Source organism: Hypanus sabinus, chromosome 7, assembly GCF_030144855.1.
Source record: "Hypanus sabinus isolate sHypSab1 chromosome 7, sHypSab1.hap1, whole genome shotgun sequence".
Lineage (NCBI taxonomy): Eukaryota > Metazoa > Chordata > Chondrichthyes > Myliobatiformes > Dasyatidae > Hypanus > Hypanus sabinus.
In genome coordinates, this window is record NC_082712.1 from 88,978,194 (window position 1) to 89,039,769 (window position 61,576).

General features: G+C 43.0%; 1 protein-coding gene and 1 long non-coding RNA gene across 2 annotated transcripts; one reads left to right on the forward strand and one right to left on the reverse strand.

The window, feature by feature from the left end:
• Window positions 1-15,238: 15,238 nt before the first annotated feature.
• Window positions 15,239-16,148, forward strand: LOC132396962 (uncharacterized). The gene is made up of 2 exons (XR_009513199.1): window positions 15,239-15,382; window positions 15,475-16,148. It is a non-coding gene; the product is annotated as an uncharacterized LOC132396962 (long non-coding RNA).
• A 6,047-nt stretch (window positions 16,149-22,195) lies between these two features.
• LOC132396965 (leucine-rich repeat-containing protein 55-like) lies at window positions 22,196-40,512 on the reverse strand. Its single transcript, XM_059975129.1, has 3 exons — window positions 40,405-40,512; window positions 39,461-40,247; window positions 22,196-29,841 (listed from the first exon to the last, which is right to left on the reverse strand). The coding sequence occupies exons 2-3, from the start codon at window positions 40,053-40,055 to the stop codon at window positions 29,606-29,608; spliced, it is 831 nt and encodes a 276-aa protein (XP_059831112.1). The 5' UTR covers window positions 40,056-40,247; window positions 40,405-40,512; the 3' UTR covers window positions 22,196-29,605.
• Between the last annotated feature and the right edge of the window lie 21,064 nt (window positions 40,513-61,576).

A 61,576-nucleotide genomic window follows, 5' to 3' on the forward strand; every position in this document is an offset into this window, starting at 1 on the left:
TGTAAACTACAAACATCAAATTGTTTACACTGGATTGAATGCTATTGTACCCTCATACCAATACTTAGTCAGACCATCATTCTAACTTATAATATTGAAATAAAGAAATTCCTATTGGTCAAACAATTGATCCTTCTTCTCCCTGCCCCTGCTATGGGGGTTTTCATTTGCAACAGTTTTTCTCCCTATAATTTTCACTGCTCATTCCCTTTAGTCCTTAATCCTATTCTCTTATCAGTTCAAACTGTTATGTTTTGATTTTGTTGGCTCTGGCCTATCTGGCAAATAAGCTTTTCATTGTCTCTGGTCCAAGGCAGTATCTCTTTATTGACCTTCTCCCAAGTAACAACTTGGACCTCATTGACACACACAAAAAGCTAAAGGAACTCAGCAGGTCAGACAACATCTATGGAGACAAATAAACAATTGAAGTTTCAGGCCAAGACCCTTCATTAGGACTGTTGAAACACTGATTGTTTATTTGGCTGTTAATGATGTCTAATTCAGTGGGGGCCTCTGTTAATTCAGCTATCTGTGAGTAAAACCAGTTCACAAAATGAAGGCTGCAGAACAGCCTCACAAAATGGCAGCTTCCATTCCTTTCATCACATAGCAAGAACAACAACATTTGGTTTATTTACTTCACTATCCTTAACTCATTCAAGTTAGAAGTTTCTTCCATATTTTATTTCCTTCATGGCCAACAGACCCAATTGCAGAGGATTAAGAAATCACGAAGCAATGTTCCCAAGGAAAATCAGTTCACAAAAAATGGTGGCTTCCATTCCTTCTATCATATAGCTAGAGCAACAACATTTGGTTTGTTCACTTCCATGGTCTTTGACTCATTCCAGTCAGATGTTTTCTTCCATATTGTATGTTCTTCATAGCCAACAGATCTAATTGTAGAGGATTAAGAAGGCATAACACCAAACTTCTACCATAGCTGTGTTGGAGCCCTCAAGAGTGAACTGCAGTTCTAGTCAGGTCGAAGGTGAAGTGGTGGTATCTGGTGCATAGAATAAGGCCACAAGCTCAAATCCTCCCCTCACTGGGGATGGCTAAAACTTTTTGACTGAAACTTAATTCTATTACCTTATGTTGTCATTGCCTATTACCCAATGTTAACAACTGGTTAGAACCTTATGCCTAATGAAATTTTCGCTGAACTTAACTCTTCAGTTTCTTAGTTCCGACACCACACAAAACTGATTCACTGATGTTGGAGGGGTTAATAACTTGAAACATCAGACATAGTTTGTGCTGAAGTGGTATCGGGGGAACCATTGATAAAACAAAAGAGAGATATAGTTGTAACTGTACCAACTGTGCTCAATGATCATGTTATGGCCTATATTTATTGCTGTGGCTAAAACTTAGATTTGCTATTAATTAAGTTAGATTTACAGATATTTAGATTGGCAGATGGAATTTAAAGCAGACAAGTGTGAGGTGTGGCACCTTGTGAGGACAAACAGTCAGTGGTAAGACAAAGAGATCTGGGAATGCAGATACATAATTCAATGAAAGTGGCATCTGTGGAAACGTATCTACAACCCTGAAGTCCTGATGAATTTGTAACTTTTTGTAAAATGTAATTCAACAAAATGGAACGTATAAAATCCTAATTTGCATTTCTGGTTTTGATGAGAGGTGTGTGTGTGTTTGTTTTATGATAGCAAGCTGAGTATTTTTTTATGACAGGAGATGTGTTTCATGGCTGGGCAGGGGACTGTTTCGATAACAGAGGTAAACAGGACTGAACTTCTAAAGAATAAATGTCAGGACCACATAAGGATGCAGATAATGGAGGAATGTTATGGAATGGAGCAACTTAATTACTGTTCTCTGTAAAAAGTATAGAAGGCTTTGTTTGAGAGTAAGATCAAAGCTTATTTCCAGGCGATACTCATGTGGTAACAGAACCTGCATTGCAAATTAAATAATACATGCACTATAACATGATCCACACTGAATTTGTTGTAATTTGTTTCTATATAATAGAAGGCCGAGCTGAACAGTACACAACACATCACAGGTAGATAGAGTTGTAAAGAAACATTTTATTAATTGGTCTTCAGTAATTATTGACTACAGGAATTGGGATGTTATGTTGAAGTTGTATAAGAAGTTGGTGAAACCATATTTAGAGTTTGGAACAAAGTTAGACCATTGCATTTCTGGTCACCTAACTACAGGGACATATCATTAAGATTAAAAGAGTACAGAGAAGTTTACAATTTGCTGGTACTTGACGACCAGTTATTGGGAAAGGTCAAATAGTTGAAGACTTTTGTTTCCTGGAGCACAGGAGAATAAAGGAAGATTTGATGGAGGTATACAAGATTATGAGGGACAAAGATTAGGATAAATACAAGCTGGCTTTTTCCAATGACGTTGAATGGGACTAAAACTAGATGTCATAGGCTAAGGATGAAAGGTGAAATACTTAAGGGGAACCCAAGAGGGAATTTATTCACTCAGACAGTGGTGTGAGAGTGGAATGAACAGCCAGTGGATATGATGACATTGGCAAACCACTTCTGTAGAAAAATATGCCAAGAACAATCATGGTCATCACAAGACCATGATTGCCCACATCATATGAGACAGGACATAACAAATGAAAAAAAGTGCTCAATAACTGTATGTAGGGTTCTCAGTAATATTGACTGTGATGTTAACTGTTAAGGCTAACAAAATGGCTTCTCTGTAATGTTACTTAATGCTGTAATGGGTTTCGGTAGCTGGAATGTTTGGGTTATAACTGCAGATAAGGGGGAACTAACCAATGGAGAGTTGTTGTGCCATTTTGTATGTGTGAGCTGAGCTGGAGTTTGTGATCTTTCTCGGGAGGTGAGCAAAGAGGACAGACGTGTGGGGAGCGGACAGTGGTTCCAGGGCTGCGGATACTGGACGTCGGCGGTTCGGACGGTGGACGAAGGCCTGGAAGGTCATTGTGGATGGAACCGGAGGTGTGAGCTCCAATGTATTAGAATATTATGTGCACAAAGCTGATAAAGTTACTAATTTGGCACCTTTATTTTATCCGTTTCTGCTAACCCATCACTAAGAAATCATTATAAAGTTGTAATTATTTACTTGCCTTTGGTGTATTGTTTGATATTTTGTGTTGCGAGCTTGTACTGGGGTAGGGGGGCATCACATCGTATCTACACCGAAGCAATTGCACTGTTGGCGGGGTCAACAGTTCACCCTAGGTAAATTGGGGGCACAGATGCTACATTGTGGGGGCTCACCTGGGATCAATGTAACCCTAACCCTAATTTTACAACATTGAATCACAGTGGATTTAATTTGGCTTTTTTAAAAAATATATATCATTACCCTCAGAATTACATGCCTCTCATTATCCTGGTCCATGGGAAAAACACAAGCCAAGTCTGATCAACTTTGGCTGGGCCACCTCGCTGTCTAATTGGCTGTCTAATGATGAAAGGCCCAAAATACCTGACGATCCAAGGATGCATTACTGACGATGTGCCCCAGTGCACACCCAAGTTGAACCAAGTGGTGTCGGACCACGATAATGAAAGGCATGGGCCAGATTAACCTGGCTTCACCCTATAAGCCTATCTGGCATAGCAGTTCATACATCACCACTCAAACTCTGAAACCTAACCTCTCCCAGCCAAACATATAAATCCACCAGCCCAACACTCAAACCTAATCTTAAAGTCCAAAAGGGGCACGCACCCCCATAAACCCTAGGCATTTCCCGATTAATCCTGGCTTCAGCCCCACAAACCCGATGTCCTATGTCAGGAGGGGCAAGATTCAACAAAGGCAAGTGTTGGACCTGGTCAATGAAGGCATGGGCCAGATCAAAGTGGTAGGGTTGCGTGAAACTGAATCTCAAGTGACGAGATCAAAAAGCACAAGAGGGCTGATTCGCCCACTGCCCGCATAATCTCAACCTAACCCTAATTTTACAACATTGAATCACAGTGGATTTAATTTGGCTTTTTTTGACAATGATGAACAGAATAAGACTTTCTTGTCAAAGTGAAAACAGATCTCTACCAAGTGATCTAAATTAATTACAAATATAAAACACAAAATAATTGATTGCACAAGTATATGACACACCAAAATCATCACTGGTGCACTCAATTGGTTTTAGAAGTCACGCAATTAATTAAATGGAGATCTGTTTTTGGAGACCTACGTACATGCAGCCAAGGTGTTTCAATTAAAAATACACCAGCATCTGAAAGGTCCAACTGCTGGTGAGTCAAGTGTCCTGGCAAAATCTACATGAAGACAAAAGAGCAGTCCAAGCAACTCTGCAAAAAGATTATTGAAAATCACGAGTAGGGAGATCGATTCAAGAAAATGTCCTTGTCACTAAATATCCCTGGGAGTACAGTTAAGTCAATCATCAAGAAATGGAAGAATATGGTATGGCTGTAAATCTGCCTAGAGCAGGCTGTCCTCAAAAACTGGGTGACAGTGCAAGAAGGGACAAGTGAGGGAGACCACCAAGAGACCTATGACAACTCTGGAGGAGTTACAAGCTTCAGTGGCTGAGATGGGAGAGACTGCACACACAACAACTGTTGCCCGGGTGCTTCACCAGTCACAGCTTTATGGGAGAGTGGCAAAGAGAAAGCCACTGTTGAGAAAAGCTCACATGTAATCTTGGCTAGAGTTTGCCAGAAGGCATGTGGGAGACACTGAAGTGAGCTGGAAGAAGATTCAATAGTCTGATGAAACTAAAATTGAGCTTTTTGGCCATCAGACTAAATGCCCTATGTAGCATAAGCCAAACTCCGCACATGAACAAAAACACACCATCCCAACCGTGAAGCACAGTGGTGGCTGCATCATGCTGTGGGGATGATTTTCTCCAGCAGGCTCTGGAAGGCTTGTGAAGGTAGAGGGTAAAATGAATGCAGCAAAATACAGGAAAATCCTGGAGGAGAGCCTGATTGTCTGCAAGAGAATTGCAACTTGGGAGAAGATTTGTCTTCCATTTTTTTAAAAATCTTTTTATTGATATATAATCTTCTACAGCTATAAAATGATACAAGACTTCAACAAGCTGATATATATACAATTAATAAAGCTGAAAAAACTTATCAAAAAAGAATAATATATAATGAAAAAAATTATTTTTATTAAGAAAAGGAAAAAAGAGAACCCCAACTAACTAAAAAAAGAAACCTCACTAACTACTAGAGAAGGAAAAAGATAAAAGAAAAAAAAGAACAAAAATCCATTAGGAATCAACTCCTGAATACGTCTTAGCATCATCTAAATGTATATAAAGAAGAAAAATCATCAACTGCCAATTCACCTTTATATAAAATAAAGTTGGAAGGAAATCATATAAATTAATTCAAATTAAATGATAACATTTGGCAAACGAGTCCCATCTTCTCTCAAAATCGAATCAAGGATCAAAAGTTCTACTTCTAATTTTTTCCAAACTAAGACATAACATTACTTGAGAAAACTATTGTATTAATGTAGGGACAGAGGTATCTTTCCATTTCAATAAGATAGCCCTTCTTGCCAACAATGTAACAAATGCAATTACATGTTGGTCTGAAGATGAAATACCCTAAATATGATGCAGAACTATTCCAAATAGAACAGTCAATCTATTAGGTTGTAAATTAATTTTCAGAGCTTTAGAAATTGTAGAAAATAAAGATTTCCAAAAAGATTTTAATGAAGAACATGACCAGAACATATGTGACAAAGTGGCTACTTCAGTTTTACACCTATCACAATAATTGTCTATGTTAGGAAATATTTTGGATAGTCTCTCCTTTGTTAAATAATAATGGTGAACAATTTTAAATTGAATTGAACTGTGATTGGCACATATCGAGGAAGAATTGACTATTTTCAGAACTCACAACCAATCTTCATTAACAAAGGTCATATTAAGCTCTCTCTCCCAATCTTGTTTAATTTTTGGTGAGAGGTTATCTTTTTGTTGTAAAAGTAAATTATAAATTCTACCAATGGAACCTCTTACTAAAGGATTCATATTCAAAATAGTATCAAACAAATCAGATTCTTGCATATATGGAAACTTAGATAAGTATTTTTGTAAAAAATGTCTAATCTGAAGATATTGCAGAAAGTGTGTATGAGAGAGAGAATATTTGCTAATTAACTCTTCAAAAGTCATCAATCAACCATCACAAAATAAATCTGCAAAAAACAGATCCCCTTATTTCTCCATAAGAGGAAAATGGGATCGGTTATTGAAGGTTTAAATAAAAAATTTTGATATAAAGAGTTGGAAAATTTAAATTGCTTAAGATTTTAAAAATTATGGAACTAAAACCAAATCCGTAAGGACTGTTTAATAACAGGGTAGAGATTTAAATTTGGAATGTTAGAGAGTTGTAAAGGTAATGGAGCTCCTAATAATGAGGTTAGATGAAATTGTTTGATAGCTTTTAATTCCAAAACAATCCAAGCTGGTTTTTAGCCAATATAGCCAAAAACATAATTGTCAAATATTAACAACTCAAAAATACAATCTTAAATTAGGAAGTGTAAGTCCACCAGCTTTTTTAGATTTTTGTAAATGATACTTGTTAATTATTGGTCTTTTATTGTTCCAAATAAAGGACAAAATATAGAGTCAATTTGATCAAAATTTTTTTTTAGTTAAAGAGATAGGTATATTTTCAAAAATATATAAAAATCTAGGTAAAAATCATCATTTTCATGGCATGACCTATTAAAGAAAGTGTAAGTGGGTTCCATCTAGAAAGTAATTGTTTATAGAGTCCATTAAAGGAACTACATTAGCTTTATAAAGACTTTTTTTTAGTAATTATAATAGCTAAATATTTAAAAGAATTAACAATTCTAAATGGAATATCGTATATAAAAACAGGAGCATTTAATGGAAACAATTCACTTTTATTTAAGTTTATATCCTGAAAATTTTTCAAATTCATTTAGTATTTCCAAAAGATTAGGAATAGATTCTTCAGGGTTCAAAATATAAACCAAAAGAGCATCTGTGTAAAGAGAAATCTTATGTATGGTCCCATTTATAGAGATACCATGAATATTTTTAGCTTCACGGAGTATTATAGCCAAAGGATCCAGTACAAAATTAAATAATAAAGGGCTTAATAGACATCCCTGTCCAATACCTCATGAAAGTGAAAAACGGGACCCAAGATTATTAGTAATAACAGTAGCAGTAGGATTCTTATAGATCATTTGAATCTACCTATTGAAATTATTACCAAAGCCAAATTTTTCTAATACCTTAAACAAATATGTCCATTCAACTCTATCATATGCCTTTTCTGCATCATGAAAAATAACACATTGGGGTATTTTAGATAGTGATGAATATATAATGTTCATCAGTTTCTGAACATTGGAGAAAGATTAATGACCTTTAATAAAGCCTGTTTGACCCATAGAGATGATTTTAGTTAAAATATTTTCCAAACAGTGAGCTATTATCTTAGAAAGATTCTTTCTGTCCACATTTAATAAAATAGGTCTGTATGATGAACATTCAGTAGGATCTTTATCTTTCTTAAGGATTAAGGAAACAGAAGCTTCATGAAAAGGAGGTAAATTACCCTTCTCAAAAGATACATAAAATATTTCCAAAAGATAGAGAAAGTAATTTTTCAAATTTTTTGTAAAATCCTACCAAATAACCATCAAGTCCAGGAGCTTTACCTGATTGCATTGACAACAAAGCTTCCTGAATTTCATGCTCGGTAATTGGAGCATCAAGCATCTGTTGATCTTCAACAGTAATTTGAGGAAATTTAATCTTATGTAAAAAAAAGCCTTCATTTTGGAGGAATCTGCAGGAAATTGAGATTTATAAAGGTCAGAATAAAAATACTGAAAAATATTATTAACGTCTTCATGATTACTTACTATATCTCCATTATCTTTATGAATCTTTAAAATTTGTCTTTTAGCTCTAGCTACCCTTAATTGGGAAGCTAAGAGCCTATTATTTTTATCCCCAAAAATATAAAATTGACTTTTCAATTTAAGCAACTATCCTTCAATAGGATAAGTTAATAATAAATTATATTGTGATTATAGTTCCACTCTTCTTTTAAACAAATCAACATTTGGAGAGGTTGCATTGATGTTACCTAAATCTTTGTTTAGAAATTTTATCTAATTTCATTCTTATCTGTTTCTTCAGCTTAGCTATATACGAAATAATTTGTTTTCCAACAGGACAATAACCCCAAGCATAAAGCCAAAGCTACACAATAAATGCTTAAAAACAAAGTTCATGTCCTGGACTGGCCAAGTCGGAGATTAGACATAAATCCAAGTGGGAGTTTGCGTCTGGACTTGAAGAGGGCTGTTCACTCACAATCCCCATGTAATCTGACAGAGCTTGAGAGTTTTGTAAAGAAGAATGGGGAAAAATTGCAGTGTCCAGATGTGCAAAGATGATAGAGACCTATCCACACAGACTTAAGGCTGCAAATGTGCATCTACTAAAAACTGACATGAAAGGGGTGAATACTTATATAATCAATTATTTTGTGTTTTATATTTGTAATTAATTTAGATCCCTTTGTTTTCACTTTGACAGGAGAGTCTTTTTCTGTTGATCAGTGTCAAAAAAGCCAAATTAAATACACAGTGATTCAATATTGTAAAACAATAAAACATGAAAACTTCAAGGGGATGAATACTTTTTATTGGCACTGTATAATCACGTCAGCTTTGGCTGGTGCCCGATGATCATCGGTCTCAATAAGTCATCTGTTGTTCGTATATTGATTCCTTGCTGCCTCTCTTCTTTGCTTCTAAAGGTAGACATTTATTAGTGCTTTTGGAAGCTTCCTGTGCATACGTGGGTACTGACAGCTATGCTGCATTGGCTGGGGAGTGTGCTTTGAGCTTCTGAACATTGGGAAAACCGTCACGTGAATGAAGTTCCAGTACACCATTGAGAGAGTCCTGACAAGTTTCATCTCCATCTGAGCATCAGACCAGAAGTCCCTTCAAAGGACTGTGAGAATAGGTGATAGGATCATAGAGGTCATATATCATAGAGATCCTGATATATGTATCAGGAGCGCTGTGTATGCAGGGCTCTTAGTATCAATATAGATCTCATCCAACATCCTCTTTGACTTCCTACCATCAGGCAGGAGACTCCTATGCATAAAAACAAGAACGGTGAGGATGAAAACAGTTTCTTCCCTCAGGCCATTAGGCTTCTGAACTCCCCGCTGCATCATATTCAAAGTGTCACTGGTTAATCTGTTCTGTACCTTAAAATATTTAATTTATGCACTTTAGTTTGTTTATTTATATGTAATCCATCTGTAGATTTTATCCTTACTTTTTTAAGTTACTGTGTGTTATGTGTACTACTGTGCTTTACACTCTGATTTGGAAAGACATTGCCTCAATTGATGGCATACATGTATATAGTAAAATGACAATAAACTTGAGTTGTTAAGTGCCGTCACCATCTGGGACATACCCTGTTCTTGTTCCTACCATGAGTGAATTTGGGTGAATCAAGGACAGTGGAAGTAGACATATTAATTTTCTTTGTTCTTGCCATGTGCTTGAAGGTGATGGAGGCAGACATTTTGTGAGACTGCCCTTGTGTTCCCCCCACCCATTTTCTGAACTCTGAACCAATTTTTTCTGTGGGTTAATCTAATCAGAGGAATTGAATGTGGACACAGGAAGGTTCAGCTAATGACCTGCAAAACCTGAGACCATTCTCAGATGAGTAACTATTTATTATGTACAGCAGCAGACTTGTAATCTGTAATCTCGTTAGACTCAATGACTGGGTCACCTAGTTCAATTGGTTTGAACCAGTTAGAGTTGAAAGGAACAAAGGCACAAGGCTGGGGTGATGGTGGGCAGAAACTATAGAACAATGCTGGTTGTAGTTGAGGACCAGAGCCAGTAAGAAGGTGACCCAGATTGGTCAGGTGACCTTGAGCAAATGGGATGGAGAACCATCTTTCTTCTTTTTAAATCTTTTTATTAATTTTTAAACAAACATAAATGAAACATGAATACAGAGTTTAAGAGTACATAGTTAATAGTTTAAATAAACATTCAAATAGATGATTATCAATATATAACTTCCCAAACTCATAGTAATTACGAACAAAAGTAAAAAAAAACCCAAAAAAAAGAGAGAAAAAAACTAACCAACATGGGCCATTGCATTATATCAAATATATACAGTAGTGCCAATAACTCCGTACCTCCATCCAAATAATTAAGGATAATAAAAGTGAGGTTTAGGAAAATACAGTTTAACTCATATGAAAATGTTGAATAAATGGTCTCCAAGTTTATTCAAATTTAACTGAAGGATCAAAGACAACACTTCTAATTTTTTCTAAGCTCAAACATAGTTTGAGAAAATCACTGAAATATAGTTGGAGGATTAATTTCTTTCCAATTCAACAGAATAGTTCTTCTAGTCATTAATGTAACAAATGCAATCATCCGTCCAGCTGAGGGGGATAAACGACTATTATCTGCCATTGGCAAACCGCAAATTGCAGTAATAGGATGTGGTTGGAAATTGATATTCAGAACTGTTGAAATAATACCGAAAATATCTTTCCAGTAATTTTGCAAACAAGGGCAAGACCAAAACATGTGGGTCAATGAAGCAACTTCAGAATGATATCTGTCATAGGTTGGAGTAACATAAGAATAATATCGAGCAAGTTTGTCCTTAGACATATGAGCTCTATGTACAACCTTAAATTGTATTGGGGCATGTTTAGCACAAATAGAAGAAGAATTGACTAATTGTAAAATTTTCTCCCACTGCTCAGTGGGTATAAGACAATGAAGTTCTTTCTCCCATTCCTTCTTAATTTTTTTCTGATACTTCTGGCTGTATTTTCATGATCATATTATAAATGGTGGGTACTAAACCCTTCTGACAAGGATTCAGAGCTAAAACTTTTTCCGTAACGTCCGATGGACATAACTTCAGAAAAGACTAACTTATTACTCAAGAAATTTCTAACTTGCAAATATCTAAAAAAATTAGTTTTAGGTAAATTATATTTATTAGATAGCTGTTCAAAGGACATAAAACTATTATCTAAAAATAGATCACGAAAACATGTTATACCTTTTGTTTTCCATAAAACAAAGGCCTGATCCATAAAAGAGGGCTGAAAAAGAAAGTTAGATATTATAGGGCTTGATAAGATAAACTTATTCAAGTCAAAAAATTTACAAAATTGAAACCATATTCAAAATGTACGTTTAACTATAGGATTAGTTATTTGTTTATTCAATTTAGATAAAGAAAAAGGAAGTGAAAATCCTAAAATTGAAAACAATGAAAAGTCTTGTACAGATTTACATTCCAAATTTACCCATTGTGTGCAAGATGCTATAGTCGATTCTTGTGTCCAAAATATTAAATATCATATATTAACTGCCCAATAGTAAAATCTCAGGTCTGGCAAAGACAAACCACCCTCCTTCTTAGGCTTCTGTAAATATTTTTTGCTTAGTCTAGGATTTCTATTCTGCCACACATAGGAAGATATTTTGGAGTCAATAATATCAAAAAAAATTTAGGAATAAAAATTGGTAATGCTTGAAATAAATATAAGAATTTGGGTAATACCATCATCTTAATAGCATTAATTTGACCAACCAAAGATAATGGAGACCACCTGGTAACAAGTTGCTTCATTTGGTCAATTAAAGGTAAAAAATTAACTTTAAATAAATCTTTATGTTTTTTGGTAATTTTAATACCCAAATAAGTAAAATAATCTGTGACAACTTTAAATGGTAAATGCTTATAAATTGGAACTTGCATATTTAATAGAAATAATTTGCTCTTATGAGATCAGTTCAACTGAAAAGGAACACTACAAGAGTCAAGAGCTCCAAATATGTAACAACACTAACTCTCCAGCAACCAACCATCTTTGATGAGGAGGACCCCACGGATACATGGAGACCGAGAATATGAGGAACACCTGGCCAGAGTAGACTCCATTCCCAGGCAATAACTTTTCTCTTCGTTAACTGTTCACTAGGAATGTTAGTTTGTGAACCCATGTGCTTTTTAGTTGAGACAACAAAGATTATTTCTTGATACAGATTCTCTCTGATCACTGTTACTAAGAGGCAGATCCTTATAGAAACATCCTCCGCTGCTCCAAGGAGAAAGGGCCGAGTTCGCACAACCTATTCTCATAAGGCATGCTCCCCCATCCAGGCAACATCCTTGTAAATCTCCTCACCCTTTCAATAGTTTCCACATTCTTCCTGTAGTGAGGTGACCAGAACTGAACAGAGTACTCCAGGTGGGACCTGACCAGGGCTGCAACATTACCTCTCGGTTCTTAAACTCAATCCCATGGTTGATGAATGCCTTCTTAACCACACAGTCAACCTGCACAGCAGCTTTGAGTGCCCTATGGACTTGGACCCCAAGATCCCTCTGATTTTCCACACTGCCAAGAGTCTTACCATTAATACTATATTCTGTCATCATATTTGACCTACCAAAATGAACCACCTCATACTTATCTGGGTTGAACTCCATCTGCCATTTCTCGGCCCAGTTTTGCATCCTACCAATGTCCCGTTGTAACCTCTGACAGCCCTCCACACTACCCACAACACCCCCAACCTTTGTGTCATCAGCAAATTTTTGAGGGCACTCACAGTAGATACAAAGAAACAAAATAGAATAAATGAAAAACTGCACAACCAAAGTGCAAAGACAAGAAAAACAACAAAAATAAATATAATATATTGAGAACATGATCTGCTTAGACCTTGAAAGTGAGTCCAAAGGTTGTGGAATTAGTTCTGTGTTGAGGTGAGTGAAATTATTCACACTGGTTCAGGAGTTTGATGGTTGTAGAGTAGTAACTGTTCCTGAACCTAGTGGTGTAGGATCTAAGGCACCTGTACACCCTTCTCAATGGCAGCAGCAAGAAGAGAGCATGGCCTGGATGGTGGGGGTCCTTGATGATGGATACTGCTTTCTTATGGCAGAATTCCTTATAGATGTGCTCAATGGTGGGCAGGGATATCCCTGTGATGGATTGGGCTATATCTACCATTCTCTGTAGACCTTTCCCTACCTGAGCATTGGTGTTTCTATACCAGGCAGCAATGGTCATGATACTCTCCAACGTACTTCTAAAGTTTGTCAAAGTTTTAGATGACATGCCAAATCTATACAAACTTCTCAGAAAGTAAAGGTGCTGCCACACCTTCTTTGTGACCAGTCAGAATGTTCTCCACTGTACATCTGTAGAAATATGCTTGGTGTGAAGGGGCCACAAGGGATAAAAATGGGCAGGGGAGGGGGTAACAGATGGATCATTACCAGAAGATGAAAAAACTAAGGTTGATGCCATGAGATTTGGAGATTACCAAGATGGAACTGGAGTTGTTATTGCTTCTCCAAGTGCGTCCAACCTCGACTGACAGCAGAGGAGGCTGCAGACAGACATGTCGTTTTGAGTCTGGGAAATAGATTTAAAACAGCTAGCCACTGGGAGACCTGGTTCTTGTTCGAGATTTCCAGCATCTACATCCTGTCTTGTCCAGTCATAGGGAGAACATGCAAATTGAGGAGAGACTACCATGAACACTACCATAATATATCCTTTACACTATATGTTTTTATAATTTATAGTAATATTATCTTTGCACTGTGGAGATTAGTCTGACTGGTTGCATCACCGCTGAGGGGTGGGTGTCTATGGCAGAGATTCAAAATAAGCTGTAGAGAGTTGTAAACTTAGTCAGCTCCATCACAGGTGCTAGCCTCCGTAGTATCCAAGATGCCTCAAAAAGGCAGCATCCATCATTAAGGACCCCATTCACCCAGGCCATGCCCTGTTCTCATTGCTACCATCAGAATGGAAGTGCAGGAACCTGAAGGCATGCACTCAACGATTCAAAACAGCTTCTTACCCTCTGCCATCTGATTTCTGGATGGAGATTGAACCCGTGAACACGACCTTTATGTTTGTGCTACCTATTTAATTATTATAAATGGCGACTCCTTTGCTTGCATCTTCAGAAACAGCTCTATTTCCATCTTTGATATATATTTTTTCCCTTTCAATGTTCTTTTGAAGACCCTGACCTGCAGTTACACTCTGACTTCAGTTCTTTGCGGGAATGGGACACACTCTCAGGGCTTTTAGATATCCTAAGGACGAGGCCTAGAAGACTAATGTGCCTTCAGGGTACCAGATTTCCATGGCTCTGTAGATGGGCTCATTCAAGGCCAGTACCCCTGACTGAGGCATCATGGGAGAACACGGAATATCGGAAGCAGCGGGCTAGCTGCAGGCTGTGTGTCCAGACACCGGAGGCTTTCTGGGGCCAATTTTCTGGGCACAGAGCTCAGAAAAAGTGACGCAATAGACTTTGAACATCATAAATCAGCGAGTTGTTCGTAATGTCTCCCCTCTCCCTGTGAAAGGGAGACACCTCTTTTTCCCTTATTAGAGACAGACAGAGGTATGTCTGCAAGGGGTACTGCAAGTCTGTGTCTTTATTGATGCTTTGCTGCATGTTTGAGTACTCGGTGGAGGGTGCAGATGTTTTTGTGCTGTAGAGGAAGGGGAGTCTTTGCTTTGCTGCTGCTTATGTCTGGTGGGGGAACTGGGAGGCTTTGGGGTTCTAACATGTAACTGTTATTCATTCTTTGGAGCACTCCTCTGTTTTTGTGGATGGTTACGAAGATGTATATTGTATACATTTCTCTGACATTAAATGTACCTATTACACCTGGCGATATAGTTAGAGAGAGTCGTTGAAAAGTACATCACATAAACAGGCCCTTCGGTCCATCTAGTTCATGCCAAAACCATTTAAATTTACCGTAATTCACGTATTTTTTCTACTATTATGTACTACAGTGTGCTGTCGCAAAGACAACACATTTCACGGCATATGCCGGTGTTATTAAAAACCCCAAAAGTATTTCTAGGCCATACAAGTGAGCGATAATAAATCTGGTTTTGAGAATTGCTATAAGTTGATAAAATTATAAGCATAGATAGTGTTCTGTATCGGTGGGACATGAACAACAAGGTAGTAATGTGAAAAATTAAACGTTTTTAACTGAGTCGTCTTCGTAACGGCATTCGCTGGGCAACTTACGGTGAGGGAGCAACGAACCGGGTCCGCAGAGACGGAAAGCGCATGCGTACTCTGCGCCCCACAATACTGGTAACGCCCCACCCACTTCTCCGCACGTAGGAAGCCCAATCGATTGACTGAGCGATCGATCGGCACATGCGCACTCGCCACCATCTGGCGATCGATGGGATAGGGTGGAAGTTCCAAGTCCTTTCTCACAGGTTAGAAATGGACGGTCACGTTTAAGGTAAGAGGGAGCAAGGTTGTAGGCGATGTACAGATCCTTTAAAAAAAAACACTGATATTAAAATTTATGTTTCTGTTGTGTTATTATTTCAGAGGATCTGTCTTGGACCCAGCATGTAAGTGCAATTGCGAAGAAAGTACCTCAACTTCCTTAGGAGTCTGCGGAGGTCCGGCATGGCATCTGATACTTTAACAAACTTGTATAGATGTGTAGTGGAGAGTATATTGACAGGCTGCATTGCAGCTTGGTACGGAAACGCCAATGCCTTTGAACGGAAAATCCCTCAAAAACTAGTGCGTATGGCCCAGTACATCCCGAGTAAAGCCCTCCCAACCATTGAGCACATATAAACGAAACGTTGCTGTAGAAAAGCAGCCTCCATCATCAGAGATCCCCACCACCCTGGCCATTGGGTAGAAGGTGCAAGAGCCTCACGACTGGCAGCACCAGGTTCAAGATCAGTTACTACCCTTCAACCATCAAACTCTTAAACAGAAGAGGATAACTACACTCACTTGCTCATCCATTGAAATGTTCCTGACCAATAATCTAACTTTAACTCGTTATCTCATGTTCTCAGTATTTATTTATATTTGATTTGCACAGTATGTTGTCTTCTGCACTCTGGCTGATCTTCCATTGATCCTGTTATAGTTACTATTCTATAGATTTGCTGAGTATGCCTGCAGGAAAATTAATCTCAGTGTTCTATATGGTAACATGTAGGTACTTTGACAATAAATGTACTTTGAGTTTTTGAATTTTCCTCTATGGAGTCTACCTATGCTTCTTCCCATATCAGTAAAGCAGCCAACATAATCAAAGACCCCCACCTACCCCAGACATTCTGTACTCTCGCTTCAGGCAGAAGATACAAAAGTCTGAAAGCACGTATCCTACTGACTCATAAGCAGACCTTGTGTATGATAAGATGGACTTGGCCTCAAAATCTACCTCGTTATGATCTCGCACTTATCATTTTCCTGCACTACACATTTTCTTTAGCTTTGACACTTTATTCTTCATTCTGATATTGTTTTACCACGCTCTGCCTCAATGCACTGTGTAATGGTTTGATCTGTATGAACTGTATACAAGACAGGATTTTCACTGTACCTTGGTACATGTGACAATAAACCAATTCTAATTCCATTGAGTCCTTAACCTAGGTTTGTTTCTAGCATTTGTTAAGTAAGTTAAACTGTCAATATCTTTAATAAATTAATGAATATAATTCCAAATTTATTGTTCCCTGAAAGTTGATAGGGTGATAGAGAAGGCATGTTATATGCTCACCTTTATTAGTCCAAGCATTGAGTTCAAGAGTTGGGAAGTTAATGATGCAGCTTTCTAAAAATTTAGTTAAGCCTCATCTGGATTTATCATCATGTGCCATGCCATATGAGATGGGCAATCACAGTCTTCCATGGCCGTGATTAATCGTGGCAAATTTTTCTATGGAAGTGCTTTGCCATTGTCTTCTTCTGGGCAGTGTCTACAAGACAAGAGCCATTATCAATACTCTTCAGCGATCAGTGATTGCATAACCAGGACGTGTGATATGCACCTGCTACTCATACAACCATCTGTCCCCATGGCTTCATGTAACCCTGATTGGAGCAGGGGCTACACCTTGCCCAAGGGTGATCTGCAGGTTAGTAGAGGGAAGGAGTGCCTTACACCTCCTTTGGTAGAGATGTATTTCCACCCTGTCGCCCCCTCTTCTGGATTATAGGAAGGATGTGAAGACTTTGATGAGGGTGTAAAAGAGGTTCACCAGGATGCTGCCTGGATTAATATGTGTGTGCGCTATTAAGAGAGGTTGGACAAACTTGGGTTATTTTCTCTGGAGCAGTGGAGGCTGAGGGGAGACCTGATAGAAGCTTATAAAATTATGCAATGTGTAGATATACATTTTTCTTTACCAAGGTAGAAATGCCTAATATTTGAGGGCATACATTTAGGTTGGGGTGGGGGGGTAGTTTCAAAGGAGATATGTGGGGCCTGTTTTTGCAGAGAGAGTGTTAGATGCCTGGAATGCACTACCCTGGGTGGTGGTGGAGGCAGATACAATACAGGCATCCAAGATGCTCCTAGATTTGCACATGAATGTGCAGAGAATGGTGGGATATGGACATTGTGCAGGCAGAAGGGATTAGCTTAACTCAGCATTTAATGCCTAGTTTATTTTGAAATATGGTGCCGGTGAACCAATGCGATGTTCTGTGGGCTGCAGACAATACTTTGAACTTTGAGCTTTAATCCATTCAGCACAATGTTGTGTGACCAGTGTTCTAACTCATAGACTCACCCTACAATGAAACGGGCTCTTTACCCATATTGGCCATCAATCACCCACTTACTCTGTAGGTTTTCACAAATAAAATGGTGGAGGTGTTTTATGATCAAGAAAAACCATAGCAACACATTTATTGAATACCAAAATCTGAACACAAGGCGCGGTAAAAGCCCTTTATGTAGTTACTCATCATGTCAGACCAGATTCTTAGAGCGAACCCCAACCCAATGTCAGTGGTTGTGAATACTGTACGTCTCCACCAATGATAGTACCTTACATCAATCCCACTTTGTTCTCTCCATGATCCCATCAATTCAATCCTAGATTCTACCAGGGGAATTTATAGTGGCAAAGCCGCCTTCCAACCTGCTCGTCTTTAGAATGAGGTGGAGGGTGGGGGAGGCTAACCAGAACACATGCAAAACTTGCACAGATAGCGCTAGAGGGTGGGATCGAATCTGGATCTCTGGAATACTGAAGCAACAGCTCTAGAGGCTGCACTCCAGTTCCGTCCTGACCAGGATGATGAAGAATGATCCATTTTCAGAGCAGATGGAGTATCAAGGTGTCAACAAAAAGGAAACGTCCATTATATAGAGAGAATTTACAAGCAGGGTGCTGGAACTCAAGGACCTGATTACTGTATAGGGGAAGGTTGAACAGGGTTAGGACTTTATTCCCTGGAGAGTAGGAGAATGAGGGGAGATTTGATAGAGATATACAAAATTATGAGGGGTATAGATTGGAAAAACCTCTAAGAGGACCTTGTCATTGGATTTGGAGGCTTGCATGCTTCAATGACCCAGAGAGCGATGTTGGCTGGTGTTAGGGCTTTAGTAGGCTTAGTAGGGTCACCCTTGCCAAACAGGTCAAAGGTAGTGGAGAGACTAAGAGTGGCCCTCCAATCCTTCAGGTTCAGGGGTTCAGCTTGGGGCTAACAACCCTAACTGGTCAAACAAAATTACTGCTTAGAATCCTTCTACATCTGAGGGCATCTGTATTCCTGAGTCTCCACCCGGGACTTGCGTGACTGACAGTAGTGAAAACCAAGAGGAGGCTACTGACACAATGAAGGAAGACCTGACCACCACCAGAGATGGAGGACTTTTATTGCTGTCCTAAATTCCAGCTCGTATTTCCCCTCTGAGTTTGGGTGAGACTAGAACTAGAGGTCACAGGCCAAGGGTGAAAGGTGAAATAATTAAGGGGACCATGAAGGGAAACTTATTCACTCAGAGGGCAGTGAGAGTGTGGAATGAGCTGCCAGTGGTAGATGTGGGCTCAATTACACCATTTAAGAGAAATTTGGATAAATATGTCGACGGGAGAAGTATGGAGGGCTATGGTCCAGGTGCAGGTCAACGAGACTAGGCAGAGTAATAGTTCAGCACGGACCAGAAGGGCCTGGTTCTGTGCTGTAGTGCTTTATCATTCTAGTTTGAGCCGGTGTGAGCTGTCCATTTTAACGAAGTTGCTGTTTGAGTGGCAGGGAGCGTGGCTGGAAGCTGCTACTGAGAACATTAGCAGGCATCGACTTCAGCATACACATCTGCTTCAGTGAAAGGTCAGACAACTGGAATACTGTGACTAATGGCATCAACATTAAAAGGTATCCGAGGTATCACACTGTGCTCCCTCCCGCGGTTTTGTTGACCTTTAAGTTGTTTTCCGTGTGCTGGGCCTCATTAAAGTGATGGATGTTTGTCCCCAGAGGTGGGATGCTTTTCACTCCGAACGGCAGGGGTTGGGGACAGATGGAGGGGTGAGGGGCTGGGATGGGGAGTGCGACTTGCATTTCACGCGGTGAAGCTGGATTTGCAAAGTCTTGCTGTTGCTGTACAGAGCATTCTGACTGGTTGCATCGCCAGCTTCTGTGGATGTTCCAATGCGCAGTGTTGGGGTATATTCTGGAGTTAGGATAGAGCGCAAATATTAATCTCGTCAGCAACCAAATGTCAGAACTGAATGTAGGTTGTAGACTGAGTTTAAAATGCAGCTCTGAACAGGAAATATCCAATTGGCTTGAGATGTCTGCATATGCATGAATGCAATCAACATCCCATTGCATGAATACAACAGTAATTAACAGTCATTTGGGGTGCATTAGTAGGAAGATCAAGGCATTTGAAAAACTACATGTAGCTCAAAAGAAGCATTATGCAGGCATTGAAACTACAGAAATTATCCTGTTACCTTTGTTTTTAACTTAAAAATGTTCTGTAATGTGGGATGGGGGAGCTTCTCTCTGAGTTGACTCCAATGGCTCGTGTGTCCCAACTAAATACTTTTACATGTACCAGCTGCATCTCTCTGGTGACTTTGTTCACAGTGAAAGCATGCAGGAGGGTGCAGACGGTTGTAGACTCAGCCAGCTCCGTCACAAGCACAACAGTCTCCACCGTCAAGGACATCTTTAGGAGATGGTGCCTCGAAAAGGTGACATTATTCATTCAACACCCTCGCCCTCCAGGACATGTCCTCTTCTCCTTGCTACCATCAGGGATGAGGTTCAGAAGCCTGAAGACCCACACTCTCAACGTTTTTAGGAATAACTTCTTCCCCTTCACTATCAGACTGGGCGACGAACATATGAACACTGCCTCACTATTCCTCTTTATACTATTTATTTATTCTTTACAACTTATAGTGAATTTTAAGTCTTGCATTTCACTGCTGCTACAAAACAACATATTTTGTAACATATGACAATGATAGTAAACCCGATTCTTATTCTGTGCACTCCAAGAGGACCACAACCTTGTTACAGGGTTTGGAGGCTTGCGTGCCTCAATGACCCAGAGAGGTATGCTTGCTGGAGTTGGCCTCTTGTGCTTTGGATCTTGGTAGGGTCACCCATACCAAACAGACCAAAGGGTAGAGGACAGACTAAATGTGGTCCACCTGCCCTCCAGCTTCAGCGGTTTGGTTCAGGGCTAACAACTCTTTGACTGGTCAAAAAACAATTGTTATGGAAACAGCAATGAAGAATCCTTCTATACAGACAGAGATGGAGGACCTTCATTGCTGCCCTACATGTGAGCGGGGTAATGGGCAGGAGTAAGCAAGTTTTCTAAGTGCTGGACAACTGTGCTCTGTTTTGGTTTCCTTATTGAAAATGAGATAGAAGGAAAAGTAGAGGTTATTTCTGTGATAATCTCCACATTGCTGTAGGAGCATCACCTCATCTTGTATTTTTAGTTTTATTTAGGTACAGCATAAAAAATATTAGCATTGAATGCTTGGAGTGAGTTGTATCTTATTTCTGACTCTCTCTTTTTATCTTTCTCTCTCTCTCTCTCTCCATCAACTCTTTCTCTTTCTCCCTCTCCCATCCCATGCCTCTCATCCTCTCTTCCCCCTCCCTCTGCCAGCCTCTACCCTTACTACCACTCCCTCTCCCTCTGCCTATCCCTCTCTTTCTGTTGCTCCCACTCCCTTACCCTCTGCCTCTCTTTCTCTCTCTCTCCCCCATCCCTCTCCCTCTCCCTTTGCCTCTCTCTCTCTCTGCCTCTCCCTCTGCCTCTCTCCCTCTCTCACTGCCTCTCCCTCTCTCTCTCTCCTTCTCCCTCTCTGCCGCTCCTTTTCCCTCTCCTGTGGAACTGCTTTAGAAAAGGGAATGGTATTTCTCCCTCATGACCAGTCTTTATCACTCCATTAATATAATAAAAATGTTATTCATAGCCTGTGGGCTCTTTGTCTGTGCAAACTGACTGCTGGGTTGCTGAAATTATGACAACAGAGTGGCTGCAAGATGCATCCAGATTCTGAACATGCCGGAGAAATGCAAGTCATTATTTCACTGTGAGGTATCAGTTGGGAAGGGAGAGGATATCCCAGGACTTCAACCCTAATGTAGGGGAGAACACCTGGCTGATAAAGTGGGTGTGAAGTGAATGGTTGAGTGAGCTAGAAGGGATGAATGGTCTTCATCTTATTTCTTATAAGACTATCAAATACAGGAACAGAATTAGACTATTTAGCCCATCGAGTCTCTGCCATTTCAGTCTGGCTGATCCACTTTCCCTCGCAGCCCCAATCTCCTATCTTCTCAGTAATCAAGAACCTATCAGCCTCTGCCTTAAATATGCCCAATGATGACCTCCACAGCTGTCTGTGGCAATGAATTCCATAGATCCACCACCCTTTGGCTAAGGAAATTCCTCCACCTCCATTCTCAATGGATGTCCCCTAATCTGAGGCTGTGCCTTCTGGTCTTAGACTTCCCCCACTATAAGAAACATCCTCTCCCCATCCACACTACTGAGGCCTTTCAACATTCGATAGGTTTCAATGAGGTCACCTTAAGGAAAAGAGGGTTGGACAAAACCTCACATCGTGGAGGGATTAGATATTTGGAATGTTTGAAGATTTAAGAACTTTGAAGTCGATCATGTGAACAGATAGGGTCAAATGCCATTTTGGTAGACGTACAAAAGATCAAAAGGATATTTAGACAGATTGGAGTCAAGGGGTAAGATACAAAAAAAAAACGAGTCAAAGAGTATTGAACCAAATTCAAGTTCAAGTTCAAAGTCAATTTATTGTCAAAGTACATATATGTTACCCTGAGATTCATTTTCTTGCACGCACAGTCAATAAATCCATTGAATAATAACCATAATAGAATCAATGAACTTGGGCGTTCAGTGTGCAAACGACAACAAACCATGCAAATACAAAAAAAAAGAAAGAATAATAAATAAACAAACAATGACTAAATATATAACTCTTATAGAAGACCAACCAGCTCATCAACTTTTGTCAAGAAGGAGGGCTATCAAGAGCTGGCTCGGGTCAAGGTAGGCCGTGATGCACGTTGTTGCTAAGGCAACAAGGAATAGTTGATAAATCCCAGACCTGGGAGGTGGAGCTGAATGGAGTTGTTATCACTTCTTAAGATAGCTCAGGCGATTTCTCTAATTCTGGACTCTGCCCATCTCCAGTTTTCATTCTTTTTAATTTAGAGACACAGCACAGTAACAGACCCGTCCGGCTCAGTGAGCTCTTGCTGCTCAATTACACCCATGTGACCAATAGTACAATACTATTGCTGTTCAGGGTTCAATTCCCACCCTTTGCAAGGAGTTTGTATGCTCTCCCTGTGACTGTGTGGGTTTCCTCTAGGTGCTCCAGTTTCCTCCCACAGTCCAAAGATGAACTGTTTATTAGGTTAATTGGTGGTTGTAAATTGTCCTGTGATTAGGGTAGTGTTAAATAAATGGGTTGTTTTGTGGTACGGTTCATTGGACTGGAAGGGCCTGTCCCATGCTGTATCTCTAAATAAATAAATAGACAAACAAACAAACCTACTAACCTGTACACCTCTGAGATGTAGGAGGAAACTGGAACAGCCAGGCACAACCCATGTGGTCACAGGACAAATCAGCAAACCCCTTACAGACAGCGGTAGAATCAAACCTGGGTCATCGGCGCTTTAATAGTGTTGCAGTAACCGCTATGCTACTGTGCGGCCACCGATAAAAGAGCCTTCAGCTGCTTGCACCGCCCAGCTCATGGTTTTTAATCCACAAAACTCACCTGCCCCTCTAGTCCCTTTGCGCTCCCCACCCACAGGCAATTCTTAACCATAATCAAGATGTTACATCAATGAAGCCAGGTGTTGCAGCTAGGATTCTTTGTACCTTGGTCCTATTGTTTATCCAGTCCCCAGACACTTGGGATATCATGTTGCAGCTCTGCAACACATTGCCAAGGCCACATTTGGATAACCGTGTACAGCTCTGGTCACCTGAGTTCTGAGGATCAAAGTTATAAGGAGAGACTAAGTAGGCTGCGATTGCTTCCCCTGGAGAGCATAGGAGGCCAAGGGGTGATCATAAAGAGCAGAGGTTCCCAATTTGGGTTCTATGGACCCTTTGCTTAATGGTATCAGTTCATGGCATAAAAAGGGTTGGGAACCCCTATTATGGAGGTTTACTGAATCATCAAGGCCATGCATTAGGTGCACTGTGTCTTTGCAAAAGGTAAAGTTCATCTTCTTTTGCACTTTGGTTGTTTGTCAGTCTTTATGTAGTTTTTCATTGATTCTATTGTATTTCTTTGTTCTACTGTGAGTGCCTGCAAGAAAGTGAATCTCAGGGTAGCATGTGGTGACATACACGGACTTTGATAATAAGTTTACTTTCAACTTTGCACAGCCGGTGTCTTTTCTCCCCAAGGCAGGGGAGTCTTAATCAGAGGGCATAGGTTTAAGGAGAGAGGAGAAACATTTAAAACGGATACAATGAGCAACGTTTTCACACAGAGGGTGGTGCGTATACAGAATGCACTGCCAGAGGCAGATCCAAATGCAAAAATAAAAAGAGATTTGGACAGGTGTGTAGACAGGACCAAACATGGGCGAAGGGTAGAATCTCAGATGGATATCTTATTCAGCATTGATGGGTTGGACTGAAGAACCTACTTCCATGCATGATTCCTGGGGCTTATCATCTTTCTAAGACCAAGCACCATATTTCAATGAATGTTTCAAGGTACATTAGATAAATAAACGAGTCTGCAACAAAGCTAATGATTTTGTTTGAACAGAGCTGTTTGGCCTAATGACACAGAAGAATGTCATCCTGCCCACAGTGTTCATGCTGACTTCCAGGGAGAAACTCCTTAAGTCCCACCTGACACTCACTGTCCTGAAGTCCCATATTCCACTGTCGGACTGTTGGTAAACACAGATGTTTCAGCAGCTGCCTCACCAGAAGGTAGATCTTAAGACATAGGAGTAGAATTAGACCATTTGGCCCATCGAGGCAGTTCTGCCTTTCCCTCGCAGCTGATTTATTTTCCCTCCCAACCCCATTCTCCCTGGAACCTCTAACTCCACTTTAAATATATCTAATGACTTGGCTTCCACAGCCATCTGTGACAATGAAGTCCACAGATTCACCTCTCACTGGCTAAAGAAATTCACCTCATCTCTGTTCTAAAGGGACATCCTTGTATTCGGAGGTCATAGCCTTGATTCCTAGACTGCCTCACTATAGGAAAATTTTCTCCACATCCACTGTATCTAGGCCTTTCAAAATTTGATAGGTTTCAATGAGATTCCCCTTATTCTTCTAAATTCCAGTGGGTACAAACCCAGAGCCATCAAACACCTCTCATATGCTAATCCTTTCCTTTCCAGGGATATTCTCGTGAATCTCCTCTGGATCCAAGTGCAGTTTGACCAATGCCTTATAAAGCCTTTACATTATATCCTCGCTTTTATACTCTAGTCCCCTCGAAATGAATGATAACATCACATTTGCCTTCCTCACCACCAAATCGACCTGCAAGTTAATCTTCAAGGATTCTTGCACTAAGACTCGATTTGTTTCCCATTTAGAAAATAGTCTATACCTTTATTCCTTCTACTAAAATACAAGATCATTCACATTTTCCACATCTGTGCCCATTCTCTTAATTTATCTAAGTCATTATGCAGACTACCTGCCCCTCCACCAATCTTTGTATCATCTGCCTACTTGGCTACAAAGCCATCAATTCTATCATCCAAATCGTGACATGATCTAACGTGAAAAGGAGTGGTCCCAACTTCTTTCGATTCCCACACTCCTCTTAAAACACTGGGGATTCCTTCTAACACTCTGAACAAATTTGTTGTGGAAGAAAATTCTGTATAAAGGGTTAAAATATCTGAGCTGTTAACAGCCTGCATCTTCCTTTAATTTTCAACATGCCTAGTGCTGATCTAAGTATATATCACAGCAGCAAGATGAAGTTTGTAGATTGTAGGGAGAACCCTATGGGCTGTCTGACAGTTAAAAAGTATGTCTGGTTTTCTTTCAGCTGTCTGGTACTAATATATAAAATAAATTAGGCTTTTGTACTGCAATGACTTACTATATCTAAAAACTTAATGGACCTACTTTATATCATAAATAAAGACTCACCATTCACCCTGGGTTCTCAGCATGCTTGCAATAACCTATCTTAGTTTCAGGGATTTTTGAACAGCCTACGTCTGTGTGTTTGGGCAGAAGAGATTGTCTCTGGCATTTTCTTGGGAATTGACAAAACACACAGAATTGATTTTTTTAACTGATGTAATTGCCTGTGTGTGCATCACAGTATAAAAAGGCAGTGACTATTGTTCTTTGGAAGACCTGACGATCACTCCATTAGCGAGTCACTCTTCCCTTACTCATGAATAAAGGTATTCTCCAGTCACTTCGAAGCCCATGTTCACTTTATTAGTGATCAACTTTAATTGAATTTTCTTAGCAAATTTATTTCCCTAACACTCATCCTGGCTCTGTTCTCCAATTCTTTATAAACTCACCAGAGCTGTTTCTCATATCCCTTATAGATTCAAAGAAGCCCCATTTCAGACATTTAGACATGATGTGAACGTGCACCCATGTATGATATTATGGTAATTCTTGCACTGCCGTCTTATCAGTGTGAACTTCTAAATCTTGTAATCTTTGACTTCTAAATCTTGTACATCTTATGTTTAAGCTAACTTATTTTTTATTGTTTCTTACTTCAATATTCGTATAGCTGTGCACTTGTAATGCTACGGTGACACTGTCATTTCCCTTGGGATCAATAAAATATGTTACCTATCTATTTACCGTCATAGACTCATTAGGGCCCTGTTCACTCCACTCCTTATAAGCTCTCCCAGGCCCTTCTTCCAGATTCCTTTTAAGTGCACCCTCAGTGGCAGCAAAACAAAGGAATTGTTTGTGAACTTCAGGAAGGGCAAGTCAGGAGAGCACACACAAATGGGGAAAGAGGGGAAACTCCTTCACTAAGAGTGTGAGATTGTGGAATGAGCTCCTGTGCAAGAGGTGCAAGCGAGCTGAATCTCAACGTTGAAGAGAAGTTTGGATAGGTACGTGAGTGGTAGGGGTGTGGAGGGCTATAGTCCCGGTGCAGTTTCAGTGGTTCAGCATGGACTAGCTGGTCTTTTTTGGTGCTGTACTTTGCTATGACTGAGTCCTCACTGAGGGTTCACTGGAGGAAAGAATGAGCAGCTTTCAATTCCTGGGCGTTGACATCTCAGAAGGTCTATCCTTATTCAGTCATGACCAAGACATACCAGTGACTCATTTCATTGGGAGTATGAGGGGATTTAGACTCACAACAGACTCTCACAAATTTCTACCAATCCACGCTGTAGATTCTTCAGACTAGTTGCATCGCAGCCTGGTATGGAGGCTCCAATGCACAGATCACAAGAGTTTGCAGAGGGCTGTACACTCAGCCAGTGCCATCACGGGTACCACACACCCATTATCAACGACGTCTTCACAAGGTAGTGCCTCAAGAAGGCAGCATCCATTAGAATCAGGATCAGGGTTAATATCTCTGGCACATGTCATAAAATTCGTTGGTTTTCTTGGCAACAGTACATTGCAATACTTAATGATAAAAATTGTAAATTACAGTTCAAGTATATAATAGTAAGTCATGCAAAAAAAAGTAGTGAGGTAGTGTTCAGGTGTTCAATGTTCACTCAGAAATTTGAAAGCAGGTGGCAGAGGGGAAGAAGCTGTCCCTGAATCACTGAGTTTGTGCCTTCAGGCTCCAGTACCTCCTCCCTGACGGTAGCAGTGAGAAGAAACCATATCTTGGGTGACAGGGGTTCTGACTGATGGATGCCAGCTTTTTGAGACATTTCTCCTTGAAGATGTCCTGGATGCTACAAAGGCTAGTGCCCATGACTAAGTTTACAAGTCTCTGCAGCTTACCTTGATCCTGTGCAGTGTCCGCACACTCCCCCCCCACCATACCAGACAGTGATGCAGCCAGTTAGAATGCACTCCACTGTAGAAATTTGTGAGTGTCTTTGATGACCTACCAAATCTCCTCCTAACGAAATATAGCCGCTGTCATGCTATCAGAGTTTTGATGTTATGTTGTAACTTTGATCACACTTGGAGTATTGTGTATAGTTCTGGTCACTGCACTATAGGAAGGTGTTCTGAGCCATGCCCTCTTTATGTTACTACCATCAGCAAAAAAGTACAAGGATCTGAAGACCTACATTCAACTAAATAGGAACAGCCCCTTCCCCTCCATCATCAGATTTCCAAACAGTCCATGAACCCCTGAACACTATCTCACTTTTGCACTACTGATTTTTGTAACTGATTGTAATTTGATGTCTTACGCTGTACTGTTGCCGTAACACAACAAATTTCAGAACATACAGTATGCCAATGAGAATAAACTTGATTCTGATTCTCACTCTGATAAATAAACTCGCAGGAGCCCCATTTCCCACCCTCCCTATAAACTCACTGGGATCCTGTTCCCACTTTCTTTTTAACTCACTTGGCCCTGTTCTGCATGCTTTATCTAAACTTACCAATGTTCACTATAAACCTCACTAGACGCCACACAAAAACACTTGAGGAACTGAACCAATGTTCACTGCAAACCTTATTAGATGCCCCAAACACAAAATGCCGACGGAACTCAGCAGGTCAGGCAGCATCTTTTGGAAATTAATAAACAGTCGATGTTTCGGCCCAAGACTCTTCTACAGGACCTATATTAACGACACTGTGTAATGTCTTTAAAAAAGGTGAACTAAATGTATTTTGAAATGTTAACTGGAATAATATCCAATATCCTGGAAAATCTGATAGCCCGTCACCACCAAATTCCAGAGGGTGATGGATTATTTGGAGTTAACTGTGCTCTCTCTCTCTCTCTCTCTCTCTCTCTCTCTCTCTTTCTCTCTCACACACACACACATACACACACACCTTTTATTGTTCCTGCCAGTAATCTAGGGATTAGGGATACACTAGGGATTCTCTATATCAGCCAATTGTTCCCAATAGTCTCAAAGGTACAAAGCTTCTATATATATATACATAATATTTAAAAACCAGACTAAAATTGTATCCCTATGCTGTTTAACAATGCCTTGTTTTTAATAAGGTCTCACCCATCAAGAATAATTAGATGATTATGTAGCTTTTACCTACCAATCGGCACCAATGAGTTGGACAGTTCAGATTCAGTCTAACAATGGTAGCTCACAATGTATACAGGAGTCACATACCTGCAGAAAACACCCCTTAAACATTATTAAACTGCCCAGTTTTGTGATCAGGGTGAGATAGAAGGTTAGGAGTAGGGTTTGTGGAGCAGAAACACCTGCCAGTCCCCTTGCTGCATGCAATAAAGTTCAGAAATCCCACATGCTCAAGTAAAAGGCCTCTGCATTCCTGTGCAACCAAAATATGTTTGGCTTCCGAGAGCCACTTACGTCGATGGCAGACTATCTTCCTGCTCACTGACATTAAATACGTCTGAAGAACTTCTTCTTAGGTGATACACGGAGGAAGAGAACGATGGCAGAATCTTTAGCCTCATCTTCTTCACCCCTGTTTTGAAAAGCTGTCAGGTCCACGCAGTTTGCAGATCAGAGTCCCAGTTAGAGCAGACTTTAGTCACTGCCCTTCCCCACTCGTCAATCTTTCTTACAGGGGCGATCCCACCAGTTGCCATTAACAAGGGAAGTTGGGAATCACTGGGTTTTCCAATTTTGCACTGAAATTTGAGATTCAATATTCAGTCCCTCCTCCAGTGTGGTGGGAACTGTTTTTGCAATGAAAATGACCACCAAATCCAAACAGACACAGCTTCTTCAAATCAGCAGCTCTTGACAAATCTTCCTCAGAATCCTCACCACCCAGACTCACTCCCAAAGTTTCTGAAAGGGAAGGTTGGCACCTTGCGAAGCCTTGCCTCGGCCTTTCTGTGGCTTTGCGGTTGAAACATCACCTCCCCGTTCCTCCTCCTCCTGCTCGTGCCTCCTGCAGGCAAAGTTAAAAGGTGGGTGGCGTAGGTGAAGGGGCGATGGCGAGCCAACTAGGAGGAGTCAAAATCCCTTTTTCCATTCTGGAAGTTGTAATCACAGGCGGACTTCCTGGCCCAGGTTACATCTCTTCGTCTTCGCTGGCCTTGCTCCAGCGGTGGCAACAGTTAGCAGTTATCCCCAGCAAGAAGTTCATGGCAACTGATGCAATTGACACAGCGAAGCCCACAAAGGCGATGAAAAGGTAGTCGTCCAGACTCAGCGAAAATCGACAGGCCTTGAAGCTCTCTTCAGTCAGGGTGAAAAGAGGAGTGCCTTTGACCTGCCCCGGGGCGGCACAGACAACTTCCCTGGAATCTGGCACAAGAAAAACACAACAGGTTACCAAAAGTAAGCTGGATGGAGCATAAGGAGGAGTTTTATTGGGTGCTCGGTTGGGTGGAATTGTGGTTCAGTGGGTAGAGTAGTTGCCTCACAGGAACAGATACCCTGGTTGGATCCCGAGCTCTACTGGTTTGTGTGTGTAAGAATGTAGGTGAATAAAACATAATTAGTATAAGGTAGATTGTTTATGGTCAACACAGATTCAGTGGGCCAAAGGGCCTGTGCTGTATGAATTTTGATGACCTTCCCATAATCCAACCTTCACAAGTCAGGTTATGTGGACTGAGGATTGGCCTAGCAGCTTTTATTTCAGGGTGAGGTATTGCATTTTGGGTAATCAAACCAGGAAAGGACTTATTCAGTGAATGGTAAGGCCAGTGGGGAGCGGCATGGAACAGGGGCACCTAGCAGTACAAGCACATAATTCATTAAAAGCAATATCACAAGTAGACAGTTTGGCTCAAAGGCCTTCATCAAAGTTAAAAGTGAATTTTGTTATCAAAGTACATATATGTCACCATATATATCCTTGAGATTCACTTTTTGTGGGCATTCTCAATAAATCTATAGAATAATAACAATAACAGAATCAATGAAAGACCGCCCGACTAGGGTGTTCAACCAATCAGGTCATTTGAGTATGGAAGCTGGGACGTTATAATGCAGTTATATAAGACATTGGTGAGGCCACACTTTTGGTCATCTTATCACAGGAAGGATGTAATTAAGCTAGAAAGAGTTGAAGAAAAGATTTGCCAGGATGCTGCCTGGACTTGGGGGCCAGAGTTACAAGGTGTGGTTATGTGGACTAGTACTTCATTCCCTGGAATGTAAGAGGTTGAAAGGTGACCTGACAGAGGTATAGAAGTGTGACAACCACAGACTCTGCTGTGGTGTTTACACACTGGCATACGGTGCAACAGGTTCGGCAAGCTCACTCGTGAGTATGCATGTTCTAGCTAATTATTATTTCATTATGGTGTTATTTAAATCCCTTCTTTTCATTCTAGTCTTGTGGAGACTTGACCAAAAGCACAGCGACATTTACGCTCCCTGTTTACCCTCATCCTTATCCAGGAAAAGAGGATTACCGTTTCAACAGACGCTGGAAAGGAGCGGTATTCGTTACTACTTCCAGCCGTGGTGTTACCATTAACTTATACCATGAGAGTTCATTTAACAGCCCTGTTGGCCTAGTGTTTATTGTTTCCTTTTCCTTTAATCTCTCCAACAGTTCTCATTAAAGCCTGTGAACTGTCGACTGCTTCAATGTCTCTTCCTCTCCCCACATTTGGGCCATATCTGAATGTTGTGTCAATAAGATCAGGAGGGCCATAGACAGGGTGAAAGCATGTAGTGTTTTTCCCAGGGAGGGGCTGCTAAAACCAAGAGGGCATAGGTTAAAGGCCAGAGGAGAGAGATTTAAAAGGGACATTAGGTGTGATATGTGTTTGGAACAAGCTGCCATATGTAGTGTTTGAGGTGGGCGCATTGGCAATGTATAAAAGCCATCTAGAGAGGTATATGGAGAGGAGGAGTGCCAACGGATGGGACTAGCTCACTGGCAACACAGTTAGCATGGATGTGTTGGGTCGAAGGGCCTAATTCTGAGTTGTATGTGGAAGATTTCAGAGATACACAGAGCGGTAGGTGCGAGGATTGTGCTGCCAGAAATGGTGATCCAGGCCAAATCGAGGCGTCAGGGTCCTGTAGGCAAGAGCGTATTGAAGCAACTGAACCCAATGTCTGGACAACGAGTTAGGTGCAGGGCCAAGTTGAAAAGGACAAGGTGTTGGAGCCCGAGGCGAGCGACAGGCTGGCTCAGCTCATTGATCTGCTCTGCGCTGAACTAAGAGCGTGTACACAGACTCTCTCTGTGGACTTCAGTTCAGAAAGCTGTTTGCTTGCATTTATTGTGTTTTTTCTCTCTCTGCCCACTGGGTGTTCGAAGGTTTTTTTTTAATGGGTTTTTTTGGGTTTCTTTGTTTGGTGACTGCCTGTTAGGATACAAATCTCAAGGTTGCATAATGCACACATACTGTGATCATCAATGTACTTTGAACTTTGGTAGAGACAGATACTGTATATCAGGGAGATTTAAGATAGGCCATGAATGATAGAAAAACAGGGAGCTAAGGGAGGGAGGGGTGTAGTGGGGTGGAGATGCATCTTTACAAAAGGAGGTCTAAGGCACTCCATCCCTCCGCTAGCCTGCAGGTCACCCATAGGCACAGCCCACCCCCTGCCACCCCTCAGGCACGTGAAGCCACGGGAGCAGGTCGTATGAGCAGCCGGTGCATATCACAAGTCCTGGTTATGTGACCACTGACACCAGGCAGACAGTCTCTGAAGGTTATTGATAATGGCTGGGGTCACCCGTCTTGTAAAGACGTTGCCCAGAAGAAGGCAATGGCAAACCACTTCTGTAGAAAAATTTGGCAAGAACAATCATGGTGAAAAGGCCACGATCGCCCACGTCATACAACACGACACAGAATGATGATGATGATGTATGAGGAAAGTGTTACATTGATCTGAGAGTAGGTTAAAAGGTCGGCACAACATTGTGGGCCGAAGAGCTTGCGCTGTGCTGTGGTGTTCTGTGACTGTCACTCTAACCCTCTGCCAGTATCACTCACATCTGACAGTTCGATGTCAATAACAGCAGCCTGGGCTTATTTTAGCATTACAGCTGCAAAGACAGATGTGATCATTTATAATTTGCAAGTCAACATCTGCACTGGAAAATGAATGGTCCCTGTGCGTTTTCCCAGTTGTACTTGAAGCTAATTACAGGAAACAAGCAGCACCAGCACAGAGGCAGTACTGGAAGAAAACATCTGAGGTCATAAAATTAGATGATCGGAACAAAAACAAAATATGGTAATGCATTTCAAAGTTACATAGTTCAAAGATAGCCTGGAGGTCAGGGGCCTATCATTGACTAGTCGGGGGGCGGGGGGGTGTCAATACCAAAGATTGAAGCTCTAGTGCCAAGCCTGGAGGTTGGAGGCCCGTAGGCATGAGGACTGTCCTGGAGTTGAGGACCCGTCATTGGCTAGATCAGGGGTCAACACCAAATATCAAAGCTTGAAGGCTAAAGCCAGTAGGCCAATAGGCCCGAGGACTGTCCTAGAGTTGGGGGACTGTCATCGGCTGGATGGGGGTCAACACTGAAGATCAAATCCAAAGGCTGAAGCACGTGGGCCAGTAGGCCTGAGGACTGTCCTGGAGCTGGGGGACTGTCATCAGCTAGACCAGGGCTCAACACCAAAGAACTAAGCCTGAAGGCTGAAGCCCATAGGCCTGTAGGCCCAAAGGCTGTCCTGGAGTTGGGGGATTGTCCGTGTGTGTGTATGTGTGGGCGGGAGGGAGGAGCGGGGCTGATTTTGCTGTCGACCTTCTGTCACTTGTGTATTCTGTGTTGTTCTGCTGGGCACGGTGGGCGTGCTACGTTGACGCTGGAATGTGCAGAGACTCTTGCGGGCTGCCCCCAGCACATCCCCGAGTGTGCTGGTTGTTAACACAAACCACGCATTCACTGTATGTTTCAATGCACATGTGATGAACAAATCTGAAACATTTTAAAAAAGTGTCTAATATTTATAAAATGTGGACCATACATGTTACATGAGTGAGAGAGTGAAATTGAGAGAGACAGATGGATAAGAGAGCAAGAATTAGAGAAGGATGGAGTGAGAGGAGAAGTGAAAGAGAGGCCTAAATATAGAACAGGTGAGAAAGACAGACTGAGAGAAGCAGAGGTGAGAGGAGGATGATAATAAATTGTGACAGAGATTGAAAAGTGGCAGAGTGAAACAAGAGCTTAAGACCATAAGATATAGGAACAGCATAAGGCTGTTTGGCTGATCGAGACTGCTCAACCATTCCATCACGGCTGATTTATTATTCCTCTCAACCCTATTCTCCTGCCTTCTCCCCATAACCCTTACAAATCAAGATACTATCAGCCTCTGCTTTTAAATATACCCAATGACTTGGCCTCCACAGATGAATTCCACAGATTTACCACTCACTGGCTAAAGAAAATCCTCTTCATCTCTGTTCTAAAGGGATATCCCCCTACTTTGAAGCTATGCCTTCTGGTTCTGGACTCCCCCACCATGGGAAACATCCTGACCATGTCCACTCTATCTAGGCCTTTCAACGATCAATAGGTTTCAATAAGATTCCCCTCATTCTTCTAAACTCCACCAAGTACGGGCCCAGAGCCATAGAACACTCCTCATACATTAACTCTTTCATTCCTGGGATCATTGTTGTGTACTTCCTCTGGACCCTCTCCAATGCCAGCACATCCTGGGGCCCAAAGCAGCTCACCATGTTCCAAATACGGTCTGAGCCATGGCTTCTGAAGCCTCAGCATTACCACCTTGGGTTTAACATTCTAGTCCTCTAGAGCTGAATAGGAGGAAGGAACATGGATGAGTGGAGTGAGAAAGGGAGGGAGAAACTGAGTGAAAGGGTGTTGTAGCCAAGCAGGAGGAAATGGGGGATGATAGGGAGAGGGAAAAGACGAGAGTCAGCTTAGCAAGAGAAAGTGAGTTGTTAAAAATGAAAGAGCAGTATACATACATTCAGTGGCCACTTTGTTAGGTAACACACACAAAATGCTGGAAGAATGCAGCAGGTCAGGCAGCATCTATGGAAATGAATTAACAGTCAATGTTACAGGCCAAGACCCTTCTTTGGGAAGGGTAAGGTGATAAGGTGGCCACTGAGTTTATGTTCGTGGTCTTGGCTGCTGTAGCCCATCCACTTCAAGGTTAGACATGTTGTGTATTCAGCGATGCTCTTCTGCACACCACTGTTGTAATGCATGTTGACTAAGCTACTGCCACCTTCCTGTCAGCTGGAACCAGTCAGCTATTCCCCTCTGACTACTCTCATTAACAAAAAAAAAGTAACTCACAGAACTTCTGCCTACTGGATGTTTTTTTGTTTTTCGCACCATTCTCTGTAATCTCGAAAGACTGTTGTGCATAAAAATCCCAGGTGATCAGCAGTTTCTGAGACACTCAAACCATCCTGTCTGGTACCAACAATCACATCTCTTCCCCATTCTGATGTTTGGCCTGAACAATAACTGAACCTCTTGACCATGTCCGCATGCTCTTATGCATTGAGATGCTGCCACATGATTGGCTGATTAGAAATTTGCATTAGTGAGTAGTTGTACAGGTGTACCTATTAAAGTGGCCACTGAGCGTATGACAAGAAAGTGAGGGACAGAGAGAAAGAGAGAGTGGTGTAGAAAACAGGAAGAGTGTATAGGAAAGAATGAGAGAAAGAGAGGGAGTGAAAGATAGTGAGTGAGAGAAAGGCATACAGCACAGAAACAGACCTCTCGGCCCTACTTGTTCATGCTGACCAGTGTGTGTCCTTCTGCACTTAACTTGGTCCATAGCGCCCTTGTGCCTAAGTGATTCAGGTGGATTGGCTTGCTGAGAGAGAAAAAGCTAGAGAGTGAAGGATGTGGAGGGCTATGTGTGGAAGAAATGAGAGAGATAGGCAGAGAAAGAGAAAGAAAGACTGACAGAAAATGAGAGAGAGAGAGAGGTAAAGTGAGAAATAGAAAAACAGGATAAAAGACAAGAATCCAAAATATAGATAGTATAAGGAAACAAAATCATAGAATAGTACAGTACATTAATAGGCCCTTTGGCCCATCTGGTCCATGCCAAACCATTTAAACAGCGTAGTCCCATCAACCTACACCCAGACCATAGCCCTCAATACCCCTCCCAATCATGTACTTATCCAAACTTGTCTTTAACAGTGAAATCGAGCTCATTCATCACTTGTGCGGACAGCTCATTCCACACTCTCACCACCCCCGAGTGAAGAAGATTCCCCTCATGTTCCCCTTAAACCTTTCACCTTTCCCCCTTAACCCATGACCTCTGGTTGTAGTTGCACCCAACCTCAGTGGAAAAAGCCTGCTTGCATTTATCCTATGTGTACCACTCATAATTTTATATCCTTCTATCAAATCTCCCCTCAATCTTCTACATTCTAAATGACTTAGATAAACAGAGGCAAAGAGTGAGTGAGATTGTTTCATGCACTTACAGGAGCTGGGACCTGAGAATCAGACCTATGACCAGTGTTCACTTCCCCATATACCAACTCCCCTTGAAGCTGCAGTCCAGTGGTGAAGACATTAGCCGCTGGATCATGTCCAGAAGCAGCTGAATACTTGTCACATTGCTGGAGTCATCTGCTAAGGGCAGCAGTCTTCTCTAGGTTAAGAAAAGCTGGTGGCAATTTTCAGATCAACAATCTGGTGTCAACCAAGAGAATTCAGGATCCTCGCCATCAAAATCACTGTTACTAAACTTTTAAACTTGAGGTAAATAAGATAATGGAATTTAAATATCCTTATTTGCGATAATGGAAATTGAGTTCATTAGTTCAGAGCACTGAATGACTTCAGCGCTACATCAGAATCCCCTGGGTATGTGGCAGGGAAAGAGAAAGGGAGAGGCATTAATGGGAGGAAAGAGAGCAAAGGAACAGATAAGGGAGGGAAAGACACAGAAAGAGAGAAGTGGAAAGAATGTTAGAGAATGGATAAAGGAGAATAAGAGAGAGAAAGAGTGAGAGAGAAATGGAAGGAAAGAGTGAGGGAATGGGTAAGGGAGGAAAAGACAGAGAAAGGGAGAAATGGAAGGAAAGAGTGTGAGGGAATGGGTAAGGGAGGAAAAGACAGAGAGAGAGATGGTAGGAAAGAGTGAGAATGAGAAGGGGAGGAAAAAACAGAGAAAGAAATGTAAGGAAGGAGTGAGGGAATGGGTAAGGGAGGAATATATATGAGAGAGAAATGGGAGGAAGGAATGTAGGGAAATGGATAAGAGATGTAAAGAGGAAAGAATGAGAGAGAAATGTAAGGAAAGAGAGTGAGGAAATTGATAGGGGAGAAAACAGAGATAGAGAGAGAGAAACTAGACATATTCCATTCATCTCAGTTCCAGCGCTAGATTGAACTAGAACTGAGCAGAGTTGGAATGCCTGGACTCTTTCGATTTTGTGTTTTAGATTTGTGGGTTTTTTTACTGATAGTAGCAATTGTTTATTTTGTGCATTGGTGGGTTGGAGTGTGAGATTTTTCTTTGAACATGTTCCGTGGTGTTTCTTTGTTTTGTGGCTATCTGTGGGAAGATGAATCCCAGGGTTGTATATTGCACACCTACCTTGAGTCTTTGAACAGAGACAGAGGGAAGAAAGGAAAGAAATAAGAGAGAGAAGAAGGAAATAAAGAAAAGGGGTAAGCAGTAGGACAGTGGCATAGCTAGCAACATACCTAACAGCTACAGAGACCTCCTGACCTCCTGTAGTGTGCGTGTCTGCGTGTGTGTCTGTGTGTATGTCTGTGGGTGGGTGTGTGTGTGTGTGTGTGTGTGTGTGTGTCTGTGTGTATTCCCCCCAGGTGTTCCAGTTCTCTCTCACATCTCAAAACCTTGCAAGTTGCTAAATTAATGGTGTAAGTTATCCCCTACGTTGCAGATACAGCAGGTGATGGAAAATTAACAAGAATGTGAAGAGAATTGCTTACATGGAAAATATGTGTGGGGCTCGGTCATGGGATTGCTCTGTGAGCTAGCTAGCATTTCTCAGTGGGCTGAATAGACTCCCTTTCTGCTTTAGGGAGTTATTGAATGGCAGATCTGACTTGAGGAACAGTACAATCTACTCCTGTTTCTGCTTCTTGTGTTTTTAATCGGGTACCATAGGTCACAATAACAGGCACAACAGAAAACATCAAACCAAACAAAATCTGTTGTAAGTCTGTAATTTAAATAAAAAAACACAGAAAATACTAGAAACACTCTGCAGGTTGGGCAGCATCTATGGAAAGGAAAGCATCAAAACTGGGAAAGAGAGATGAACACAAATTGTATTTAAATTAAATTGTTAAGAGAGTGAGGAAGGAGAGATGGATAGGATAAAGGAAATAGGATGAGATCAGTGTCACATTGTGGATAAGTTGTGGACACTGAATTAATGCAGGATAGTTGGGGGGGGGGAGGCAGTCAGAGAATGATAATACAAGTGAAGGGGTTTCTTCCTGTTCCTTAGTTAATCTGTGCTATAGGTCACTGTTTTTCTTATTCAATCCAATAGTAATTTGAACAACTCTTAAATTAACCTACTCTGCTCCAAGTCCCATACTGGTGGGTAACAAAGTACCTCCTCTCAGTTTCCATATAGGTAGTCCTCCCCTGTTTTCACAGAGTCCCAATGTTATTGCTAAAAGTCCAACACCAAAGCCATTGTACGAACCATGGTACCTATCTAAAGGAAGGAATTCAACTTTGACCCTGCCAAATGGTAAAATAAGGTACTGGGCTTTAAATAAATTTTGAATAAAATTCTCATAAAGAAGGCCAAGAAAGCCACTGGACTGAAACCATATCAGGTTTGTTAACATTGTCCAGGTAAGCACTTGCCACCCCGACTCATCCTGGGCCTACATGTGGCTCCAGGCCCCCAGATGAATCTTAAGTGCCTCCTCAGTTCAGGGGCAATTAGGGAAAGGCAGGAAATGCTGGCATTGTCACCGAGTCTGAGAATGAATGAAAGGAATATTTATCCAGTCCCAGTACATTACGAGGCACTTTACAGCCAGATCAGCTGTTCCAGCACACAAACTGTGCAGCCCATGGAGGCACAGCAAGCTCCAAGGTAAATAAAATGTGACATACACATCAGTGAGTGTGTTAAATGTGTGTGTGTTTGAGTGTGTAAATGTGTCTGTGTAAGTGTGTATGTGTGTGTGTGTATGTATGCACAGTCTGTGAGCTTCTGTATATACAGTATGTATGGATCTTTATGTAAGTATATTTGTGTGTCTATATGTGTGTCTGGGTCTATGACACACTACGTGTGCCAATATGTTTGTGTATGTAAGAGGCTGTGTGTATGTATAGTCTGTGGACACCTGTATATTTTGAGTGTCTTTATGCAAGTGTGTGTGTGTGACTCTATGTATGTGTGATGTGCCTCTGTGTGTGTGCATGTGTGTGTGTGTGTGTGTGTGTCTGTGTCTTTGTGTGTGTGTCTGTGTCTTTGTGTGTGTGTGTGTGTCTGAGTGTGTCAGCGTGCATGGGGCCCCTTGGCCATACCCTTACTGGAGTTAGACTGGTGTGTCTGAGTGTGTGAGTGTGCGTGGGGCCCCTTGGCCATACCCTTACTGGAGTTAGACTGGCATGTCTGAGTGTGTCAGTGTGCATGGGGCCCCTTGGCCATACCCTTACTGGAGTTAGACTGGTGTGTCTGAGTGTGTCAGTGTGCGTGGGGCCCCTTGGCCATACCCTTACTGGAGTTAGACTGGTGTGTCTGAGTGTGTCAGTGTGCATGGGGCCCCTTGGCCATACCCTTACTGGAGTTAGACTGGTGTGTCTGAGTGTGTCAGTGTGCATGGGGCCCCTTGGCCATACCCTTACTGGAGTTAGACTGGTGTGTCTGAGTGTGTCAGTGTGCATGGGGCCCCTTGGCCATACCCTTACTGGAGTTAGACTGGTGTGTCTGAGTGTGTGAGTGTGCGTGGGGCCCCTTGGCCATACCTTACCGGAGTTACACTGGTGGACACGCTTCAGGAGCCACTTCAGCAGCGGTTCCAGGGTGCAGCCACAGAACCAGGGGTTGCCGGCCAGGCGGAGCGACACTGTGGACGGGAGGCTGTCCAGCAGCTGCTGGCTGATGGAGGTGAGCCCGCTGTGGCTGAGGTCCAGGTACTGAAGGCGAGCCAGGGAGGCGAACCCGATGACGGAGAGCCCGGGGTTGTGGCTCAGGGTGAGGGTGGCCAGGTTCTGGGTGGGCTCCAGCAGTTCGCGAGTCACCCGGCTGAGGTTGTTGTAACTCAGGTCCAAGTGCATCAGCTTTCTCAGGGGTACAAAGAGCTGGTCAGGCAGCTCACTCAGAGAGTTGTTGTGGAGGTCCAACACCAGCAGTTCGGTGTAGCAGGAAAAGTAATCCAAAGGCAGTGAGTGGAGTTTATTGTGAGCCATACTGAGGTTGGAAACGTCCAGAGGGAAGCCAGTGGGGGCCACGACCAGCCCTCTCTGGCTACAATCGGCCGTCTTCTTCCTGCAGTTACAAAATGCTGGACAGCTCCGAGCAAGTCTCTGAACCACGAGAATTAACAGCAAAGAGCTCACATACATAATCCTGGCCTGGAAGTCGTTCCTTCTCCCTCCCTCTCTCTCTTTCTTTCCCTCTCTCTCTCTCTCTCGCTCTCTCTCTCCAGATCAGATGTAATGATAGTTGAGCTCTCTCCCGAAAGTACCGGGGGCGTTCCTCCCAGTCTCTTCCCACCGCCCCTGGCATCCAAGGAAGAAAAATCCAGGGAATAACATCTGCAAACGACAAGTGAACAAGCAAATTACAAGAGACCCCAAACTGCAAATCTAACCCCAGACACAGACGATTGCAGAATACCCCACTGCATTTTATATATTTTTTTAGTATAAACCTGTGGATTTACAGCTATGTGTGCAATTGCAAAGGGCTTACCAAATATCTGGCTAAAGATAGAACAAGACAAAGGATTTTTTCTCTCTCTCTCATGCTCTCCAGCTTCAGAGGGACCGATTGCCTCCCGCTTCTTGCCACTTTTTCCGGCCGCCCAGCGCTCACTTTGAACTGAGGCTTGGCTCCACAGACGGACGGGGAGACGGACAGGCAGACATGCAGAGACAAGACAAGGGCTCTGTTGTGTTTACAATGAAATTAAACTGTTTTCTCTCCCCATAGCTTCCAGTGACGTGAGGCTGTTGCCTAGCAACTGTCTCCACATCCCAAACCAAGTGTAGCAGGGAAGCACCATCATAATGAGTCACTCAGTAACCCAGCACGGAGGCAGGCCATTCAGCTCATGGAGTATGTGCCAGCCCATTTATCTATTCTCCCTAAATTCCTATCAGCACATCTAGCCCCCCCCACCCCATGAGATCCTACACCCCACCCACACACTGGGGCAAAATTTAAAATGGCTAACTCACCCACTGCCCCTGTATGTCACTGGGATGCAGGAAAAAACCCATACGGTCACAGGGGAGCTCGGTGCAAGTTCTACCCAAGCATTGCCAAAGATCAGGGTTGAACCTGGGCCTCTACCAGCCTTGTCATCAGTGAGTCCAGAATTTGAGGCCTAGCGTTCGGTGAGCGGTGGGTACTGTCTGCGGCCTATGCCGAGGATTGAGGCCTGAAGGTTAATTGGAACTCCTGCCCATTGATGGAGCCACCAAGCCTACAGATTCCTGTGCGTTCATTGGGGGTGTCAAAGCCCCAATCTCTGTGATTCCACAAGTCCGTTGGAGGCTGAAAACAGCCCTGTCCTGGGATTAGAGGACTGTGTGCGTGTGTGTGGGTGGGAGGGAGGAACAGGCCGTGTTTTGCTGGTGCTGTTTTGTTGCTTGTTTCATTGTGTTCTGTGTTGCTATGCCAAGCATTGTGGGCATGCCAAGTTGGCGGGTAGTGTGTGGTGACAGTTGCGGGCTGCCCCCAGCACATCCTTGGGTTGTGCCGGTTGTCATCGTAAACAGTGCATTTCACAAACAAGAGAGCATCTGCAAGTGCTGGAAGCACAAGCCACACACACAAGATGATGGAGGAACTCAGCAGGTCAGGCAGCATCTATGGAAAACGAGTACAATCGACATTTCAGGCCGAGACCCTTCGGAAGGACTGGAGATAAAAAGATGAGTACAGTTAAAAAGTGGGGGGGGGGAGGAAGAAACACAGGGTGATAGGTGATACTGGGAGGGGGGTGAAGTTGATTGGTGAAAGAGATACAGGGTTGGAGAATGGGGAGTCTGATCGGAGAGGACAGAAAGCCATGGAAGGAAGAAAAGGGGGAGGAGCACCAGAGGGAGGCAGTGGGTGGCCAAGGAGATAAAGTTAGAGAGGGAAAAGGGGATGGTGAATTGTGAAGTGGGGGGTCATGACTGAAGTTCATGAAATCAAACTTCATGCCATCAGGTTGGAGGTTACCCAAACAGAGTATAAGGTGCTGTTCCTCCAACTTGAGCATGGCCCCATCACAACAATGGAGGAGGCCCTGGGCAGACATTTTGAAATAGGAATGGGAAGTGGAATTAAAATGGGTGGCCACTGGGAGATCCCACTTTTTATGGTGGACAAAGCGTAGGTGCTCAGTAAAGTGGTCTCGCAATCTATGTCTGGTCTCACCGATGTACAGGAAGCAAGACCAGACACAGGATATGACCCCAACAGACCCACAGGTGAAGTGTCACCTCACCTGGTCGGACTGTTTTGGGCCCTGAATGGTAGTGAGGGAAGATGTATAGGGGCATTTCACTGTATGTTTCGATGTACATGTGATAAGTTTGAATCTTGAATCTACAGCTGGGTTTCCTACATTGCCAAAGGACAGAGAGCTGCATGTCTGCCGCTTTTGGCTGTGGGACACTTTAGAAGTAACCCAAATGGTTCCTGCTACCTATCACATACTCTACCTCCTTATCACAAACCGTCTGCCTGCCACCCACACACCAGACTTGGTAGTCTCCCCTTCCCTCCCCAGGTGGTTCCGCCCGTCCATTACCATTCCTTCATCTGGTTCCATTCATCAGAAAACCAGAATTAGGTTTAATATCACCAGCATATTTCATGAAATTTGTTGTCTTTGTGGCAGCAGTACAATGCAATACAGAATAATAGACAGAAAAATGTGAACTACAGTAAGAATATATATATAAAAGAATTACATTAAATAAGTAATGCAAAAACAGAAATTTAAAAAGTAGTGAAGTAGTGTTCATAGGTTCAATGTCCTTTCAGTAATCAGATGGCAGAGGGGTAGAAGTTGTTTCTGAATCATTGAGTGTGTGTCTTCAGGCTCCTGTACCCCCTCCCTGATGGCAGCAATGAGAAGAGGCATGTTCTGGGTGGTGGGGGTCCTTAGTGACAAGACACCTCCCTTACGAGGCATTGCTCCTTGAAGATGTCCCGGATACTACGGAGGTTGGTGCCCATGATGGAGCTGACAGAGTTTACAACTCTCTGCAGTTTACTTCGATCCTGTGCAGTAGCCCCCTCCCTCTCCACACCAGACTATGATACAGCCGGTTAGAATGCTCTCCACGGCACATCTGTAGAAATCCTTGCTTCTCAGATACCAGCTTCTGCAGCTTCTTGGCTCTTCACTTACACCTCCCAACCTTTGTCTCTACTCACCACCCCCCCACCTGTCTGACTCCTTCTGCCCCTCCCTCCCCTTGTTTACCCACACCAAAGTCACACTGTCTCCCAACTCTCCCCTTGTTGGATCTGGAGATGAAATTGTCCAAAACGTTCTTTGGAAGTCACGAATGAGGAGCAAGTCTTGTTGCTGCTGCCATTTTATTATTCCTCTCAGAGGGACCAGAAGTGAAGAGAGTGAACAGTTTCAAGTTCCTGGGTGTCAGTATCTCTGAGGTTCTAACCTGGACCCAACATATCGATGCAGGCACGACCAGCAGTAATACTTCGTTAGGAGTTTGATGAGAATTGGTAGATTTTTCACAAAAAAAAAACACTCAGTAATTTCCACAGATGTGCTGTGGAGAGCATTCTAACTGGCTGCATCACTGTCTGGTATGGAGGGTGGGGGGGGGGGGAGGGGAAGCTACTGCACAGGATAAGCTGCAGAGAGTTGTAAAATTAGTCATCTCCAGCATGGGCACTAGCCTTCTTGGAGTGATGTTTCAAAAAGGCATCAGTGCCCATCATCAAGAACCCCCATTATAGGACATGGCATCTTCCCATTGTTATGATCAGGAAGGAGGTACAGAAGCCTGAAGACATACTCAGTGGTTCAGGAACAGCTTCTTCCCTCTGCCATCTGATTTCTGAATTGACATTGAACTTAACGAACACTACCTCCTACTTTTTTAGTTTTTGAACTACTTATTTGCTTCAATTATTTTACGTATATGTGTGGACTTACTGTTATTCAGCTTTTTCTCTATATATTATGTATTGCACTGTACTGCTGCAAAGTCAACAAATAACATGACATATGCTGATGATACTAAACCTGATTCTGCTTCTCTTTAGCCAGAGAGTGGTGAATCTGTGGAATTCATTGCCACAGGTGGCTGTGGAGGCCAAGTCTTTGGGTGTATTTAAGGCGGAGGTTGATAGGTTCTTGGTTAGTCAAGGTGTGAAGGGTTACAGGGAATAATGCGAGATTACGAGGCTGAAGGGAAATATGGATCAGCCATGATGAAATTGTGGAGCAGACTTGATGGGCTAAAAGGCCCAGTTCTGTTTCTATACCTTTTGTCTAAATAACACAGCAGCAGTTAGTAACTAACTCTAACTATATATATATATATATATATATATATAGCTAGGGTAATTGTAGGTAGTGCACTGTACTGCCGCCACAAAAACAAACAAATTATTTCATACCATTTGTGAGTGATGATAAACGTGATTCTGATATGAGTCTCTATTGTGGACTGAGAGTGGGAAGGGGGCAGGGAGAGGGGAATCATGATTAGGAAAAGGGGAAGAGAGAGGGGAGGGAGTGGGAAGAACCAGAGAGTCATTCTGTAATGATCAATAAGTCAATTGTTTGGAATCAAGTGACCTTGCCTGGTGTCTCATGTCTGGACATGTCTGCAACTCCCTCACCCCTGGTACTCCTCCTCTGCCACCTGTCCCACACCCCTCCCATGGTGCTCCACCCTTGCCATTCCCAATAACATTAGCTCCAGCCAGATTTACAAGCTCACTTTCTGCTCCATGTTGACAAATACAGTACTGTGTAAAAGTCTTAGTGAAGAAGAATACTGTATGTGTGCAAGACTTTGCATGGTACTGCACCTCTTGCAGCAGTCGGTAAAATAAGCAAACTGTCAGAACCACAGGAAAGGGCATTGGCTGCAATCTACCATCACTGCAGGACTTAGTCACTTATCTAGAAATACAACACAGTCACAGGCCCTTCCGCACCACCTAATTACACCCAGGTGACCAATTACCCCTTGCGTCTTCGGACTGTGGGAGGAAACCGGAGCAGCCGGAGGACCCCACAGCATCACAGGGAGAACATGCAAACTCCTTACAGACTGTGGTGGGAATTGAACCCGGGCCATTGGTACTTAATAGCATAATGCTAACCACTATGCTGTTGTGCTCTTGGATGTATCCAGGGCAAAAAAGCACTCTGGACAACCCGGGCACTACCCACCCTGCAAACTGCCTTTTCCAAAAGCTCCCTTCTGTTAATTGCTATAGGGCTATTAAATCAAAACTTGCACTGTCTTAAATGTTTCTTTCCCCATGCAATTAATCTGATGTTACTGCCTATTGCACCACTGGCATTTCAGGCAGCAATGAAGATCCTCCATCATGTCTTCGTGTCATCATAGCTTCCTCTCGGTTTTCACCACCGTCAGTCATGCAAGTCCCGGGTGGAGACTCAGGAATCCCATCGCACTCGAATGTGGAAGGATCCTTCATTGCCGTTTCCTTATCAACTTTGTTTACCACTCTGGGTTGTTAGTCCTGAGCTGAACCCCCAAACCTGGAAGACCGATGGACCACTCTTCATCTGGCCTCTACCCTTGGACCTGTTTGGCATGGGTGACCCTACCAAGAGCCAAATCATAAAGCCCTGGCTCCAGCCAATGTAGCTCTCTGGGTCATTGAGGCTCACAAGCCTCCAAACCATGACAAGTTTGTGATCTTCTTGGAGGAATTAATCTTTTGAATCATTCTAGTTAACCTCCTCTATCTTCACTGTCTATCCATTACCCCTGTCACTGCTCTGCACTGTAAGCACTAAAGCCCATTTTATAATGCTACTTACATTGTAAAAACTTGCTGTTGTATTTATACATTTTATTCCATGTCCCTACTTTAATCTCCAACTTTATTTTTTGTATAAGTTAGAGAATTATTTAATGTGGCTTTTTGCTGCATGTCATTCACCAGCCAACACACCACAGCAAATTCCTAATATACTATTTGTAGAGTATATGGCAAATAAAGTTGATTCTCAAGATTCTTCATAGATCAAAGTATGAGTACAGGAGTTGGGATGCTATGTTGAAATTGTGTCAGATGCTGTTGAGTCCAAATTTGGAGTACTGTGTGCAGTTCTGATCACCTACCTACAGGAAAGATATCAATAAGATTGAAAGAGTGCTGAGAAAGTTTACAAGGATGTTGCCAGGAATTGAGGATCTGAGTTATAGGGAGAGGCTGAATAGGACTTTATTCTCTGGAGCGTAGGAGAATGAGGGGTGAGCTTATGGAGATATACAAAATTATGATGGGTATAGATTCGACTCCTCTCCAGTGTCACCAACTGTAATGTCATGGAGATCAGACATTCATACAGCAGGTTCAGCTGTCAGAGGCCTCTGCTCTCAGGCAATTGCTCTCCCTCTCTCTTGATGGGGGTGGGTGGGGAGTTGGACAATTCTTGAGCCGAGTGAACTTGAATAAGTGTCTCCAGATTATAACATCGAAACCATGATTCGTTTCCTCCTGAGGAAAGCGGGACACCTGTCTGCCCTTGTTAGTGAGAAAGCGAGCCCGTGGAACGTCAAAGTACTTGGTTATGGACTGTAGTTTTTTTTCCAGACTGCAGATCACGGTCTTGTTGGGGGCTTTGTTATTGCTTGGTAGGTGGGTGATGGGAGCAATGCTTCCTGCTGGAACTGCTGGGGGGTGAGAATGAGGGGGAGGGTTCATACTTTGCTGCTACTTGTGTGAGGGAGCGGGTTGGGCGGGCTATGGAGTTCTAACTTTTTTTTCTGTCATTCATTCTTTGGGGTTTTTCCTGTTTCGTGGATGTCTGTGAAGAGTAAGAATTTCAGGCTGTATATTGTACACAATATTAAGTGGAACCATTGAACCCCTGATAAGGTAAAAGGAAGCAGACTTCACCCTCTGGGGTTGGCTGAGAGTAGAACTAGAGGTTAATAGGTTCAGGGTGAAAGGTGAACTGTTTTGAGGGTGAGCTGAGGGGGAACTTCTTCACCCAGAGGGTGGTGCAAGTGTGGAACGAACTGCCAGTGGAAGTGGTCAGTGTGGGTTCAATTGCAACACTTAAGAGAAGCCTGGTTAGGTACATGGATGGGAGAGGTACATGGGTCTAGGGTTAGGGGTATGCCTTACAGTACCAGCCACCTGGGTCAAATTCCTGTCGCTGTCTGTAAGGAGTTTGTACTCTCTGTGCATGACCATGTGGGTTTCCTCCCACAGTCCAAAGCTGGTGGTGGAGTTGGTAATTGTAAGTTGTCCTGTGAATCACAGCTGCATGCCTGCCTGGTTTGGCAACACCAATGTCTTTAAACAGAAAATCCAACAAAAGGCAGTGGATATGGCCCAGTCCGTCACAGGTAAAGCCCTCCCTGCCATTGAGCACATCTACATGAAATGTTGCCATAGAAGAGCAGCATCCATGCTCAGGGAGCCCTACCACCCAGGCCGTGCTCTTTTCTCACTACTGCCATCAGGTAGAGGGTTCAAGAGCCTCAGGACTCGCATCACCAGGTTCAAGAACAGTTAATGCCCCTCAACTATCAGGCTCTCGAATAGACAGAGAAATCTACACTCACTTGCCCAATCATTGAAATGTTCCTACAATCAATGATCTCACTTTAAGGACTCTATCTCATTATCTCATGTTCTCATTATTTTTTGCTATTTATTTATATTTGCATATAAACAATTTTTTATTTTCTGCACTCTAGTCGATCCTTCACTGATCCTGTCGTAGTTACTATTCTATAGATTGCTGAGTATGTCCACAGGAAAAAGAAATGCAGGCTTGCATATGGTGGCATATATGTGCTTTGATAATAAAATTTACTTTGAACTGTGAAGTTTGATTAGGCTAGGATTAATTCAGGGGTTGCTGGCCTGTGAGGCTTGAAGGGCTGGAAATAAATATTCAGCACTGTATCTCAATAAATAAATAATAATAAAAATCTCTCCTAACCTGGTTCCACCTATTGTCAGCCAGCCCCAGCCTTGTCCCTCCCTCACACTTCCAGTTCCTTATTCTGGCTATCTCACCGCTACATTCTCAGTCCTATCGCAGCAACATCATCCTCTGGCTCCGCAGAATTTCTCCAGCAGTTCATCTTCTGCTCCAGATTCCAGCATCTTCAGACGTGCATGTCTCCGGTCTATCCTGTTCTATAATTAATTCATTCAGTCATTCATTTATTTTAATGAGATACAAAGTGGAACAGGCTCTACTGGCCCTTCGAGCCACTCTGCCCAGCAACCCACGATTTAACCCTAGTCGAATTACGGGACAGTTTGCAAACACCAATCAGCAAACTTGATGGTTCAGTTTGAACTGGATCTAACAGTGCAGTCATGTGTCAGCAGTGGGCTGAGCACACAGCCCTGGGGCCGAGCGGGGGCATGGTGAAACTAGAGATGTTTCTGCCAACACTGACTGACCTTTCTGTCAGAAAGTCCAGGATCCCACAGACGTATTGAGACCCAACAAGGACAGTTTATCTGAGGGAGGATTGTATTGGATGCTGAGCTGAAGTCAATAAACAGCATCCTGGCATGTGAGGCACCATTTTCCCAGGTGAGATAGGACAGAGAGTAGTACAGAGGCTATGGCATTGTCAGTGGAATGATTTCAGTGATAAGTGAACTGGAAAGGGTTTATTATTGATTCTATTGTATTTCTTTGTTCTGTGATTGCCTGCAAGAAAATGAACCTCAGGGTTGTATATAGTGACATATATGGACTTCGGTAATAAATTTACTTTGAACTTATGAGTACAGGTAGATGGTTCCCTGAAAGTGATGTCATAGGTAAACAGGGTAGTGAGAAAGGTCTTTAGCATGCTGGCCTTCATCAGTCAGTGTATATAGTATAGACATTGGGATAGTACTTGGTGGCAGGGTGAAGATGTGTCTCTACCAAAGGAAGTATAAGGTGCTTCTTCTTTCCACTAGCCTGCAGGTCACCCTTAGGCAAGGTGTAGAACCTACCTAGCCCACCCCCACCCCAATCAGAGTCACCTGAAGCCATGAGCAGGCAGTGTGGATGGTCGTATGAGCGGCCAGTGTGGATCACAAGTTCTGGTTATGCGACCGCTGATGCAAGGCAGCCAGCCTCTGAAGAGTATTGATAACGGCTGGTGTGTCACCCATCTTGTAAAGACGCTGCCTAGGAGACAGCGACAGCAAACCGCTTCCGTAGAACAATTTGCAAAGAACAATCACGGTCATGGAAAGACCATGATCGCCAATGTCATACGACACGGCACATAACCATCAAATGATATACAACGCACTTGGGGTATTGTGTTCAGTTCTGGTCACCTTGCTCTCAGAAAGATGCCATGAATCTGCAAAGGAAATATTTCCAAGGATGTTGCTCAGACTCGAAGAACTGAGTTGTAGAGAAGGTTGAGTAAGCTAAGACTGTATTCCGTTGACTGTAGAAGACTGAGGGATGATCTTATAGGGGTGCATAAATCATGAGGGCCATAGATAGAGTGGTAGCATCTGTGCCCCCAATTTACCCCTGTTCGCCTAGGGTGAACCACCGTCGCCTCACCAACAGTGCAATACTTTGGTGTAAATACGGTGTAATGCCCCCCCAGTACACACTCGCAACACAAATATCAGACAATACACCAAAGGCGAGTAAATAATCACAACTTTATAGTTATTCCTTAGTGATGGGTTAGTAGAAACATAACCTAAAGGCACCAAATCAGTAAGTTTATCAGTTTGTGCACATAATATTTTAATATATTGGAGCTCACTCCTCCGGTTCCATCCACAATGACCTTCCGAGCCTTTGGCCACTGTCCGAACCGCCAACGTCCAGTATCTGCCACCTGGGAACCACTGTCCGCTCCCCACACATCCGTCCTCCTCACTCGCCTCCCGAAAAAGACCGCGAACTCCCCTACATTCACATACATACAAGAGAGCATAACAATTCTCCATTGGTTAGTTCCCCTCTATCTGCAGTTGTAACCCGAACATTCCAGCTACAGAAACCCATTACAGCATTAAGTAACAATACAGAGAAGCCATTTCATTATAACAATACAGAGAAGCCATTTTGTTAGCCTGAACAGTTAACACCACACTTACTGGTACTGAGAGCTTTACAGAGAAAATGGCCTTCCTATGTTCAGATAATAAGAACTAAAGGGTTTAGGTTTAGGGTGGGAGGGGAGAGATTTAATATGGTGACCTGAGAGGCAACTTCTTCACCGTCTGTATAATGGAACAAAATGCCAGAGAAAGTTGTTGAGGTGGGTACAATAACAACATTTTGTTCAAGTACATTGATAGTAAAGTTTTAGACCGGGTTCCCAACATGAAGTCCATGGACCCCTCAGTTAATAGTAAGGGTCCATAGCATAATAAAGTTTGGGAACCCCTGATGTACAGAGAGATGGGTCAAACCCTGGCAAATTGGACTAGTTCAGATGGACATTTTGGTTGACTTAGGCCTGGTGGGCAGAACAGCCTTTTTCTGTGTGCTATGACCCAATGTCTCTGTGACCTGATATCTCTGTAATAAGTTATTTTAAACAAGCACATTATTTTGCACATTAAGAAATTGTTGTTTGAAAGCTGCCGACTGCTAAACTGTAGACTAATGATAACACTGGGCAATAAATTATCTTGAAAGTTTTGCTTCCTCAGAATTTTTTCAATGTTTATGATAGACCGTGTGAAGCTGAACACAAAAATAATCTCAGGCTGCATGAAACTTCAGACTTAGGAATTTAGGGAAACAAGAAATTAACTTTTATTGAATATAATGTGCTTTATTGCACAATGCTGCTGATGCTTTGCAATAGCTCAACTGAGCTAAAAATGTTTTGTTGATGATTTTCATTTGTCTTCAGTGTCTGAGGCTTCTTGCTTAAATGTCCAATGAAAATCGGCCAGCATTGATGGATTCCGGTTGCCCCGATACCATTTCTCCATGACTGCAAGGTCCTGATGAAACACCATACTCGTCACTGACACTGCCAAGATTTGCAGGGAAGAAATCTAAATGGGAATGCAGAAAATGAATCGTTAGTGACATATTGCACTTCAAGGTTTTGTATACTTGGAGCATGTCTGGTGCTCTGTAGTTGCCCTGAGTACCTCCCATGTGATTTTCTCCGGACCTACCAGAAGTTCTTCAAATTGCCTGTTACTGTTTGAGTAGTAGACCAACAAAAATGCCTTCCTTAACCTTGGCACCAGTTATTCTGATTTGAATTATGAATTGAAATCACAAATATAGGTGATTTAAAAAATGGTGTGTGATAGGGAAATGTCATGATGATTTTCAATACCAGAAGCCCAAAGTCCATAAGATCCACTCAAAAGTATTCAGGAAGCAACTCTTTTCTTGTGCAATGTAATTAATTAGAGGAAGAGAGGGTGGGACTACAATGCTAGAGGGCAAGAACGATTGATGTCATATGGAATGGAAGAGGGACTGTTGAGTGATTGTGGGAGAGGAGGAGTGCACTGGCACATCAACACAGGGTCACAGAAGCACAGATAAGGAAAGAGACAGCTATCTGCTGAGAAATGACTGAACATGAAAGATCATTTCGGTAGGGAGAGTGAAATAAATAGGTAGGTGTGAACACATACACAGGCAGATAGATACATGCAGAGGCAGACAGAGAAATGCAAATACTTATGTGGATAGATAGATACAGAATAATACAATTAGATAGCTGAATAGATACTGACTGATACAGGAATGCATGAATAGATCCTACCTGATCTGGATTAATACAGAAATTGATGTACTGTATCTTCAAATGTGATGCCTCAGAAAGGAGGAGTCCATCATTAAGGACCCAATTACCCAGGACATGCCCTCTTCTCTACCGTCAGGACCCTGAAGACACATACTCAATATTTTAGGGTCAGCTTCTTCCCCTCTGCCATCAGATTTCTGAATGGACAGTGAAGCCATGAACACTACCTCACTGTATTTTGTTTCTTCTTTCACTCTCTTTTTGCTTTTATTATTTAATTTATATATATATGTATATATAATTTCTTATTGTAATTTGCAGTTTTTAACATTGCAATGTCGCATGACAATGAGGTACAGAGATAGATAAGTAAACAGAAGAGAAGGGAAGAGTTGGGAGGGAGGGATCAGCAGACTTTTACATGTGGGTGTAGATACATAAACGGAACAATGACAGCGGGCCAGATGAAGGAACAGGCAGGCAGATAAACAAATAAATATGATGGATTTCTTATCACAATGGTGCGGACAACAGGCTTGGGTTTGGTACTTCCCTGTAGGCAGTGAAAGGTCAGGCACAGCGAGGGTTCAGCACTGAATTCAACAATGTTCAAGGTAACAATGATGTAAAACTCTTGTAAATGTTGCTGCCAGTCTGGAAGTAGCAAGTGAGTCAGCTTATGTAGTGAGAGCCGGTGAACCCAGTGAGAGCCAGTGTACCCAGTGGGAATCAGTGAACCCTGTGAGAGCCAGTGTACCTATTGAATGCCAGTGTATCCAATGGGAATAAGTGTACTTAGTAAGGACCAGTGGGAGCCAGTGTGCACATTGGGTGACTGTGTATCTAGTGGGAATTGATGTACTCAGTAAGGACTGAGTATACCAAGAGGGAATGTGCACTCAGTGGGAGTCAGTGCGTTACAGTACACACCTGCATGCACTAGCCTTCGGGGTTTAGATGCTCTGAATCTCCAGGGTATGGATATATGGTACTTTTGCTTTAAAGATTCTGACCCACTCCGCTAATTGGCCGCCATGTTTTGGCGCCTAAGACTTAGATATTTAAAGAAACCCTGAACTCAGGTTCGGGGGCTCAACTTTGGTTCAGTCTGTGATTGCTGATAGGATTTCTGACTCATTTGGATTCTCGTCTGAGCTTGTCAGGTACTTGTCCGGCATCTAGTCAAGAACCCTGTTCTCATCTCGGTCTTGAAAGCATGTCGATTCTAGTCTCGGATACTCCGTCATTTGGGTCCTTACCATCTGGCCTTGGCTTCTCATTACACAGAGGGAATCAGAGAGGACCTGTACACCATGAGCCTATGTATCCAATGGGAGCCAACGTCCTGCGGGAGGCCCAGCTATGCCAGGAGCTGCTTATTTGCTTACTGCCTGTTACATGGCTGCTGTTTAGGGCAGCAGTGAAGGTCCTCTATCTCTGGCAATGTTCAGGGATTCCTTCATCGTGTCAGTAACTTCCCCTCGGTTTTTACCACTGTCGGTCGTGCAAGCCCCAGGTGGAGACTCCAGGTGGAATACCATCACCTCAGATGTAGAAGGATCCTTCATCGCTGTTTCCAAAATAATTTTGTTTTACCAGTCAGGGTTGTTAGCCCTGAGCTAAACCCCCGAACCTGGAGGACCGGTGGACCATTTCTAGTCCGGCCTCTGCCCTTTGACCTGTTTGGCATGGGTAGCCCTACAAGAGCCAAAGCATTAAACCGTATTTGCCAACATAGCTCTCTGAGTCATTGAGGCATGCAAACCTCCAAACTCAATGATGAGGCTGTAGTCCTCTTGGAGGAATGTCAGAAAACGACCTGAAATGATTGCTGTGCACATCACTGTGCCAGTGATTATGATGTCACTGATCAGGATAGTGACATAATTCAAGATTCAAGCCTATTTGTCATGTATACATTGATAGAGAGTGTGATTTGCATTTGCAACCAGAACACCCGAGGGTGTCACCACACATTCCGGTGCCAACATAGCACGCTCATAATACTTGATAAAATATCACAGAACACAACAAAACATCGCACAAGAACAACAACAGCAAAACAAGATCCGTTCCTTCCACCCACTCACCCACACACAGAGTCCTCTAACTCCAGGACAGGCTGTCTTCTTTGGCTCCCAGTGGATTCGAACTTGGACTTGGACTGACAGACATTGGCCCTTGACGTCCCCAATAGACTCGCAGAGGTCTGCAAACTCGAGGCTCCAGCAGCGGAACTTGACCTCCGGACTTCCGATTTGACCCTCAGGCCTCCATCCTTGGCTTCTATCCCCAGATTCACCAGTCACCAAATGCTAGGCCTCAAGCCCTGGACTCGACGATTCATGAACCCGGGAGGTCATCAGACTTCACTTTCACCTCATGAACTCCCACTCCGGAACCACTGACAACTCTTGACCGTGGAGCAGGGTGGGGTGTGGGACCATCAGCCCTCATCCATGCTGGTCTGTCAACCCAACAACCGGCTGCACATCTCAGCCTCGTCCACAGATGTTACCAGTCTGCGACACTGGCCTTCAAATACAGAACAGAGACATGGACTGTAGTCTGATCTCTAATTCCTCCAATCCCTGTCTCTAAGCCAGGGGTGCCCAACCTTTTAATGGACCAAGTCTATTAAGCAAGGGGTCTGTGGATTCCAGGTCGGGAACTCCTTATAAATCCTAACCTGATGCTCAACTGCCCTCTCTATCCACACAACCATCCTTAAAAGCACTAAAAATCAACTCATTCCGAGCTGAGATCTCGGAGCCATCTTGGAATCACTGTGATGTCACTTTGAAGAGGGTTGAATGTGATTGTGACTGAGTTATGAAGTCATAGAGCTATCAGTTCTGATGTCACTGTACCAAGGATTGTGATGTCATTGGTAGGCAACAGGAGCACGTTGCCAGGCATGATGTCACACTGACTGTCTGGCCATGACTTCTCCTGTGCTGAGTCCAGTCCAGGCAACCGAGCTTCACTGTGGCTATGATTATCTCCTGCTTCTCTCTTCTGTAGGTTGACCATGCCAGCCTGGAGGGAGCTCTGAGAGCAGGGGAAATGCTTACCTTGTGCCTCCTCCTCCTGTTACTAGGCATTGAGCAGAGCCCAGCTGGTAAGTAGCCTGACATTATGAACGCGGGAAAGAAAGAAAGGTGGTAGTACTTGCTGGCATCGGTACCATCACACTGTGAGCTTGCACAAACACACACCAAGGGAAGGGCATAACTATGGATCGGTAGATTCTGACAGATGTTTGTGCTCCCTTGCACAGCTGGAAGCTCTGCAGGATCTGGCCAGCATTCCTCCCTCAACCAGCATCTGACCCAAATCATCCAGATGTATGTCAGCACACACATGCACATATTTAACTATGGGTGAGGATAGGATCGGAATCAAGGATCAACTTTACTCGCTGCATGCATTTACATGTGTTAGGGATATTCTGTGGTGTGCTGGTCAGGGTGTGACAAGCAAAACTCAATAATGATAAAGAATTATATACAGTATGTACTTACAGTTCTGTGCAACAGTCTCAGTCACATTATATAACTAGGGTGCTTAAGGATTTCACACGGTAGTGCAGTATTTTTATGTACTGCACTGTACTGCTGCTGCTGCTGCAAAAAACTAATTTCATGACATCTGTGAGTGATGATAAACCCGATTCTGATCTATTGTGGACTGAGAGTGGGAAGGGAACAGAGAGACGGAAAAGTTTGGGAAAAGGGAAATGGAGAGGGGAGGGAGTGGGAAGCACCAGAGAGACATTCAGTAATGATCAATAAACCAATTGTTTGGAATCAAGTGACCTTGCCTGGTGTCTCAGGGCTGGGTGTGTCTGCACCCCCAGCACCTTCCACCCCTGGCACTCTTTCTCTGCCACCTGTCCCACACCCCTCCCAAGGCACTCCACCCTCACCATTCCCAACATCCTTTGCTCCTGCCAAACTCACTCTCCACTCCACATTGACAAATACAGTATACATAGCTGTGCAAGCTAATGTTAAAGGTTAAAGGATGAATATGGAATAAAACATAAATAAATCTCAGCATGTATTTACAATGTAAACAACATTATAAAAAGTGGATTAAGGTGTTTACAATGCAGTATTGCGACAGGGGTATGAAAAACGGGTAGGGTCTAACTAGCAACACGCACAAAATGCTGGTGGAACGCAGCAAGCCAGGCAGCATCTACAGGGAGAAGCGCTGTCGACGTTTTGGGCCGACACCCTTCGTCAGGACTAACTGAAAGGAAAGGTAGTAAGAGATTTTCTAGGATGGTTGATCAGATTAACCGCCTGTGGGAAGACACTCTTTCGATGGCAAGGAGTTTTTGTTTTAATAGTCCTTCAGCACTTTCCAGAAGGGAGCTTTTGGAAAAGGCAGTTTTCAGGGTTGGTAGTGTCCACAATATTTTTTTCCTGCCTGCTTCTTTGTCCTGGGCATAATTTCCAGAAGTGATAGTAGACTGCAGCCATGATCTTTTCTGCTGTCCGACAGTTCGCTGTAGATTTTGTCCGTTGTGCGCGGATGCTGCACCAAACCAGACGACTGAGGTGAGGATGCTCTCTGTGATGGCAGTGTAGAATTGTACCAGTAAGTTCTGGGGGGAGATGGGATTTTGCCAACTTCCAAATTGGTAAAGTATCAAGATAAAGATACATCAACACATACAGAAGGGAAGGAGAGATCAGGAGGATGATATTTAACCCCTTTGCCATGTCCCACTAGAGCAGGGTTTCACAGACCCCGGTTAACAGTAGGAGTCCATGGCATAAAAAAGATTGGAAACCCCTGCATTAGACCGTAAGGCCATATGACAAAGGAGCAGAAGCCGGCCATTCAACCCATCAGTCTGCTCTGCCATTTCATCATAAGCTGGTTCAATCTCCCGTTTAGTCCCATTCCCCCGCCTTCTCACCATAACCTTTGATGCCCTGACTACTTGGATACCTATCAATCTCTGCCTTAAATACACCCAATGACTTAGCCTCCACTGCCGCCCGTGGCAACAAATTCCATAGATTCACCACCCTCTGGCTAAAAAAATTTTGGTTCTGAATCATCTTGGTTCTGAATGGGCAATCCTCAAGTCATGCCCTCTTGTACTACACTCCCCCACCATGGGAAACAACTTTGTCACATCCACTCTGTCCATGCCTTTCAACATTCAAGATGTTTCTATGAGGTCCCCCCTTATTCTTCTAAACTCCAAGGAGTACAGTCCAAGAGTGGTCAAACATTCCTCATATGTTAACCCTCTCATTCCCGGAATCATTCTAGTGAATCTTCTCTGAACCCTCTCCAATGTCAGCACATCCTTTCTTAAATAAGGAGCCCAAAACTGCACACAGTACTCCAAGCGAGGTCTTACCAGTGCCTTATAGAGCCTCAACATCACATCCCTGGTCCTATACTCTATTCCTCTAGAAATGAATGCTAACATTGCAGACTCGAGGGGCCGAATGGTCTACTTCTGCACCTATTGTCTATTGTCTATTGCATTCGCCTTCTTCACCACCGACTCAACCTGGAGGTTAACCTTGAGGGTATCCTGCACGAGGACTCCCAAGTCCCGTTGCATCTCAGAACTTTGAATTCCCTCCCCATTTAAATAATAGTCTGCCCGTTTATTTCTTCTACCAAAGTGCATGACCGTACACTTTCCGACATTGTAATTCATTTGCCACTTGTTTGCCCATTCCCCCAATCTATCCAAGTCTCTCTGCAGACTCTCTGTTTCCTGCCAATCAACCAACGCTCTATCCACGTATGTAACTTTCCCATAATTCCATGGGCTCTTATCTTGTTTAGCAGCCTCATGTGCAGCACCTTGTCAAAGGCCTTCTGAAAATCCAAATATACAACATCCACTGCATCTCTCTTGTCTATCCTACTTGTAATTTCCTCAAAAAATTGCACTAGGTTTGTCAGGCAGGATTTTTCTTTAAGGAAACCATGCTGAGTTCTGCCTATCTTGTCATATGCCTCCAGGTACTCTGTAACCTCATCCTTGACAATCGACTCTAACAACTTCCCAACCACCGATGTCAAGCTAACTGGTCTATAATTTCCTTTTTGCTTCCTTGCCCCCTTCTTAAATAGCGGAGTGACATTTGCAATCTTCCGGTCCTCCGGGACTCCATTAGTGGAAGGCTGACCAATGCCTCAATCCACAAGAACTAACACCATCGGTTAGCTCAACGTAGACATCTCATGAACAAGTGAGACAGCATTGGTTGCCATTGGGGCAAGAGAGATCTGCATCCACTTCTTCCTGCCGCTGGACATGTTCACCAACATCCCAACATCCCCAACGTTCCCGCTGCAGGGCCCAGCCAACATCTTAACACTCCACCAGATCATAAAACTGAATCCGCCCTTTCAATCCCTGTAGAAAACATCAATAAAATCACTCATTAAAGCAGCTTCATGTTGCATAGACGTGTTGGTCCTGGCCTCCTCTTATGCCAAGGTGAGGCCATCCTTGGGTAGGTAAACAATTTCTTATTTTCCGTCTTATGTCCCCCACCCCCCATCCCTTCCCACCGATCTCCCTCCTGCCACTTAGCCTTGCAAGCGGAACAAGTGCTACACCTGCCCTTACACTTCCTCCCTCACCACCATTCAGGGCCCCAGACAGTCCTTCCAGGTGAGGTGAGACTTCACCTGTGAGGTGAGACTTCATCAGGTAGTCTCCAACCTGATGGCATGAATGTCAATTTCTCCCTTTGGTAAACAAATGTCTTCCCCTCTCTGACCTTCTACCCTCTCACCTGCCTATTATTTCCCTCTGGGTCCCCTCCTCCTCTCTCCTATTGTCCAAACTCCTCTCTTACCAGATTCTTTCTTCTCCAGTTCTTTATCTTTTCCACCCACCTGGTTTCACCTATCACCTTCCAGCTAGGCAGTCCCCAGTTCTACCCTTGAGACGTAATGACCAACATTCCTCTTACCCCCCTTAACTTATTCAATTGTGCATGACAATGGACACTAAATCTAATGTAATGTTAAGGCTTTATAAGGTATCAGTCAGGCCTTAGAATATGGTGAGGACTTTTTGGACCCTAACCTAAGTAAAGATGTGCTGGGTTAGGAGGGTGTCCAGAACATATGTAGAGAGTATAGAGAAAGAGAGGGGGGGGGGGGAGAGAGAGAGAGAGAGAGAGGTGACAGAGAGGAGAGAGAGGGATAGGGATAGAGAGAGAGAGGGAGAGAGGAGAGTGGGAGAGAGAGGAGAGAGAGTGAGAGGGAAGGGAGAGAGAAAGAGAATGAGAGGAGAGAAGGGAGTGAGGAGAGAGAAAGGGGAGAGAGAGGAAAGAGTAGGAGAGAGATAGCGAGAGAGAGAGGAGAGTGAGAAAGGAAGGAGTGGAGAGAGAGAAGACAGAGAGAGAGGAGGGAGAGGAGAGGGAGTGGAGAGAGAGGGGGTTGGGGACGAGAGAGAGAGAGAGAGGGAGGAGAGGTAGAAGAGAGAGAGAGAGAGAGAGGAGTGAGAGGAGAGAGAGTGTATTTTATGTATTACACTGTACTGCTATCATAAAACAACAAGATTTCACGGCACACATGTCAGTGATAATAAACCTGATTTTTACGATTACAATCCATGTACCTGTCCAAATGTCTTTAAAATGTTGTTAATGTTAACTCACTCCCAAGCTAACCACCAATTTCATGAGTTTTAACTTCAGCTAACAGTCAATGGCCTTTGAATGTCATGGACTGTCATTGTATGTAAATATGGGATTATTTTTTTAATTAAACCATACTGCATGCATTGTAATTATCTGTGTTTGCATGGGCTGGAGTAGCACCACCATCTCGTGTTCAGCAATGACAATGAAGTACTATTCAGTTCTGTTCTCTATGTGACTCCAGATCAACAAATGTGCTTGACCATATGAGTCTGCTCTGCCAGCTCATCACGGCTGATCCATTGTCCCTCTCAGCCCCAATCTCCTGCCCCCTGGAGAAATTGGGGGGGGGGAATGGTGAGCAGCCTCCTTGATCCGCAGCCATCCTTCTGGTGAAGGTTATGCCCCGGCGCTGTTGGGCTGGCAGTTTCAGGGTCTGGTCTAGCCTGTAACCCTATGACTACTATTGAGTACATTGCCCACCCGACCATTGAGCATGTCTATATGAAACACTCGCAGAAGAGTAGCATCCATCGTCAGAGACCCCACCACCCAGGCCATGCTCTCTTCTCATTGCTATTTGAGAAGGCACAGGAGCTTCAGGACTCACATCACCAGGTTCAGGAATAGTTATTACCCCTCAACCATGAGGATCTTGAAACACAGGGGATAACTTCACTCAATTTCACTTGCCCCATCATTGAAAAATTCCCACAACCAATGGACTCACTTTCAAGGACTCTTCATCTCATGTTCTCGATATTTATTGCTTATTTATTTATTATTATCATTTATTCTTTTTGCATTTGCAAAGTTTGTTGTCATCTGCGTTCTGGTTGAACACCCTAGCTGGGTGGTCTTTCATTGAGTCTGTTATAGTTATTATTCTATAGATTTGCTGAGTATGCACACAAAATTGAAATGACTATTTCTTACATCCTTCACATACATGAGGAGTAAAACTCTTTACGTTATGCCTCCGTCTAAATGTGCAATGTGCAATCATAGTAGTTAATAATAATTTATAATAAATAGAACAGTTAATATAACATAGAAATGCACTCAAATCAGTGTGAGTTAATCAGTCTGATGGCCTGCTGGAAGAAGTTGTTGCAGAGCCTGTTGGTCCTGGCTTTTATGTTGCGGTACTGTTTCCTGGATGGTAGCAGCTGGAATAGATTGTGGTTGGGTTGACTCAGGTCCCCGATGATCCTTCGGGCCCTTTTTTCACACCTGTTCTTGTAAATGTCCTGAATCATTGGAAGTTCACAACTACAGATGTGCTGGGCTGTCCACACCACTCTCCGCAGAGTCCTGTGATTAAGGGAGGTACAGTTCCCTTACCAGGTCGTGATGCAACCAGTCAAGATGCTCTCAATTGTGCCCCTGTAGGAAGTTCTTAGGATTTGTGAGCCTATACCAAATTTTCTTAATCATTTGAGGAGAAAGAGGTGCTGTTGTGCCTTTTTCACCACACAACTGGTGTGTACAGACCACGTACAGACCACATTTATCTTCTCAACCCCAGATCCATTGATGTCAATAGGGGTTAGCCTGTCTCCATTTCTCCTGTAATTCACAACCAGCTCCTTTGTTTTTGCGACATTTCTTGACACCACTGTGTCAGGGAGATGACTTCTTCCCTGTAGGCCACCTCATTATTATTTCAGATTAGGCCAATCAGTGTAGCGTCATCAGGAAATTTAATTAGCAGATTGGAGCTGTGGGTGGCCACACAGTCATGGGTATACAGGGAGTAACGGAGGGGACTTAGTACACAGCCCTGAGAGGCTCCTGTGTTGAGAGTCAGAGGGGTGGAGGTGAGGGAGCCCACTCTTACCACCTGCCGGTGATCTGACAGGAAGTCAGGAAAACTAATCTCAGGGTTTATTTATTGGGATAGAGCATGGAATTGACCCTTTGTGCCATGCCACCCAGCTATCCCCTGATTTAAACCTAGCCGAATCTCAGGACAATTAACCTACCGACCAGTACGTCTTTTGACTGGGGGAGGAAACGCACACGGTTACAGGAAGAATGTACAAAATCCTTACAGACAGCAGTTACATCTGGTGACATATATGTGCTTTGATAATCTATTTCCTTTCAACACTTTGTCCCTTTGAGTGGAAGAGTTCCTGGGTTTGGCAGGTGTCTATACTCACTGTGTACTGGTGTTGGAAGGGGGAAGAGTTCAGGGTGATGGATAGGGTGCCAATTAACCCCTGTTCTTCCTTTAGCAATGTCTTCCTTTGAACATATCCTTCTGTAAATATTGACAGAATTGATTTTGACACATCCGCTACTTTC

What these genes read in the sequence shown, in the direction of transcription:
- LOC132396965 (XM_059975129.1), bottom strand. Translation starts at nt 40,055, where the DNA reads ATGTATGTGAGCTCTTTGCTGTTAATTCTCGTGGTTCAGAGACTTGCT. An exon ending in TGTCCACCAGTGTAACTCCG is followed by an intron (nt 29,842 to 39,460) that starts GTAAGGTATGGC and finishes TTCTTGTGCCAG; the next exon opens with ATTCCAGGGAAGTTGTCTGT.